The sequence below is a fragment of the Benincasa hispida genome, chromosome 8 (genome assembly GCF_027475165.1).
Source record: "Benincasa hispida cultivar pf3 chromosome 8, pf3_genome.v1.1, whole genome shotgun sequence".
In the NCBI taxonomy this organism is placed as follows: Eukaryota; Viridiplantae; Streptophyta; class Magnoliopsida; order Cucurbitales; family Cucurbitaceae; genus Benincasa; species Benincasa hispida.
Genome location: NC_143485.1, coordinates 65,836,424 through 65,908,512, shown reverse-complemented (window position 1 = coordinate 65,908,512; position 72,089 = coordinate 65,836,424). Strand labels below are relative to the sequence as shown.

The 72,089-nt window shown below is 34.0% G+C and overlaps 1 protein-coding gene across 1 annotated transcript; it reads left to right on the top strand.

Moving 5' to 3' along the window:
• The first annotated feature begins 30,611 nt into the window (after positions 1 to 30,611).
• On the top strand, positions 30,612 to 31,570 carry LOC150034801 (uncharacterized). Its single transcript, XM_090316100.1, has one exon. It carries the CDS (start codon positions 30,866 to 30,868, stop codon positions 31,412 to 31,414), a length of 549 nt encoding a protein of 182 aa, XP_090172226.1. The 5' UTR covers positions 30,612 to 30,865; the 3' UTR covers positions 31,415 to 31,570.
• Positions 31,571 to 72,089: the final 40,519 nt, after the last annotated feature.

Below are 72,089 nucleotides of genomic sequence, written 5' to 3'. Positions count from 1 at the left end.
CAAATTTATGTTCATGACATTGTTTTCGGAGGAACGTCTTAGAAGATGGTTAAACTCTTTGTGAAATAGATGCAAGATGAATTTGAAATGAGTATGGTAGGAGAATTATCATATTTTATGGGATTTCAAATATAAAAACTTAACGAGGGATTTTTTATATGAAAAAGAAAATGTGCCAAGAATTTAGTAAAGAAATTTGGCCTTGAAACTGCCCGTGCTAAAAGAACTCGTACTCCAACTCATGTAAAAATGTCAAATGACTCCGGTGGGACTAATATTGATGAGAGTCTTTATAGAAGCATCATTGGGAGTTTGCTTTATTTGATTGCCAGTAGACCCTACATAGCCTTTGTCGTTAGTGTATGTGCTAGATATCAATCCTGTCCTAAAAACAGTCATTTACTCAGTGCAAAGAGAATCATCAAATACATGAATTGAACTAGCGATTATGGCTTATTGTATACCCTTGATACCAAAGCTCTCTAGTTGGCTACTGTGATACTGTTGGTAGGTAGCTCAGAAGATAGGAAGATGACTTATGGAGGTTGTTTCTTCTTAGGGAACAACTTGATTTCGTGGTTCAACAAGAAACAAAATTGTGTTTACTTGTCTACGGCTGAAGCAGAACATGTTGCTGCTAGGAGTAGTTGTACTCAATTACTTTGGATGAAGCAGATGTTAATGAAGTATGACGTCTCACAAGATGTTACCACTCTTTTCTATGAAAATATGAGTGCGACTAATATATCCAAAAACCCAGTTCAACACAGACAAACTAAGCATATTGACATTAGACACCATTTTATTTGTGATCTTTTTGAAAGTAAACAGATTCTGTTATAGCACATTAACACAAAAAATCAAATTGCTGACATTTTTAGTAAAGCTCTTTATGTTGATCGTTTTGAGGCTCTAAGGACAACCTTGGGTCTCCATGTTTTAAGGCATAACAATTAAAGTCTGATATCGTCTACATAAAACACAAGAAAAGCTACTGAACTATTGATAGTTTTCTCGTAAACAAAAGGCTCATCAACATTCTAATAAAAGCCATAAGAATTGATCACAATATCAAATCTTATATTCCAAGATCAAGAAGCTTGCTTCAATCCATAAATGGACCGATTAAGCTTGCAAACCTTTTAGTCTTGACCTTGGGTTATGAATCCCTCAGGTTATTTCATATAAATGGTCTCCTCAAGATTGCCATTTAGAAAAGTAGTCTTGACGTCCATTTTGAAAATCTCATAGTGATAATATGAGGCAATGGACAAGAATATCCTGATAGACTTCAACATGGCAATAGGTGAGAAAGTTTCTTCATAGTCGACTCCCTAAACTTAGGTATAACCCTATGCCACAAGTCTAATCTTGAAGGTTTGCACCTTCCCATCAACACCCTGTTTTTTCTTGTAGATATATTTGAAACCTATAGGTTTAACCCCACTAGGTTGATCTACAATATCCAAACCAAATTGAAGTACATAGACTCCATTTCGAGATCCATAACTTTAATCCATCCATCTTTGTCAACATCCTCCATTTCCTTCTTGTAAGACAATGGATCCTCGCTATCTCCGTTAGCTATGATAGCTAGAGTTCCTATGAAACCCATATAACGAACAGGCGGATTCGTAACCCTCCCACTACGCCAAGGCTCCCTCAACGCTTAAGGTAGATGTGACCTACTAAATGAACCAACTTTAACAACTTTTGTTAGAGTGTTAGAATCTTCAACAACTCTTGTTGAAGGTTCAATAGTTTTATTGAAAATTTCATTCAACATGATCTTATTGTAGGACTTATGCTCCCTTATGTGGTTCTCTTCTAAGAAGGTAGCATTTGTCGACACAAACACTTTATGATCCTTAGGATTGTAGAAGTAACCATCTCTCGGTCCTTTAGGGTAACCTACAAATAGGCATAATTTTGAATAAGGTTCCAATTTCATAGGATTTGCTTAAAGCACGTGATGCATGAGCATGCTATAAAAATAAATCTGGCAACTATATATTATAACATTTATAATATTCATGATGCATGACTAATGCATAACCTATGGTGGGATTTAACTATATGGCATACGTTATAGCATATATTAAATAAAATTAAATCATACATCAAATGCATAATTTGAAAAACAATTTATGGGCTGGGATTGGACTCCTAAGTCATTAATTAAATTAATATAACTTGTATATTAATCTAATTAATAGAAAAATTAACTATTACATCAAATAATAGCTTAAATGATTCAAAACAGGTGAACCAAACCTTGAAACGCACGAACCAGACCACCCAAAACTCGAATCACCTGCAAACTGCTCGAACCAATTGAACCGGACGTGAACCAGTTGAACCACAAATTGAACCCCACACGAACTAGTTCATTTTTCCATCTTGGAGCATTGCAATGTTGTGATCTAGCGTTGTAATACTACGAAAAAAAAATTTCGTCTGCCCTTCGCAGCGTTGCAATGCTAGGGCACAACGTTGCAACGCTACTGTATAGTCACTTATTATATAGTCATGAATTGCTTTGTTTTTTCTCCTATTCAGGCCTCAATTTCACTATAAAAATGCAAAAAACAACACGAAAAACTCAATATTATGAATTAAAACACGATAACAAGAAATTATGCCCAAAACATCAGGGCCCTACAAATCAAATTTGTAAAGCAAGCAGTAAATCTAAAGCCTAATCCAGAAAACATCTAAAAGTGCTTAAATAAACATTCATCCATTCATCGACATGAATAAAACAGAACGCTACCCACCATAAGCTATAAATTAATTCTGAAAAGAATAAAATTGGGACAAAAAATGCCACTTTGATATCAATTTGAGGAACCATGTGGTCCACAGTGGAAACGAGATCATTCTCGATTTCGATATTCCACATAATCAAAAGATAGTAAACATAAAATTATGCATATTAATAGGATTTACAGCATGCTTAAAGAAGAAAATAGGGAAGAAAAATCAACTTACTCTTGAAGCCAATAGTCTTCAGAAATTTCTCCTCTCTAAAAGATTACAAACAATTCGAACAGAAACAAACCTCAACGTGGATACCACCACAAGTTGAACTTCCTGTGTTCTTCTTTAGGGGTTGAGAAATTTAGAGGTGTGGGCTCTAAATTTTTCTGGAAGAAGGAGGAAGAGGATTTGAGAGAGGATTTTTCAGGATTTGAGAGAAGGTTTAGAGGTGTGGGTTCTGAATTTTTTAGGGGTTGAGAAATTTATATATAATTAATTATATATAGAAATAATTATATATATGTGTTATATCAAATATAACACTTAACCTATAGTTATTTTATTGTATCAAATACAATATAGTCTATAGTTTTTATGCCTCTTAATAGTATATGGTATTTAATATAAATCTCATTTATACTAAATTTATATGAATCTTATCCATACAATTAGTATTTGAATCATACTCAAATATTTAATTCCTCTAAAAATAAATTTTATATTATAAAGTATCAAATACATTATATTAATTATATCACATATAATTAATTCCCTCAATTAATTTGAACAATTCAAATTAATCCAAAATTAATTATTAATAATTCATGTTGAGCTACAGAGGGGATCTTATGGGGACCTGTAGATTGAAGCTCCAATGATACTTTGATAATTAATTAAACTTCTTTAATTAAAATTATCCAACATTCATTAACTATCGGTCACTCCACTAAAGATCAACAACTGCACTCTTCGCACTACAGATATATTTATGTGTGTATTGGATATAATCAGTCAACAGTGTGATGACCCTTCACAAATTGCTCATAAGTACAGGTGGGCCAAAATTATCGTTTTTTCCCTATAATTACATCTAACTCCTTAAGTACCACTGATCCCTCTAACAAACAATTAGTCATAGTCCAACTATGACCAAACCTCTCTCGAGCTAAGAGAGGGTTGTCGCCACATTGTTCAAGCTCCAAAATCACCCTTAAGGAAGCAATTTATCTACTTACCACGACATTAAGGAAGAAGTGAATTTCGTTTTGTGCAATTGTGTTCCCAGCTCCCCAATCAGACAAATCCTCAAAATGGTAAGCTTATTGAGTCGACGATTTGGCCACTCTCACCCATTCAAATCAAAGGAACATTTTCATAGGCCGGAGTTCACAACTCACTCAAGATTCAGGTTATATAACCTATTGTCATCCTGGTGAAATGTAATTCTCTATTATCAACGGTGTTATATAATGAGACTATCAATTTTGTGGTTCGGTATTATACAAGATCCTTTGTATAGAACACCATCGCACACATGTCTTTCCATGAATGATCAGGATCAGATCATTTGTGGCACTTTACAACAATTATAATATCTACAAAGCGAGCTATATTCGTAATGTCACCAAGATAAGGTATCCATCCTTATCCATTCACTAACAAAAAGAAAATGTTCTAGAGCCAGTAAGCCATTTGACACTAAAGTGAAAGAAAAGGTAAGTTCATCATCCTTAACGATGGTTGATTTTATTGGGACTGGTGTTAAAATTGTTCCAAACAAAACCCCTTCTAGTAGTGAGTCTGATCACATGCATGATTATATCGTCGCACCTAGGAACCCTAAAGAGATTGTTGAACCTTCTATAGAAGCTCTTGTAGATGTTAGGGTTTTTGAAGGTAGTTTTGTTGATGATGTTATTCTTGAATCTGGTTCTGCTTTTGCTGATACAACTATTCAGACTCCTACTCCTAAGTTGTGTTCTAATGTTGTTATTCTGGATTGTCATGAATCTGAGAAGCTGTCTGTTCTTATTTCACCTGTAATGTCGATTCATGAAAATGTTGAAATTGCTGTTGATTTAGAAGGAAAATATGGTATAAATACTTCTGATGAAACTGTTTTGAAGTCTATGGTTGAGAATGTTGTTTTGGCCTCCTTTATACTCGATGTTAGTGATCTTAAAGCGTTCCTATGGTTCTGACTGTAATGAGCACTAGGCCTAGTGATGAGACTCAAAATGTTAAAGAAAATGTCAAGACTTTGTATGAGTCTTCCACTTTATCTGACCAAAATTTAGATAATGTTGATTTGTTGACCTTTGCGATTCCTGAGAATGTGAAAATTGTTGGTGAATTTGAAGTTGACACTAATTCCAAAAACTCAAGTGTAGAGAATTCTCTCCGCTCCACTCCATCTAATGATGAAGACAATATCCCTATTGCTGCTCTTTAGTCTAAGAAAGTTGCTGATAGTGTTGGTATTTTTGGAGATGGTAATGATGATGTTGATACCTCTTCTGATCTTCTGATCCTCTGATCATGTTTCTAAGAAATCTGCTTCTAGGGGTTTCAAGAGTAGCTCAGACAAAGAAGCCATGAGCTTTGTTCGGGTCACTAGGGCCATTGCTCAGACCAAAAGAAAACAACTATATGTGACTAATGCCTCTTTTGTGCCTTTGGATAGGGTCTCTTTTCACACTGAAGAGAGTGCAAGCCTGTGGAAGTATGTTGTAAAATAAAATATTGTGGATGAGAAAGAATTATTTGATCATACTCAAGAATGTGCTAAGCTTATGGAATTGAAGCAAACTGCTGGTCTTGAAAAAAAACTATTTTGAACTTGGGGCCTTACTATCCTCAGCTAGTTCGTGAATTCATTGTGAATCTTCCTTCAGAATTTTCAAAATTAGCTAGTCCAGATTTTTAGAAGGTACACATTAGACAACATAGTTCTGTTTTCTCTACTGTTGTGATCAACCAATCTTTTTGTCGTAATGTGCCTAAAAATGTGAGAGAACAACGTTCTTCTTTAAGGGATTTAGTATTTGAGTTGACTGGAGGAGCTCATTCCACTTGGTCACGTAAGGGTCAACTGTCTATAGCTGCCTTAAGTGTTTAATATGCATTTTGCATAAGATTGGAATTTATAATTGGTGTCCTTCTTCGCACAAATTTGGTTTGTTTATTACTCTTTCTACCTTAATGTATCAGATTTAGACTAGATCACAGTTCAATTATGGTATGGCTTATAATCAATAAGATTAAACGTCCCATTAGAACCACAGCTCTGGAATTACCTATTTGTTTTCATCGACTTACCTATATTCTATTGTCTCAGAAGCCTGATCTTCTCACTGCTTCAAATGTTGTTGGTAGATCTAAGTCTCTTTTCCATCAATCCTAAACTTTTGTAGAGTCACCATGTTTTTGATCTGGATACTACCACAACCACTTATCATCATGATGGTTCAAGTTGAGATTTAATAGCTTCTTCATTCGATGGTCATAATCTTCAATTGCTTTCCACTGAATATCATGATCTTGAGTCTTTTGTGTGCCAGCTTCAAAAGAGAAAGGTTGAAGTGGATGAGATGTTACTGATCATGTGGTCTATTTTATCCAGAGATTCGGGTGCTTCCTCTTCTCAACCATGGTTTGTGGTTGGTTATGGTTCGTTTGTGGTTGGTTTTTTTAATGGTTTTGTGGTTGGTTATGGTTCTGAATAAATGGTTATCTGGATTTTATATGTTATGGCTTATTTTGTGTTGTACTGTTGTTATTAGTATTTTTTTGTTAATACTTTCGTACAGACATCTGTGATTCTTATTGAATGGTAGTTTGTTTTGTGTTTTTCCTATACAAAAGAAATTATTATAATCCAAAGGAAGGAGATTGTTAAAGATTTGGTTTGTTGGCTTTATAATTTTCTCTAAGGCAATGTTTCTGTAGATGTCTCATATAAAATTTTAACATTCAGTTATGACATCAAAATATATTCCTGCAGAATATTTTCCTTATCTGGAAATATCTGTCTGTGATATTTAGTCCAATTTGTTGCTTTTTTGAAGCGCGGCTTTTTATTCCAAATAAGGACTTATTTCCTTGATTGAATTTGATTATTTAAAGTAAGTTTTGCAATCCTTTTAGGGTTATCGCATTTATTAATTGCATTGTGTTCTTGCTTGTTTGCTCACTATTCCGTTGTGCATATTCTTAATCTGTTGAGTGACACACTTTGAAGAGTTTCACAGTTTAGGGGTAGCCTTAGCCATCGCTGCCAGAGAAGGGATTCTCAGTCTTAGGGGAAGCCTAAGATACAACTTCATAGAAGGAGTTCTCTATCTTAAGAGGACCTAAGATTTATCAGTGAAGGGAGTTCGTTGAGTCCAAGAGGAAGATAATAAAGTTGAGAGCAGTCTCGAACACTGTTAGGTGTCGAAGTGTCAGACGCTAATATTAACATATTAAGGAGGAGCCTAAGTTCAATTGAGAAAGAGTCTCACATTTAGAGGGAGCCTCGGTGACATGTGAGCTAAGCTCTACATGACTATAGTAGTTGGTGTATTATAGATAAGTATTACATTGTAAATTGCTTAACTCTTTAATATTAGTGGCTTATCTTTCCTGGGCACTCTGCCCCCCCAGACGTAGGTGTTTATCATCGAACTGGGTTACCAACTTCTACTTGTTTACTTGTTGTTGGTATTTTTATTGTTATAGTTGTTGTCAATGCTTTTTGTTTAACATCTGCATATCGAGTGACGAGTCATCCTATTGCATTTTTTAAACATGTATGTTGTTGACATACAAATGAATCATGTTTAAGTAATAACCTAAATGATATGTGGTATATGGATAAGGTTAAGTGTCTTATCCTAGTAACACTATGAATGTGACCCACTTTGTAATTGTTACAATAGTTGTAAAGTGTTACAAGCGATTCAATTCTAATTATTCATGTGGAGACATATGAGTGGAGGTAGCCTACATAAACAGTTTGTATAAGACCTAACCGTGAATAGTCTCTCTTTATAACGTCGTTATTTGAATAGACTTACATTTCACTAGGAGGACCATAGGTAACTTAACCTTAATTCTTAATGAGTTGTGAACTCTTACATATGAAGGCAATCTTTTGATCTATATGGATGAGAGTGGCCAGATTCGCCGACTCAATATGTCTACCATTTTGGGAAATTGTCTGAGTAGAGAGCTGGAAACATAACTAAGATCAAATTTACTCCCATCTTGTAGGAAAGTAGATGAATTGGTTCCTTAATAGCTAATTTCGAGTCTTGAACAAGGAGGTGCCTCACTCTATCACTGGCTAGAGAGGGGTCTAATTTATAGTTGGACTATAACTAATTATTCATCGAAGGGATTAGTGGTACTTAAGGAGTTAGATGTAACTATAGGGGTAAAATGGTAATTTAACCCAACTATAGTTACGAGGAATTCGTGAAGGGTCAACTCACTGTTGATTAGTTATATCCATGGACACGTAAATATATCTACAGTGCAAAGAGTGCAGTTGTCGATCATTAGTGGAGAGATCGACAGTTAATGAATGTTGATTAATTTATGTAAGAGTTTAATTAATTAATCTTATATCATTGGAGCTTCTAATATGTAGGTTTATAAGGTCCCCTTACTAGCTCACTAAGGATAAAACAAAAGATAATTGTTTAGGAGTAATTTGAATTATTCAAATCATTTGAAGGAGTTAAAGGTGTTAACATATTAATGTGATTAATATAATGTAGGGATCAAATCCCGAGTGAAAGCGTTATGATCGTCTTGCATTCGATTTCTCCACTTTATATGAAACAAAAATAGCATCCTAAACATAACATAAATAGGATAAACATTTTACATTAATATTTACACATGCTTTATGAAGAAGTAGCAAAAGGGAATAATCGTTCTTACCTTTGCAGACTCCCGAGCTCCTTGAAATTCCTCTTGATCTTCACATGAACGTGTCCTCAACGATCGCCGACACTACCATAAGAATACCTTGTTATTCTCTTAAGAGTTCCAATAGTTAGATGAGTGGTCTCCAACGCTTGTAAAAGGAAGAGGTAGAGATATGTTAAAGAGGAACTAAAGAGGGGAAAATCTTTTATAGAGGCTAGGGTAAGTTTTTCATAAAAACCACACTTCCCTAAATGGGCTAATAAGATGATTATATAGGAGAAGGGTTTAACCCTTCTCCAAGTAATTTCCTTTTTACCCTTGGTGCCTATTAGTTGTAAAACTCGAACCCTAATTACTTCAAGTAAGAGTAAGTAATGTCATGTCTTCTAATGAGCTAAATGAAGCCAGGTCTTAGGAAGGGTAGAAGATGGAAGCAAGAAGAAATAGGCTCTTGGGTAGCTAAGTGTAAAAGTATGACAAAACTCGGCTAGGCTAAGGAAGGTCATGCTTGATGATGGAATGCATAATAAGCATATGAATGAGACCATGCCATCTAATGAGGTATGGTGCTGAAGTAATATTGTGACTGAAGTTAGCAAAAGGAAATTTGCTAAATCCTAGCCCTTCATCACCAATAGTGGGCCAGGTGGCACAAGGAGGGTTCATGCTGGATTTTAGGCGGTAATATAAGTAAGAAGGTCGAGTTCATTGGGTCGGTTTGGACAAAATACTTAGGCTATTTATGTAATTCTAGTGGTATTTGAAAGCTCTGTGTGTCTATTCTCTATGGCTGGGCTGCTGGAAGGAAAACTCGCTGGAATAAGGCCGGAAGGGCAAAATAAAAACGAAGGGTTTGTTTCTCGAGTGAATCTATGCCATCAGTGAACAATTGAAGCTCCAAGATGAATTACGAAACGTTTTAAGCTAAAAATTTGAGGAAATATTGTTAAAGCAGTTATAAACAACCTTGTAGAATGAACTTTTTAAGATGAGTCCTAGAAATCAAGTTATATAATTTTGAAGTTTGAACTGGAAATTGTTGAACAAGTAGGCAGTTGCTTGAATTGAGGCCAATGATGAAGTTTTATATTTCCAGATTAAACGACGAGAAATTTTGAGCTGAAATTTTAAAGTAATGTTGTAATGCAATTCTAAACTTGTTTGTAGAAGGAATTTTGTTCAAAAGAGGGCTGGATTTTGAGTTATGGATTTTTGAAGTTGTAACAGAGAAGCTGTGCATAAGCAGACAGCTGCTTGTGAAGAATAAGCAAACAGCTCATATGGAGAAAGAGGATCTCGCTAATGAAGGAAATCTCGCTAATTTTGTGCTAAGGATTTCACCAATGAAGGAAATCTCGCTAATTTTGTGATGAAGATCTCGCTCTAGAAGAGAATCTCGCTAGAAATTGGGCTAAATCTCGCTGGTAAGGTTAGAATCGCTAGGATGACAGTTTGCCAGGAAAAGCTTAATCTCGCTCATGAGGATCTCGCTGATCTTGCTAATGAGGAGGATCTCGCTAGTAAAGTTGTCTTTGTTGATGAAAGTTCCTTTAGTAAATGAACTATTTGAGGTATTTTGTTAAGAATTCTGAGTAATTTAACCGGGAATTATGTCCTTTCAGGCCAAAAAGAGCTAGGAGGGGCGTATAACCCATTAAGAGGTCAATGAACTGTGAGTGACTATGTGATGACTTACTGTTTTAATGATTTAGAAACTATGATTTCTTGAAGATATTTCCCATGCTAAGTGTTTAAATGGATTGCCAAGCAACATATTTGTGAAACTATTTCTCATGTTAAGTAAAGCATGTTTTCCATGGAATCGACATGATTTAGATATGTTATCTTGTCCAAATACTATCAGTATGTTTAAGTAACTCCATTTTTATGGTGAACCAGTATGATAGATGAACTAGTATGATGATTTGAGCACTAAGCCTTAGTGTTTAACTAAATGTTTATGACTAGTTATATGACGGATACTGAAGGACAATGAGAAGGTATTCTGTCAACTAAATGTTTATGACTAGTTATATGACAGATACTGAAGGACAATGAGAAGGTATCCTGTCAACTAAATGTTTATGACTAGTTTTATGACGGATACTGAAGGACAATGAGAAGGTATCCTAGTTAAGTACCTAAGATATGACGGTACTCAGTTATAACCACGTGCATGTAGGTAATACGACGTCGAGGGATTGAGCAAAAGGGTTCTCCCGGACCAAGGTTGACATTGAGGGTTAGATCTAATAGTTCACTCTCAACTAAGGATAAGGGCAGTCATATCTTCTCCTAGGCTATATACCAGCAAAGGGAGGCCGAAGTATAGGTCTTTTGGCCGATAACAGACATTGGGAGCTAGAGCGATGTATGCTCGTTCTCAACTAAGGAATAATGATGTTTAATGGTGGTTTAAAGGTTTTATGTACATGTTTGCTTGGTATACTTTAGTTTCAGTATTATGGTTTCAAGTTTCCGATTTTATGCATGAGATTTATATGTTTATTAAGTCACTCACTGGGCTTCTAGCTTATGTTTTCAAATGTTTTCCTTTTCAGGTAGAGGTCAGTTCCCAAAATATTTTTCTGCTGCTGCTCTGTCACTCAAAGAAACAAGTTGAAGGAAGTGTAATTGAAAACCTGTATTAGTTAGTACACATGTGTCTGTCTATTGACTAGTATTCTAGATGGGGCTCACTAAGTTGTAATATTCATGTATGAACAATGCTGCGAAACCTTGCAATGTAAATGTGATAAGTTCCGAGTTAATATGTTGGTATATTGATGATATGTATGTATTTAGGGTTTGAGTAAAAGTTAATAGGCTTGTTAGGCAATAAGTGCCAGCAAAAGGGTTGGTAACTGCTGCAGTCACCATTTTATCCAGGTTAAGAGAGTAATCTGGAGTGAGGTGTGACATTAGTTAAATAACTCTTTATATAATTACTTGGTACATTACTTAAATAATCATATATTGAATCTAATTTAATATATATGGTTAATCAATTGATGTTTATATTCTTCCACTCCTCTATCATTACTTAATCAATTAACTAACCATTAATTAATCAAGGAAGTAACTATATTAAATCATATTTAACAATAGAGTTAATTAACATATAAATATCAAAAAATCATATTTAACAATAGAGTTAATTAACATATAAATATCACATATTTATATGTATATATTTCTTTAGGAGTCTAATTCATATAAATCTAATATTTGAATCTCATTCATATATAACTCTCTTACATAATTTGAATTATAGATCACATCTATAATTAATTATATATTAATCACATCAATATACAATTTTCTCAATTGATTTGAATAATTCAAATCATTCCTCATTAATATCCTTTAGTGAGCTAACAAGGGACCTTATGGACCTACAGATCAGAACTTCAATGATATGAGATTAATTGGCTAAACTCATTAACCAAATTAATTAATATTCGTTAACTGTGGGTATACTCCACTAAAGACCCACAACTACACTCTTCTCATTGTAGATATATTTCTGTGTCCATGCATATAAACCAATACCAGCAAGTTGGTCCTTCACGAGTGTTTGTAACATTAATTGGGTCAAATTACCATTTTACCTTTGGGTTTTCTTTGTATCCTTAAATACCAGTGCTCCTCTAATGAACAACCTGTTTATGGTCCAACTATTGAACAGAAAACCCCTTTTGGGCCAGTGAGAATGTAGGGCCCTTTGTTCAAATCTCGGAGACACCATTTAAGGAAACACTCCTTTACTTACCCTAAAGTTGAGAATGAGTGAATTCCATCTTGTAATATTATATTCTTATCTCCTCACTTGGTCTTATCTCTAAAATGGTAGGCTTATTGAGTCGTGAACTTACCACTCTCACCCATACAAATCAAAGGACAGTCCCTCATAAACGGAGGTTCAAAATACACTCAGGATTAAGACTACGATGCCTAGGTCATCCTATTGAAATATAAACCTAACTAGTCGACGGTGTTACATCTAATGGTTACTATTTCGTGGTCTGGTCTTATGCAAATTCATTGCATAAGATACCTCCACTCGCATGTAACCCACATGAATGCGTCGGATCATTGCGTTTATATCAAATACAAAGTGGGTTGTATCCATAGTGTCACCAGGATAAGGTACCCAACCTTATTTGTATATTATAGACCCTTCAGGTTGTATCTTGAACATTGATCCTTGTATGTCTCCACATACTATTCAAGACTCATAAGACAACATTGGATGTTAATTTATTGAATTTAGGATTATCAAGACAAAATAAAATATAATACAATCAATAACATTTATTAAAATGGCATCGATAACTCTTTATTGATGACGTAACAAAATCAATAACATTTATTGAGATAACATCAATAACTCCTTATTTATGTCGGTTAATTAATTACGTTTACTATCTATGAATTCTTAGGTGATAGGTCTTGAAAAGAACTACATTTTAGTACATAACACACTCAATTTTATACTATTAATTTGCGTAATATGTTAATTTTATAGGTAAAATAGTCTCGAGAGCATTTTAGAGTCAGTACAAAAAAATTGGATTAAAATGGAGTAAAATGGACAAATAATATAGCCAAAGAAGCCAAAACCGAGAAATGGATCAAAGGAAGAGAAGAAAAATAGGAAGAAAATATGAAGATGTGTAGATTTTTTTGCCAACAAACATCTTTTATGCGACATTAAAAATAGATTTCTGCTATCTGTCATTGTTTGTCTATCATTAAAAGGTCAAGGCAGAATAGTGATATACAAGGCAGCATTGCAATGCTATGGATTTTGATGGAAAGATAAAAAAAAAAAAAAATGTGTGTGCCTACGCAAGAGAGTGTTGCAATGCTGCGACATCTGTGTAAAAGCAGTTTTTCAGTCATTTTTACAAGAGAGAGACCCATTTTTACAATTTTGAGGGCTTTTCTCTGTATTTTTTTTTAGAGATTTCCGTAATTTTCTTCAATCTTTGTATAAATTCTTGCAAGACTCAATGGATTTCTTGAAGATTTTGCTACTTCATGAGTAGGTAGGTTCTTTTATCTTGGGGATTATGTTAGATTAGCCAATTCTTGAGACTTTTCTTCAAATTTTCAATTGTAATTTGTTGTTCTTGAATGTGCTTGCTGTTAATTTTAATAAAATATGATAGAAATGAATTGACGCCTCAAATTTGTTAGCTTTTTGTATGCAAAATTACATGGCTCTATAGCATAATTATAATTAGGTTGCAAGAACAAGTAATTTTGATAAAAATTTGGACTTCTTTTCCTATTTTTTTGAAAATATTTACTAGTTTAAAGCATTCATATTAATCATGCTTGATTTTAGTCTTTTTAATTTCAAGAATGTCATAGTTGAGAAAATCCACGAAATGCATGTAATTTAGAAATTAAATGTGGAATGTCTTTAAGAAGCATTTATGAACTAAATTAGGGTTTTGGCCAATTTGGGATAATTGGCTAATTATGGCATTAGGACTTAGCCTTAATGAACTATGGAACAATTGAATTGCTTGAAATCAATTAAATCTATGTTAGAATTAGGTTAATCTACATAAAATCCCCAAAATTCTTTTTCCACTGAAATTCTTACATAATTTCTTTCATACGCTCTCTCATTAATCTCATTACCAAAATTCATTCAATTCTTATTTTACTTTTACTTTGTTTCTTAAAACCAACAAATCCCCCTCAATTTGGATTCCAAAACTCAATTTTGCTAATTAAAAGAGATTCTCTGTGGATCGACCTCGTGCTTCCACTATTACTACATGTTAGTATTAGTAGTTGTGCGTGTTTTACAAATTTTGTTTGTTTTGGATCATGTTGAACTAACAACATCATCTTTAGCTCGAACATAGGGCATAAAACTCAACATATAAAATATAATGTATGTTGATATATTATAATATGGTTTATAATTAAAACTACATGATATGTGAGAGATAAATATTTGAATAAAATTCCAATATTATTTATATAAATTAGATTCATATAAATACTATAGGTTAAAATTAATGTGAATATGATTCATATTAAAACTATATATTATATGAGAGGCTATATTTTGAATATGATTTAAATCATATTAAATATATGATATTTAAATGGTTGGTTAATTAAAATGTTAGTCAACCTTATTAATTTAGTTATCTCTTAGAGTAGTTTAATATATAATTTAAATTAATTAGAATAACTCTCACGTGAGTAGGGAGTTATTTTTAACAACTCCCACTCCATTTCTCTTGTTTAACACAAAGGAGGAAAGTTTTGCAGAGAATTATATCACAAAAAGAAAACTTATTTTTCTCTGAGAAGGATTCTCTTCATGTCTCTCACTCCCTCTCAAATCTCTCTACCTTTTTCTTCTCCTAAAAGTTAAAAGGAGACCACACTTCCCATCTCTTGTCCCGAGAATAACAGAAGTTTCAAGTGATGGTGTCCTATTCGTTAGAGAAGTTGTTGTGTACAGATATTTCTATAAGGGTACGTCTATTTCGTCATTTCCTCTTCAGAGCAGCATGTTCATAGGTTTTATAATGTTTATCCTATTCTGCATTTGAATGTATGTAATTTCTCTATATTTTACGTTTTTCAAATTAGAAACCAATTGCACGACATTTGCCAGCTTCGACAAATTCTATTCCTTCACTTTTAAAATTCAAAGCCACTCTTAAATTATGCTATTATTCTAGAAGCTAACACTTTTATCCATGAATCCACTCATGCATGCTTTTTTTTTAATTTATTTTTTGGTATGGTAAAACAACCTTCATTACAAATTGGAACCATTATCCTCAAATTAGAAACAAGGAATTTGATGATTTAAGTTGAGTTACACCATCATTTATTTAAATGGATAGAATTTTCTTTAAAAAAATATAAAATAAAAGTCGTGGGTTATTTATGTACATTGATGTTTGTTTGGTTGTGGTAGGTGCAAAGGGTGGGAGAGTTTGTGACAATGAAGTTTGGGAAAGCAAAGCAAAGGCCACCTAACATTTCCCCATCATCATACTTCTGTGGGACTCAAACCATGTTCCACAAATTAACACTCAAATCACTTCCAATCCAATCTCAAAATTATGAAGTTAAATCTCTCAACCAAAAAAATTGACTTTAAACAATTCAAGTAATTAATCAATTTTAAATGATTTAAAATAGTTATTAATTATAAGTATGTTTGGATTATCTCTAATCGGGTGTTTGGCTCACCAACATAAATTGAATTGAGTTTGTATAATATACCAATTCAATGTTTGGCCCATCAACCTTAAATGTTGGTGGATTGAGTTGGTATATTTTACTAATGCACCCCAACTCGCCCTTCTTCTAATGTTTTCGATGGTTCCACCCATCGGCCACTATTGGCGACCATCGCTTTCACACTCCGGGAACCAACTTCGGACTTCGACAACCACCTCCGATGACAACTATGGCAACCAACTCCAACGACCACCTTCGTGTGACTACTCCAACTATCAATTTAGACTCCGACAACCACCTCCGATTACAACTCCGGTGACCCAGCTCTGATGACCACCTTCGTAGGCTCCAACAACTACCTCTGACCACATATCCAACAAAAATCACCTTCGATAATCAACTTCAATGATCACATTCGAGCAGGAAACTCTAATGACCAACTCCAGGCTTCGACAACCACCTTCGATGACAAAACTCTGGCAACCAACTCTAATACTACCTTCATGCGACCAACTTTGGGCTCCGATAACCACCTCCGACTACAAACTCCGACGAAAATCATCTTCGTGATCAACTTTAACGATCATCTTTGCGCAACTAACTCTGGGCTCTGAAAACCACTCCAACGACAATATCCGATGACCAACTCCAATACTTTCATGCAACCAACTTTAGGCTCCGAAAACCACCTCCAACTACAAACTCCAGTTAAAATCATCTTCAATAATCAACTTCAACAACCACTTCCGACGATTATAAGAATGATGATTGTTGTATGTTGTAGGGTTGTTGATTATATAAATAATATTATTCTGTCAACATTAAGTGCATTATTTATATGCAGAAATTTGTAAAATATATTTTTATTTAATTGAATTCACATATCAAATGAGTGTTAAAGTATTTGGAAAAGTATATATGTAGTTGAAAAGTATGTAAAATATAAAATAAAAAAAAAACCATAATATGAAAATTTTTTTCCTAGAACATTTTCTAGCAAGAATCAGTGAAAATAGAGATTTGTTATCTCATAATCATCAAAATTTGGTGGAATTGAAAATGAAATTATTGAAAAAATATCATGACATTCCATTGGTTGCTAAGATGATATGGGAGATTCAATTTAAAAAAATCATGACATAGTAAAAATATAACAAGAAGAAGAAGAAGACGAAAAAGAAGAAGTTGATGATGAAATTCAAAGAGAAAAATTAGGAATAAAATGTTTGATTTCTCTTTGGTTTATCATTTCATTTAACCATATTTCTATAAGAAATATAGTAGTTAATTGTTATTCATTACCAAAAAAAGAAAGAAAGAAAGAAAGAAAGAAAAACTTTAAAAATTAAAAGAAAAAAATTGTAGACCATATTTTATTCAAACAAAGATGAGTAGAATTACTGAATAAAAAAGTTTCAAAACAAAAATAATAATCATACAAGTAGTTATTTAGAGTTCAAAAAACTGCATCAGATAATCCAGACATATGAACTCAACCCTACACCCCAAATAGGGGTGTACATTTATCGATTGATTTGGTTTTGGAGAAAATCGGCACCGAAAGTCGACCACAAAAAGAGTGTGAAATTTGCTCGACCATCGATCGGGTCGGTGTTGATTGGTTCGGTCGGTTTGATCTTTTTTTTTTACAAAGTCAAAAGTGAATGAAAAGAAAAGATGAATTGATGAAGTGTTATTGTTAGGTTAATATAATTTGCAACTTTTTAAATTTTAAATCAATAATTTTTTGTATGAAAAAAATTAAATCAATCATGTAGTAGGTTTTGAAAATTAGACAATATAAAAAAAAATAATACTAACATAGTAGGCTTGGACTTGAGTTTGTGGTAGTGAGTGTGCTTTTATACTTATTTAAAAAAAAAACAAAAAATAAACTTATATATATCGGTTGGTCGGCCGATTTTTCAATTTTTTTATAGGAAAATTGACAATCGACCGACCGGCCTTAATTCGGTCAGTTTCAACCGGTCGAATCGATTTTCGACTCTTTTATGTACACCTCTAACCCCAAACACAAATATATGAACTCAAACCAAATAACTCTGCATTTCTAACATAGATATATGAATTTTACAAATATATTAACTCCACAGACATATAAATTCTCGACATCATATCTCAACTCAGCGCCTCAAACAACCCCTTATGAGGGGTTTGAAACAAGAAGTTGGTTATTATAATCCTAGGTTATTATAGTTGGGTTATAATAGTGTGTGTTTGGGAGTGTAAATTGTTTTGACTTGGGTTATTATAGTATGTGTTTGAGATGTAAATTATTTTAGTTTGATAAGAAAATAACAAATACTTGCAAAGAATAAAAAATGATGAATATAAAATAATAAAAACTGTAGCAAATAGTAAATATTGTAGCAAATTGAGGTTTCGAAATAGTATTTATTATAAAAAGAGGTGATTATTATAGTCTAAGAATAGTTCTTGTCCCAAACGCACCTTAGAGTGATTATTATTGGAGAGTTTGCTTGCTGGCTCTCAGAGCTTTTCTCATCGGTTTTGTTTGAAAGTATATTTTCCTTTCATCAGTTATGTGAGGTTAGGCCTTCACTAAAAGAAATGGAGAAAGGGTGAGTAACTCTGATAACACACAGAACATTGTCTTTTATGGTGCCACTTAAATTTACTTTTAAATGTAGTGTAATCAAACAATTTGTGATTCAAATTACTTGTAAGAAAATATATCACCAAAGTCCAACCACACAAATACTTTAACTAAAACCATTTTTATAAAAGAATATATGTTTTAAGAAACGCAGCCTATATTTTATGTTAAAACATTTAACTAAAAAAAATTTCATTTTATAAGAAAAATAGAGAAAGAATACATTCTGTTTCTTTAAAAAAACAAAACAAAACAAAACAATTACATTCTGCTTGTATAAATGGCCATATGAGAAGTTTTTTTTCCCCGCTTCTATGATCCTTTTGAGAAAAAATTATAAAAGTATTACATTTCTATTTAATACCACATAATATATGCCATAACTATTACCATCATCAAATATTAAATGAATTTAAGTTTTTTCAAAATAAAAAAAATAAATTGTATAGAATAAGATCTTGGACAATCACCAACCGGTTTATGTTTTTTAGTACAAAAAATAGAATAAAAGACAATGAATTATCATCATACATACATTCAATTTTTTCTGCAAAAAAAAAAAACCAAATAGAAAAAACAAAGAACATGGACTATGTTTTTCCGTCGGATTTAAAAAAAATAAAAATAAACGAAACAGAAAGTTTTAATTCAAATACGCTATTCTAAAAAAACATTCTGAAACTGAAAAAAATAAAAGTGGACAAATAAATAATATCGGTCTTTATCTTATGACTTTTCTCAGGTTAAAGTTTCGTTCCCTCATCTCTTTAATTGTTATCCTAAAAAAACCTCTCATCTAACTAGTTTATAACATCAAATATATATAATCAACCTCGAAGTTAGAGTTTATATCTCTCCGTCCTATATATTGTCAAAAAAAAAAAAATTACAAATATTAAATTTATGAGTAGGCAAATATGGGAACAATAGAATGATCCTCAAATGAATTACTATGGTTGGTTTTTAGTTTTTTTTTTTTTAAAATTAAGCGTACATGCACTCATTCTACTTTTAAATCTCTTGCTTTGTTATCTACTTTTAATTTTTACCAATATTTTAAAGGTTGAAAAGCTACTGTGGTATCTATACTTTTGATTTTAGTTCATTTTAGTCTTTATATTTTCAAGTTTGGTTTAGTTTGGTCTGTGTGTTTTCAAAATGTTCATTTTGGTCCATGTACTTTAAAAATTAGTCAGTTTGATCCCTTTATTTTTATTTTTACTTCATTTTTATGGTATCAGAATGATCACTTTTTGAAAGTTCAAGAACCAAATTTGAAAATACAATGATCAAAATAAACATTCTGAAAATACAAGGACTAAAATAACCAAAGTTGAAAGTATAAGAATCAAATTGAACATTTTAAAAGTACATGAATCAAAATGAACCAAAACCAAAAATACAGAGACCAAAATAGTATTTAAACCTAATTAAATTAAGAAATCAACTATTAAGAGAAAATAGATGATTATTAAATGGATATAAAGGTGTAAAATAAGAAAAAAAAATTAAATTGAAAAACAAATCCCTAACTTCATAATCAATTAAATATATGTAAGCGTAATGGGAAAGTTCTATTTTATTTTTAATATAAAATGATAACCTTCACAAGTACACACTATCAATTTAACTAATAAATTTATAAAAGAATTTAACGAATTGTATAAATCTAAACATGCTTAAATTATAATGGCCTATGAAAAGCTTAGATTATAATTGATACAATTTTAATTTCAAAATTTTTTTTCCATTGATAATGTTTCAAGTTTTACTTTTACCCACTAAGTTAAGTGGTAAAAAAAGGATTTTTATTCGGTAAAAGAGTTTATTTTGTGCTTTTATAAATAGAGATATTTGAGGCTGGAGTAGTCGTAGTTGATCTTGATATATATTTATATATATTTACAATTGTATTTTCTTTTTTCTTTTTCTTTTTTGGTGGGGACCATAGTTACCCAGCAGGGTTCCGTAAAATGGGAATGCGGTCGAATTTAGCTGGCCAACATTTGGAGTTTTCCCAAACAACCTCATTCCCGCTGTCTATATTTCTTTGGACTCAATCATTAATCGTAATTTCTTTCCACATTACTATATCTTTCAATATATATCCCTCTATAATGTTTTTTCTTTTCTTTCTTTTTTTTTTTTTTTAAATACCAATCTTTTTATTTCTCTATTTATTCAATCAAATTATTTTCTCTCTCTCCCATTTTATTTCTAAGTTTTCAATTCTCCAACCCTTTTCCTAAAATAATATATTCATCCTGTATCTCTAGTATAATGATCCTTTTGTCATGTTGTATATGATGTGATCGATAATCATAGTATATGATCATCAACATCTACTATATTTTTTTCACGATCATTTAGTTTTATTTTTATATCATCTTTATATTTTTATAAACTCCCTTCATTTTGATCGATAAATTAAATTTGAAACATTTCTCAAAACACTTCTAAATTTTCTCAACATAAAAAAATTATTAAGAATCAAAATACGACGAAATATCTTAGTAGATAATAAATACGAAAGAAGAATTATTTAAAGATTTTAAATAAATAACAGAAAAGAAGGGGAAGGTGTGCGAAAAGGATAAGTATGGTAATCCATGTGAGAAGGCTCTAAAATGGACCCTCCCATTTCCATTACTTCACTTGTTGCCCACTAACATCTACATCTTCATCTTAACCTATTAAATGATCAGTGGGGGCACAACATGGATGGGACATAACTATAAATCAATAACCCAAATCAAACCCTAATTTTATTTTATATGTGTGTGTATATATATAGATTTGGTCACCTTGTATTGCATATAGACTATATACCTTTATTTATTTGATAAATAATTAATTAGTTTATAAAAAATAAATTGTGGGGGGAGGGGGACACTCATTATACACTGAAAGATGAAAGATGGGAAGGGCCTAGAGCCATCTCTGAGGTCAATATGATGATACAAGTGTATAAGGCATCAAATCAATCAGTTTGAAAATTTATTTGTTTGAAGGTGATGAGCATGCTTGCATTTTCTTCATTTGCTTTCATATATCTATCTATCCAACTTTTTACATGTGACAAACACAATTCATATCAAACACCCTTTTGATGTGAGGGTTTTAATCTCCAAATCTAATCTCTTTACATGATTATCTTTTTTCGTTATCCTCTTCTACTAACATCTTACTCGTGACTTTATTTGAAAACCAAACTTATATAAGTTAATTATATTATGTTTAATAAAAAAAATCATGTTCTTAATTTCGTCATTGGTAATATAGTAAATGAGATTATTATTATAACTTTAATGATTACTTTGTACAAATTAAAAGATGGAATGATGAAAAAATGGAGAAATTTGTGTATGAATATAGAATGAAAGTGAGAAAAAGTGCAATCAGCCCAAGGAATATGGCACAAAGTTTCACATGGTGTTGCTTGGGGATATTGAAAGATGATGCACATAAGATTTGCTCTCCTATCTACAATATATATATTTCAATAAACTTCCAAAACAAAAGTTTCAAAGTCCTTAAATTTTTCTCTCACTTAAATTGGGGAACCAATCACAAGTTGACACTTGTCACATTGCTCATTGAATCACAAAATGGGATCTTGTGTTATCACTCACTTGGTTGTCTTAATCATCCAACTAAAACACCCCCCAAAGCTATAGATATACTCCTAAAACCCAAAATTATTGAACTTGGTGAGATAAAGGAGAGGGCCCTAATTCCTCACATCTCCCAAACCCCAAACTCCCATCTTTAAGCTCAATTATTAATTCACAATTTTACATCCCTAGAAAACCTTTTTTTTTTTTTTTTGCTTTATGTGAAGATTTTACCCTTTTCACTTACCTTTGTGATTCAATTGCTCTTTAGTCCCTAATTTATTTTAAAAGCTTATCCTTTTATTCTTATGATATCTTGGTCAAAATTAATTATCGGTTTATTGACTTTTGTGGGAAGTTCATTGAGTATTGATATGATGTTTTTTGACTTAAAACTTGGAATTATATGAGTGGATGAAAATTAGAAGGCAACAAAACCATGATTTAATTTCTTTAATTTAGTGAAGTAGTTAGTTAGCCAATGGATGGGAGGGCTTTAATGGAAAATAAATTACGATAGAAAAAAGAATCAAAGCACAATTGGTATTATATATTATTAAAGAAGAAATAAGAAGAAAAATGAGAAACAAAATAGAGTTATTAGTGATAGATTTCTATCAATTTCTATCATCGATAGATTTCTATTAGTCTCTACCAACCTCTATCAAATAAGATTAAAATTTGGTTATTTTATGTAAATAATTTCCCTTATCTTTTCTATTTTTGAAAATCTCCTTATAAAAATTATAGACTATTTTATAGGCTATTTTTACAATCTATTTATGGTTAGTCTTTGGTGATTTATTGGCTATTTTAATGTACATATCTATTCATTTTTCAGTGATCAAACAAACTACAACACGGTTATTAATTAAAGGATACACAAGAAATTCATAAGTTAATTGGATGAAAAGGTATGCAACCTAAGGAATTTGATCCTTATCATGAATTTGATATACATAGTTTCAATTGAGTTGCTATGGTTTAAACCTTTCAATTTATCCTTGGCTACCAAAGCCTTCCTTGTTTAAACTTATTTGTTTTAACCCACTAATGACCAATACTATTGTGGCCGAATTCATTCGTCCTTAGGGAAATTGGAATATTGAGCTTTTAGATGAATATCTACATGAAGATGATGTTGCTAGCATTAAGAAAATACCTATAAACAAGAGATTGAAGGACAGATTGATTTGACACTATGATAAAACTGATGAAGTTAGCAAGTAAATAACAGAAGCAAACAGAATCATGAAACACTCTAATTCAATCAATTTTAGTAACTAAGAAAGCATGATCATAAATTAAAAATAGAGTTTTGAAGATACCGTTGAAGAACCCCTTAAATCTTCAAATTCTGCTTGAATCTTCACTCCAAATTGTTGTAGACCACCACTTGATCTTCCCTCCTATCCTCCAGGATCTTAGATTGGATTGTGGGATCCAAAATAAATGAGAATTGAGGGAATTTTATGGAGAAAGACATGCTTCAAGGATTGAAGAAGTAAAAATTCCAACATTTTCCAAAATGCATGTTCTACTTTTCAACTAAAATAATTTGATCTTTTATCAAATTTTCATGCCAACCCAAAATCACTCAAAAATTCCCTATGGAGTAACACCAAAATCACTTAATCTTAAAGGATAGTTACAAATATTAGATATTAGACCTAAAGTAATAGCAGATATAATATAACGTAAAAAAAATTACAAATATGGCCAAATTTAAACAGTATATCAGTGATAGACCGTATTATTGGTAGAAGTCTATCAATGATAGACCATATCACTAATAAGAGTCTATCAACAATAGAAGTCTATCGCTGATAAACTTGAGAGTCTATCAATGATAGAAGTCTATCGTTGATAGACTTGGTTATATTTGCAACTTTTTAAAAGGATGTTATACACTTGGTTATTAGTTCTTAAAATGCTACCAATTTCAATTACCCTAATCTTAATTGGGAAATTGTGTCCAAAGTGGGAAAAACCTACCGTGGACTTTTAAATTGAATTTTCAACAAAATTTAATATTTAATTTAATTTTGCAAAAAATTAAATTAAATTAAATTGATTTAAATATTTGAATTTTCACAAAATTCAAATATTTAATTTTTAAATAAAATTTATTTAATTAATTAAATAATTTAACTAATTAAGCCAATTTCACAATCATGAATCCCTATTCATGCATTTAAGATTTAAATCAAATTTAAATATTATTCAATTATTCAATTCCATTTAATTCGATAATTAAACATGTAATCATATCGTATATAATAACTAATTCCCTTAATTCGAATTTAAACATTTTAAATTGACTCATCATGTTATTCTAAGGTTTAATCCGTTTGTGAGCTAGTAGGGGGACCTAATGGACCTACAGATCATGGGCTCCAACGATCCGAGATTAACTGGTTAAACTCTTTAACCTAATTAACCAACATTCGTTAACTACCGGGTCAATCCACTAAAGCCCAGTAGTTACACTCCTTTCACTATAAATATATTTCTACCATCTCGATATAATCATAATTAGTAAGTCAACCCTTCACAGGTTGCTCATAGTAACGGTTGGGTCAAAAGTTATTTTACCCCTGAGATTACATCTTATTCCTTAAGTCCCACTAATTCTTTAATGAACAGTTAGTTTGTGATTCAAATACCAAACTGAGTCCCTCTCAGGGCAATGAGAGGGTGGGACCCCTTGTTCAAGACTCGAAGTCAATACTTAAGGAAACAACCTCTTTACTATCCCTAAAAGCAGGTGGAAGTAAATTCCGTCTTGCACCCTATGTTCTCAACTATCTACTTTGTCTTACCCCTAAAATGAGAGGGATATTGAGCTAGCACTGTTGAGTCAACCCTGACCAATGAAAATCTAAGGATAATCCCGAATAAACAGAAGTTCATAGTTAGCTTAAGACTAAGGTCAAGTTACATAGGTCATCGCTTTGAAATAGTCTGTCTTAAACAGTAAACAGCGTTATAAAGTAAGATTGACTTATTTCTTGATTTGATCTTATACAAACTCTTTGCATAGGATGCTCTCACTCGCATGTCTCCACATGAACGATTCAAGATCGCATCGTTTGTACTATATACAAAGTGCGCCGCATCCAATACTGTTTCCAGAATAAGATACCGAGCCTTATCCGTATACTTATAGACCGTTTTGGCTATCTACTAGAACTTGATCCACTCTTATGTCTCTACATAAAGTCTAAGTACTCATGTAAAGCCATTGATCTTAGTCTATTGGATTTAGTACAATTTACATACTCAATAACTTTATTGAACAAAACCTCAATAACATCTTTATTATAAATAGAATATGTTTAATCTTACAAATCGTGAGTTTTAAGATATACAACTCAATAAAAGCTGGTTCCTACACTGTCAAAAGTAGTTATAAATTAATAGTGAATCAGATCATAGATAAAGAAGGTTCCAACAACCATAATATGTCTCATATTTGGAAGAAAATATGGAAATCTAGGCCCCTGCAAAAATAAAAAACTTCCTATGGAAAGGTATTCATAATATTCTTCCCACAAAATTGGAATTGATGAAGAAATGTTTAGATATTATACTTTATTGCCCTTGCTATGGAGATGAATATGAAATTCTGGATCACATTTATTTAACTATTCAGACGATCTGAACATTTGACACTCTTTATCAAATTGCTTTTTGGCTTTTGAATCCTCCAATGATAGTTTTCTGGATAGATGGATCCAAATCTTAAACTAATGTACCTATGAAGAAATCATTTTGTTTGTTGTCGAACGTTAGGCCATCTGGTATGATTGTAACAAAATCTTCCATGGAGCTAAAATTGCCGATTTAGTTATCAGAGTATGTTGGATCCAAAATTACATTTCAGAGTTTTCGAAAAGTTTGAAGTAGATGGGAATCAATTCATTTAACTCAAGTTTTCAAATTTTGGAGTTTTCAAAATTATATTTCAGAGTTTTTGAAAAGTTTGGAGTCGATCCTGTCAAGTCGAGTCAAGCCAAGTTGAGCCGATCTGTGTGGATTGAGTCAAGCAGATTCAGTGAAAGTCAAGCCACTGAGTCGTTTTTAGTCAAACCAAGCAGTTAAGCCAGTTTCTTCTCTTCCCAAGCCGCCAAGCCACATGAAAAAAGATCATGTGTTTCGCTTCATTAGTACTATTCTTGATAGGACAAATTACATTACTTGGGCTCAATCAAATGAAGAATTTTCTAATTGGGCATAAATTATGGCGCATTGTCATTGGTGATATTCCTCAGCCAGTCAAGATATCCACTAAGGATGATACTAAATTCATTGAACGATTAGAGGATTGGGACAACAAAACCATCAATCATCACTTGGCTCGGGAAATACATCTATACTGGTCATTCACATTCAGTTTGATGTGTTTGATGATGCCAAAAGTTTGTCGGGTTTCTTGTCTACCCAGTTCTAGTCTGTCAGCTTAGCTCACTACTATTAACCGCACTATTGTTAATGACTATTTGGCCATGCTTCAGCCAATTTGGACACAATTGTATCAAGCTAAAATTAGTATTGATCACCTTCGTCTTATTAAGGTTCTTATAGGGCTTTGTCTAGAATATGAGTCAATCCTTGCTGTTGTGCTACACCATAGTCCCCTGTCACTGGATGCAACAATTCAGGAAATTTTGTTTGAAGAAAAATGTCTTGTTACCACTTCTTCCAAGCAATTTGAAGTTGTACTCGCAAGCACTCATTTTCTTGGTACTTATAGAGCTACCTTCTGTAAAAACTATTAGCTTACTAGGCACAAGTTTGTTGACTGCCCAAAAGTCGAGTGCAGATACTGTCACAAACGAGGTCATATTCTGGACAACTGCCCTACACAACCACTGCGACCGTCGGGACATACTTCCAAGTCTCGACATTTTAAACCTAGTCCTCACTTTACTTTGGTTGATGCTGCTGCCTCCTCTGCTGATTCTGAACCTTCCCCGTCTACTTTTCAAATGAGTGACTTACAAGACTTTCCTAAACAAGTGATTTCATCCAATTCCTTCGCGCTTGCGGTCTTCCTAGGTAATAGGTGGCTTATTGATTCCATTTGTAGCGACCATATGACATCTAATTTTTCTCTTTTGACTACACCCATTCCTGCCAAATCTCTTCCTCCCATTTATGTTGCTCATGGTAATTGTATGACCATATCCCATGTTGGCTCTATTGACACTTCCACAATACAGTTTTCCAATACTTATTGTGTTCCAAATCTGACCTTTAACCTTGTCTCCATCGAGCAGTTTGTGATCTTAGTTTAAATGTGTCTTTTTCTTCTACTAGGTGTCGGGCTCAGGATTTGTAGATGGGACAAACAGTTGGTACAGGTCACAAAGTGGGAAGATTGTTTGAGCTTACATCACTCTAGGTTCTTATTTGTTCTCCTTCTGCTGTTATAATGCAAGTTGTTTTGCAAGTTTGCAATTCAAATAGTCAAAAGATACAAATTTGGAGATATTATTCAAATTGTTACTAGAGATTAAATGACAGAGTTTTTTGGAAGAAGCATGACCGAGACGAAAAAGAACAAACAGGAAGCTGAAGTGACTTGAGCTCAAACAATCTTCCCACTTGGTACTTCTACATCTTCCTATGATTCTAAGTTTGAGCAATCTGTGTCAGTCTCTATTGATCATGATTAATCTTCTGTCTCACCTGTGGAATCTGGACCTGTTCGTGACCTTGCTTCTCCTATTCGACACTCCATTAGGGTAAGGGCACCTTCTACTTATCTTCGAGAATTTCACAATTTTTTTACTATCAGTTCCTTGGTTGAACCTACCTCTTTTCATGAGGCAAATACTAATCCTCTGTGGTAGCGAGCTATGAGAGAAGAACTTCAGGCTCTAAACAAGATGCAAACATGAGATTATGTTGATTTACCCCTTAGTAAAAAACCTACTGGTTGCAAGTGGGTCTACAATATAAAGACTCACTCTAACAGTTTTATTAAGCATTTATAAAGCTCAGTTAGTGGCAAATGGATGTTCTCAGGAGTATGGTCGATTATGAAGAGACCTTTGCACTTGTGACACGAATGACATCTTTTGGGTGTCTCTTAGTAGTTGTTGCAGCCAAACAGTGGCATCAAGAATGCCTTTCTTAATGGGGCCTTACCTCAGGAAGTGTACATGCAACTACCCTCAAGTATCTCTTTTCCATCCCAGAAGGCATGTCTCCTCCGTTGAGCATTGTATTGTTTGAAGCAAGCCTCTCGGGCTTGGTTTGCAACTTTTAGTTCCACCGTCATTCAACTTGGATATACGTCTAGTCCTCATGACATGAAACTATTTACTTGGTAGATAACTTATGGTATTATTCTTCTTCTCTTGTACGTTGATGATATGATTATTATTGGGGATGATCCTCAGGTTGTTTCTGATCTATAATGCTACCTTGGAAAACACTTTGAGATGAAGGATTTGGGCTCACTTAGTTACTTTCTTGGCCTTGAAGTATCATTGAGCTCTGCTGGTTATTCGTTGTCTCAAGTGAAGTATGTCTCAGATCTTTTAGTGTGTTCTGGTGTCATTAACTCTGCTACGACTCCAACACCACTCGATCCCAATGTTTGCTTGAATCCGTTCGATGAAGTTCCACTTGAGGATGTCAATCTCTATTGTCAACTTGTTGGCAGCCTTATTTATATGACAATCACTCGTCCTAACATTGCATATGTTGTTCACATTGTTAGTTAGTTCATGGCTGCTCCTCGGACCATTCATTTTACTGTTGTTCATCGTATCCTTCTTTATGTTAAAGGTACTTTGGGACATGGACTTCAATTCTCTTCCCAGTCTTCCTTAGTTTATCCGATTACTCTAATGCTAATTGGGCTGATGATCCTAGTAACCGTGTTCTATCTCCGTTTATTGATTCTAGCTCGATGACTCTCTCATTTCCTAGCGAAGTAAGAAATAGAGGTTGTTTCTCGTTCTAGTATGGAGTCTGAATATCGTGCTGTGGCTAAGGCTACATCAGAGCTTTTGTGGCTTCATTGGCTTCTTGCTGATATGGGAGTCCCTCAGTCGTCTGTAACTATCCTTCACTATGACAATCATAGTGCCATTCAGATTGTTCACAATGATGTTTTTCATGAGTGTACCAAGCATATTGAGAATGATTATCACTTTGTCTGTCATCATTTCCTGAGTAAAACTTTAATTACTTTTATGATCTGTTTCCACCCCTGAGCAACCCGCTGACATTTTCACTAAAGCTTTGTCTCCCGGTCGTTTTCTCCAACTACTTAACAAACTCAAGATGGTTCCAATCTTACCATCTTGAGTTTGAGGGAGAGTGTGAATGTATACTTAGTCCTCTTAGTTGAGTTTATACTTAGTCTTCTTAGTTGGAGAGTCTTTAGGATAGTTAGAGCATGGTTAGAGCTTTTGTAGGTTCTATTCTTAGACTGTTAGTATAGTATTTATATTCTTGTACACTTCTTGTAAAGATATACTTTTGATATATACATGCTTAACAAAGATCCTATTGAAACTAGACCCAACTTATGTGACCTAAATTAAAACTTTCTAAAAGAAATATGATCAGTCCAAAATGAAAACTTGCTTAATATATAATAAACTTTATATCATGATCAACAACATCAACTTCGTTGTCATCATTGAGTTCAATAATATGATAGATTTGACCCTTTGATCTCTCCATTTGTAATAATAAGTTATATAAAGATAAAAGATACCATTTTAAAAATTAAATTTATTTCCTCTCAATTTTTTTTATCATGAGGTTGATCTTTCCTGAAGTAAAAGAGTTGAATTCTAAGCCAAATTTTAAACACAAAAATAAAATTTTCAAAACTATTTTTTAGGTCTCGTTTAGTAATCATTTGATTTTTTATTTTTGAAAATTAACCCTATTTCCATCAATGATTCTTAGAATGATTTGTATCTTTCTCAAGTATAGTGATTAAATTCTTAACCAAATTCCAAAAATAAATACAACTTTTTGAAAGTTACTTTTTTTAGTTCTCAAAATTTGGCTTAGTTTTTTTAACAATTGATGAAAAGTAGATAACAAAGAAAAAAATTGAAGGTGGAATAAATCAGCATAGGCTTAATTTTCAAAAACAAAAACGAAAAACAAAATGGTTACCAAATGGTGTTTTAGCTTTCAAAAACTTGACTTGCGTTTTTAAAACGTTGGTAAAGTAGATTGTTGATGCAAAAATTCAATCAGGATAAAACACACTTGACTTTTATATGAAAGCAACAATAAATTTATAATTTGTGAATGACTTGATTGCAAGAAAAGAAAATTATGGGCACCAACCATGTTTTTACTAATAACATAAATAACAAACAAAGAAATTTAAAGATGAAAATTAAAAACTAACAAACGGTTAAACTAAAATAAAAGACATAATAAGTAAGGGAAGATGGATGTTGTGTTGTGTCCAAAATATAAAACATTAAATTAAATAGAGAAGAATGAAAAAAGGAAAAAGAAGAGAAAAAAAATGAAAGAAATTTCTCTCTATCGACCTCTCTCCCATCTCTCATCTTCCTCTCCCATATCCCATTTTATTAATCTCTCTCCCATATTTTCTCTTTCCTTCGACTCTCTCTCCTCCAAGAGGTTGACGAAACAAAAGAAACCCAAAAATTATTTTTTTTTTTTTTTTTTTTTTTAAAAAACCACACAGGCAATGAAAAATAGCATAAGATGCTGCATATCTTGCATTCTTCCATGTGGAGTTCTTGATGTAATTCGCATAGTACACTCCAATGGCTACGTCGAAGAAATCAGTGGCTCCATCAAAGCTTCGGACGTCATGAAAGCCCATCCAAAACACGTCCTCAAGAAGCCCTCCTCCCCTTCCTCCGCCGCCCACGATGCCGCCACCGCCCCGAAGATCGTCATCGTCCCACCAGAAGCCGACCTCCAACGCGGTAAGATTTACTTCCTCATGCCACTCCCTCCTACTCCTCCCAACCCCGACAAGCCCCGCCGAAGAAAGAAGAGAGATTCAAATAACAACATTAATCATCATTCTCACCGAACAACCGCCGCCGTCTCTGCCGCCGTACCCAACAACAACAACAACATTTCCATGACCAACCTCCTCGTTTCCGACCATTACCTCTCCGAAATACTCTCCGACAAAGCCTCCACCCACCGCGAACGGCGGCGCGGCCGTGTCGGCGTTTGGAGACCTCACTTACAAAGCATTTGTGAATCACCCAGTGATATCTAAAAAACCGGCTATTCAGGTTGTGGGTTTTTTCCTTTTTCTTTTTCTTTTTTTTAAACATAAATATATTTCATCATAATTAAATTCCATTTCTTCAATATATATATCATGATCATTCACAAGTAAATAATAATAATAATAAAAAAGTCTTTTTTTCTAGAGGGATCTGAAATTAATTAAGAATTAATGTGGTAATTTTAATTAGTTACTGATTTATGCTTAATTAATTTTCAGTTTTTTGTGGAGATTTGTGGTTGTGGTGAAATTTTGAGTGCTTGTAGAGAGAGAGAGAGAGAGAGAGAAAGCCCACTTTCCACTGTTTGAGAAATAATATAATGTGTGCATGAACATAATTTTGAGTGATTGTGATATGATGATATGATTGTACAGCTGCAATAATCTACTTCCTTTCCCCATTTTTTATGCCCCATTATGCCTTCATTTTTTCTTTCCTATTTTACACTTTTAACTTATTTCATATTTATTCTTAACTTTTCGTTTTTTTAGAATTTTTTCATGATTTAAACTTTTTTCAGGTCTATTTAAAATGACAATTGAAGAATTTTTAAATGCGGTAAAAATAACATCAAACAAGCTTTAAACTTTAATATTCGTTTTTTAGAACCATATTTTTGTAATATATGTACCAAATTATTAATTAAGATTCAGAATATTAAATTTTAAGTTAAATTTTGAATTTAGTTTCTATAATAGCATGTAAAAACTAGAATTCATGAAAATCACATTAGGGATTCCTTTTTTAAATGAAATTCTCTTTAAACTATCTAAACTAAATTCTCACCTTTTTTTTCAAATTATAGGTATCATCAACAGGTTTATTTAACAAAAAATTTATATATTTTATTGGATTTTTGAAGATTATGTCTCTAAACTTTTCTACTATATATATATATATATAACTTTTTAAATTTTAGTTTAAAGATGTTGTCCATGTGGTAACTATTTGATTTATTTTTTCTTTTTTAATATTATTTTTACTATAAGATCCTATAACGAAAATAATAAGAGAAGTAAATAGTAGTATATTACATCATTTAATATGTAAGAAATATATAAAAAAAAAAGTCCCAATGATTTATGGGTCATGTCAAGCTCTCGGCCCCATTGGAATTTCTATTTTTTGTGAATTTGAAAGAGCCAACCAATACTATAATTTTATTTATTTTGTTTATAGTCAAATTGGCGAAATTTTCCTGATTTTCTGCGTCGCATATGAATCAAATGTAATATTTTAATTAACTAATCAGCATTATGGTTTTGAACAAATCCCACAAGCGTTGGTCATTGTAAATGTCATTTAAACTATATCCTATCTCGCTTTATACGTGTGGGGCTCTCCACCATAATATTCAATTTTCTAATTAATATGACAAATTTTAGAACTATTTAAATCATACTATCTTTATTTACCTGCGAAAAGATTTTGTTCATAAATTCAATCTTCAGTAATTATTTTTATCTTAGATTAAAAAAAAAAGATTATAATCTTGTTCATTCCTTCGATTTAGATAATGAAAGTGCCAAGATTGTATAAATTTAATTGGATAGATATAGTTTAAATAGTAAAAAATTGTCAAAGTACAAATAAAATTTTGCATATACATTTTTCTTCGAAAATAAATAAAATTTTGCAATATATAGTCACAACTTCTATTTTTTTTTTTTTAAGGCACAATTTCAACTGTTAATCTCATACCATAGCAACCATATTGTCATGGATAAATAAGTAGATCTATCCAAAATAAAGTGTACTTTTATTGCTTTTGAGATATTATTGATTATTATCGCCACATGTCCAAGACAACGCGAAGTGGCTGACATCCTCGAAAAGGATTGATTTTAAAATAAAATAAATGTTGTCGTCACTAACCCCTTTTTACTTGAGTTCGGGAGTCGTTTGTGTATGGACACCCAACAACACCCATTTAAAAAACGATGACCAAATTTGAAATCTTAAATTGCTTCATTCTTAAATAAATTGATTTGAGAAAAAATGTTTAAAAAATAAATGTCTTATATTGTCCCTTGTTACTCCAATGTTTTGGAAGTAATGATTTCATAAGATGAGTGGAACAAACTTCCATCAATTAATGGTGGAATTGAGGTATAATCCCTCATCTCGAGAATATGAGGAAATATTATCATTTTCTCAAATCCATCATAGGAACAGCCTTTTAATAGAGAGAAAGTTTTTTAAAAAATTAATTAAATTCATTTTTTTTGGGATCCTATCTCGGACTCCAAAGATATAATCCTTTGCATCAAGAATTCTAAAAAATTGGATTACCAAATTTTCTAGATTCCATCATGAGAGATTTTTTTAAGAAAATGGTTAAAGTTGTTTAAAAAAAGGTCTTGAAAGCTTTGAAATGACATTAATGTTTTTAAGAAAAACTTTTTAAATACATGAAATACAATTTTGGAGACTTTGCAAACAAAATCTCTTTATTCAAACAAAATAGGAAGAAAATATGTAAAAAAAAAAAAATTTATAAAAAGGTTTAGTTTTAAAAAAAATTTAACTTTGCTTTAACGTGAGCATTACAAGATCTAACAAGTAAAAAGACGACAATTAAACAATAATATTGCGAATAATTTAAGGAGCGTAACAAGAAGTTATAAAAGAACATACTAAATTTTTTTTTAAAAAAAATACTAAAGATTCGACTTTGGACTCCCAAAGAGTTGACTCCTCACCTGGAGAATATGAGTCATTTCTTCAAGTCCGTCATAGAAAAGTTTTTTAAAAGATTTTTTTTTTATATTTCCTAAAAATATTAAGGAAATCAACATCTTAACCTTGTTAATTTCTGTCCTAAGAAAGTTTTAAAAAGATTTTTTTGGAAGAATATTTTGATTTATTTATTTAAAAAGTGTGAAAATAAATCTTGTGCAAATTTTTTTAAGGAAATGATTATTCGTGAAATCAATTTTAATTTGGTTTATTTATTTGAAAATAATTGGGGAAAGAAATTTTTTTTTTTTTTTTTAAAGGAAAACTATGTTTTAAAAAAAAAATTGGGATCCAATTTTCTTTTAGGTTTTTTTTTTTAAGAAAATATTTATGAATGATTTTAGAGATATTTAAAATTTATTTTTCTAAAAGAGATAAATTCCTTTTAGGAAAATATTTGTTTCAATAATGTATATTTTCAACAAATATATTTTATTATACAAGAATAGAGAATAAAATACATATGTAAAAATGATTTTTTTAAAACTTGGTTTAAAATAAGACATATTAACATCAAGTCTTGGCATCCCAAGACATTGCCTCAAGAATCCAAGCATCGGCATCCTGAATATTCAAGATTTCGTCATTGGAGAAGTTTATTGTTTAGAAAATATTGAATAAAATATTAAAAATAAATCTAACTTCATATCATAGATAGAATATCATAATATATAAAGCATATTTAAAGAATATTTCTAAAAGATCAAGAGATAGTAATTATGATTTAACATACAACAAATACATAAATTAAATATGTATGAAACTCGACCAAATTTAATACATACAAAAGTGTTTATGATCAATAAATATCATATTACTCAAGGATTAAAAAAAAAAGAAGAAGAAAGAAAGAAAAATGAACAAGCACATATTAACGCAGACATAGACATGCTAGCATATTAATAAACAAAAAAGACATTAGAAAAAAAAAACAACTTCCCACGACTTACTTGGATGAGCAAATATGGACAAGGGAGAAAAAAAAATTGAGAAAGATTTGGTTTATGGAGAGAAAAGTGGAGAGAGGGAGAGAAGAACGTGGAAAAGAAAAGAAAATGTGGAGAGAGATTTGGAGGTGGAAGGATTGTCGAAGGAGAAAGAGGAAAAAATAGAGGAGGAGGGAGAGCCCATGTAAGAGGCGAAAAAAATTTAGAGAAAACCAAGTAAAATTCTTTTTGGGGGGTTTTTAGTGTATTATGATTTGCGAGAAAGAGAAAAACACTTTGAGAAAAAAAAAATGAAAGGAGTACATGAGAGAAAACGTATATGTGAGTGGGAGAGGAAAAGAAAAATGGTTTTTTTTTTTTTTTTTTTTTTTTTTTTGTGTCACCCTTCAAGTGACCAAAGGTCACCCAATTTATAGAGAATTCAAATTCCTTTCATTCATGAGATGAATCAACCAAATTACATTAAAAAAGAAAAAATATATAAAATTAATTATGTGATTCACTATGTGATTGATTTTTTTTAACAAAATATTGTGTGATTGATTATGTGATTTATTTTTAAAATATATATATATATTATGTGATTGATTTTTCCCAAATTGATAAAAGATCTCACCATTGAAATCTCATTCTCTCTCCATAAGAAACATTTTGTTTAACCATTGTCTAATTATAAAATAGAAGAATATTTCAATGTTAGTTAATACAAACTTTATTTAATTACTATTATTATTTTATTTTATTTTCGAAACTAATCTCAAATTAAACAAGTAATCAAATTAGGCTAGACAAAAGTAGATGGATACAGTATGCCCCCCATTCGTACATCCTTGTAGAATTAGAAGGTGGATGAAGGCGTAGCCACTATTTTGTCGATTTGTAAAATAATTCAAACATATTAAAGAATATAAAAAGGGGTTGTCTCTTGCAAATCAAGAATGCAACCAAACATTATGCATAATAAGATAGATGTTGGGGGTTAAGAATAAACAAGCACCATCGCAACGAAAGGTGTCAAGGGCCAGGGATAAAGAAGCGCCACATGACAAGATAAAAGGAGTTGGAGGCCAGGGATAAACAACCGCCATCGCAGCAAAAATAAAACGTTGGGGGCCAGGGATAAACAATGTCACTACAGATAAAGGTGTTAAGGGCCAGGGAAACAAGTGCCACTTGACAAAAAAAAAAAAACAAGCTAGAGGCCATGGATAAACAAACGACATCACAGTAAAAATGTGTCAAGGGCTAGGGATAAACAAGCGTCACATGACAAAAAAAAAAAAAGAGTTGGAGGCTAAGGATAAACGAGCGCCATCACAGAGAAAATGTATCAAAGACCAGGGAAAAACAAGCGTCACATGACAAAATATAAAGAGTTGAAGGCTAGGGATAAACAAGCACCATCATAGCAAAAATAAAATGGGCCAGGGATAAATAAGCGTCACCATAGTAAAAGGTGTCAATGGCCCAAGATTAACAAGCACCACATGACAAAAAAAATGAGCTGGAGTCCATGGATAAATAAGCGCCATCACAACAAAAATAACACGTAAGGGGCCAAGGATAAACAAGTGCCACCATAGAAAAAATGTGTCAAGAGCCAGGGATAAACAAGCGCCACATGACAAAATAAACAAGCTAGAGCCAAGGATAAACAAATGTCATCACAGCAAAAATAAAACATCAAGGGCCAAGGATAAATAAGTGCCATCACAACAAAAATGTTTCAAGGGTTAGGGATAAACAAGCACCACCTGACAAAAGAAAAGTTGAAGGTTAAGGATAAACAAGTGCCATCATAGAAAAAATAAAATGTTGGGGGCCAGGGATAAACAAGCACCACCACAACAAAAAAGAAATGTTGGAGACAAGGGATAAATAAACACTACCACAACAAAAATGAAACGCGAGGGACTAGGGATAAACAAGCACCATCACAACAAAAATGAAATGTTGGGGACTAAGGATAGACAAGCACCACTATAACAAATATGGAGGCTAGGGATAAACAAGCACCACCACCGCATAAAGGTGTCAGGGGCCAAGGATAAAAAAGCATCGTCTGACAATAAGAAGAACTGGAGGCCACAGATAAACAAACGTCTCAATATACAACTTCAAGTTAATCAAATGCAAAATACAAACACATATAAGATATATATGTATGCATGAACATGTTTATTGTAGACTCAATAACTAAATCATTATTTTCTCTTCTCTTATATTCTCAGAAAGGTTAATGTGTACGAAACAACTCATTTGAGTTCATAAGTAATATTAATTTGCACTTTAAAAAGGTCCACCACAAGTCTTATTTAAGCTAGAACCAAGAATACATTTCTAGGATGAAAGTCTAGACAAATCAAGAACATGAGTAGAAGTTACTTTTTTTAATAGGTTGAGCAAATCATTCTCATCCATGTTTGTCAGAATCAATGCTCCCTCAGATAATGCTTTTTTCACCACATATGGTTCTTTAATGAGTCCACTTTCCTTTATGATCCTTTTGAAATGGTAGGATTCTTTTTAACACCAAATCTCCCTCTTGGAAGCAACGAGGTCAAAACTTTCTATCATATACACATGTCATTTTCTTCTGATATAGTTGTCCTCTACACAACACAACCATTATTCTTTCTTCTATGAGATTTAATTGCTCATATCTTGCTTGAGTCCACTCTACTTCTTGAATTACTCTGAAGGATGACACCTCCACCCCAATGGGCAAGACAACCTTCAAACCATACACCAAAGAAAATGGTGTTGCCCTAGTCGATGTATAAACTAATGTTCGGTAATCATGTAATGCAAACGGTAACATTCCATGCCAATCTTGATATGTGACGGTCATCTTTTCAATAATTCTCTTGACATTTTTATTTGCTACCTCTACAACCCATTCTTCCATTATCAGTGATGATACACTCTGGCAGGCTGTATCGATATATGATGTCTTTCCTTATGAAGCTGGCAACAACTTGTTTAGTGATACTCTTGTACGATGCTGCCTCTACCCACTTAGTGAAATAGTCTATGGATACCAAGATGAAACAGTGACCATTTGACGCCTTTGGCTCATTGGGCCCAATTACATCCAATCCCTACATAAAGAAAGGCCATAGAGCCATTAGCACATATAAGGGGAAGCTGAAGTATGTACTTTATCTGCATATATCTGGCATTTATGGCATTTTCTTGCATATTTGATGCAATCTGATTCCATGGTCAACCAATAATAACCAGTGCGTAAAACTTGTCTTGCCATCATGTGCCCATTTGCGTGTGTCCCATAAACTCCTTTGTGAACTTCTTCTAGAATTCTCTTGGCCTCCCAAAGCATCAACACCTCTCAAGAGGGTCATATCGTAATTTCTCTTGTACAACACTTCTCCATTCAGAAAAAACTCATGGCCAACTTTCTAATGGTGTACTTACTATTTTTCGATGCTTTCAGGAGATATTTTTGACATGTGATGTAGTGCTTAATGTCATGATACCAAGGCTTCCCGTCAGGTTCCTGCTCAATGCTTCACACTTCTCGATACTTATAGGTTGAATTTATTCATTATAAGCCATATTAAACATGGTAGGTAGAGTGGCCAATGCACCTACAACCTGGTTATTTTCACGTGGGACATGTTGAACATGATTAACTCAAAAGCTTGGGTCAATTCTCGGATATACTTATTATAGGGAATCAACTTAGAGTATTTTGTCTCCCACTCCTCATTTAGTTGATGCACTACCAAAAGAGAGTCCCCATAAACTTGCAAATTTTTAATCTTCATGTCATAAGCCATTTTAACCCCCATAATGCATGCTTCATAATCAGCCATGTTGTTCGTGCAATCAAAGTATAGCTTAGCAGTTAGAGGATACAACTTCCCATCATGAGATATCAAAATAGCCCCTATACCGTGCCCCACTTCGTTCGAGGCTTCGTCAAACAACATTGTCCATGTGTCAGGATCTTGTGTCGCATTCAATATGATACCGCCATGATGTCTTCATCTGAAAATTCAAACTTCATTGCCTCATAGTCTTCAACTGGTAATTCAGCTAAGCAATTGAAAATTGCACTCCTTTTGATGGCTATTGACATAGACCATATCGTACTTTGATAGCAATACTTGCCATTTGGCTATCCTTCCAGACAAAGACGCCTTTTCGAAAATGTACTTTATAGGATCCATTTTTTAGGTAAGCCATGTCCATAGTACAACATATACCATGTCCATAGTACAACATATACTGTCTTAGTCTTTGAGTTGTTCATGTTAAGGCATCACATGTTTTTTCTAAAAACGAGTACTTCGACTCGTAGCTTATGAAGCTTGCTCTTTGCTTCCTATAAAGTCGTGCTGCCCCAACATACATCCCATGGATTCTTCCTTTATCGTTAAGTATAAGATTAAAAGTCGTCCTGGGGTTGGTGGGACAAGTATTGGACGACTTTGCAATTAATCTTTGATTTTATTGAAGGCCTTTTGACAATCTTCATTCCAACGGCATATTTCACTCTTGCAAAGAAGTCTCAGTATTGGCTCACAGTTTGTGTTAAATGCAAAATAAATCGTGCAATGTAATTTAATCTCCCTAAGAAACTTTTAACCTCCTTTTGGGTTTTCGGTGGTGTCAAATCCACTAGTGCCTTAATCTTGTTTGGGTCTATTTTAATTTTCTCTTGACTGACAACAAAACCCAACAACTTTCCGGACGATACTCCAAATATACACTTTGCTAGATTCAACTTTAGTTGAAACTTTCACAGTTTCTTGAAAAGCTTGCAAAGGGTAACCACATGTTTTTCTCCAAGTCTAGACTTGGCTATCATATCATCCACATAAACTTCAATTTCTTTATGCATCAAGTCATGGAATAAAGTAACCATAACTCTCTGGTATGTTGCCCCTACATTTTTTAAACCGAAAGGCATGACTTTATAGCAAAACGTCCCCTATAAGGTGATGAATGTTATCTTTTCGTGGTCTTCTAGGGCCATCTTTATCTGGTTGTATCCTAAAAATCCATCCATAAACAAAAAAGTAGAATATCCAGCAGTATTATCCATTAGTACGTTAATGTGAGGAAGGGGAAAATTGTCTTTTGGACTTGTACGATTTAGATCTCTATAGTTGACGCACATTCTAGTTTTTACATCCTTTTTTGGGACCGGGACAGTATTTGCAACCCACTCTAGGTACTTAGCCACTGCTAAGAATCCTACATCAAATTTCTTTTTAACTTCCTACTTTATCTTGATCAACATCTCTGGCTTCATTTTGCGAAGCTTTTGTTGTGTGGGCTTACACTCAGGCTTGAATGGTAACCGGTGCATCACAATCTCTGTGTCCAAACCTGGCATATCCTGGTAGGATTAGGCAAATATGTCTTTATATTCATGAAGCAAAGCCACAAGATTCTAACCATCTTGTTCCAAAGCCAAAGTGTCCATTCGTACTTCTTTCACCTCATCTAGTGTCCCTAAATTAATAACTTTCAAAGGCTTTTGATATGGCATAGTCCTCTTTTCCTCTTGCTCTACTATCCTTATTAATTCGGGTGATACCTCACATTAATCTTTCATACTTTGTTCGAGATTATAGATTGGACCTTCAAAATCAATGGTGACTGCAGCAGTTATCCTCTTAACCTGGATGGAATGGTGACTGCAGTAGTTACCAAACCTTTTGCTGGCACTTACTGCCTATCTAACCCGTTAAACATTCTTAAACCCTTAAAATGTACATATCATGAATACACTAAACAATTAATTCAGAACTTAGCACATTTTTATTACAGGGTTTTGTAGCATTGTTCATAAGTGATTCTTACAATTTAGTGAGCCCCAACAAGAATACTAGTCACTAAACAGACACATGTGTACTAACTAAATATAGGTCTTCAATTAAGCTTCCTTCAATCTGACTCTTTAAGTGGCAGAGCAGCAGTAGAAAACTCTTTTGGGAACTGACCGCTACCTGAAAGGAAAAACATTTGAAAACATGAGCTAGAAGCCCAATGAGTGACTAACATTTAAACATAATGTTCATACATAAATTTCATATTTAAACAGAAATCTTTTATTGAACTATAAACTTGGCAACTATTATTCATGTCATCATTAACATCACATAACATTTTCTTACTATGCTAGACTATTACTTGGTCAATTTGCCTAGAGTGGCCCTTTTGCTCACTCCTATCATTCTTTATCGTATTACAACTTAACTGGAAAGGAACCCTTTTTGTTCTTTTCCTACAATCATAACTTACATTCTTAGTTGAGAGAGAATCTTTACTCAATCCCTCAACATCAATCCATGGCTAAAATGGAGTGTTCTCGACACTACCAATGACAACTTTTCCTTACATTGTACAATTCTAGTTTAAGTACTGTCATACCTTAGGTATTATTACTCAGATACCTTCTCCATGTCCTTCATTATCGAGCTGCTCGGATACCTTCTCCACGTCCTTCAGTATCAAGCCATTCAAATTCTAGGATAAAGCTTCAGTACCTTTTCCATGTACTTTAGTACTAAGCTATTCATTTTCTAGTCCAAGCTTCAATACCTTCTTCGTGTACCTCAGTACTGAGCTATTTATACTTACTTGCATATTCTCATCTCTTAATAACTTAGTTGCCTAAACACATTTCATACTAACGCATCCTCATGGTCATTTTAAAATATAACATAAACATAACATTAATGTGAGATGCATTGCTACATAGCTATTTGAGAATAATTATCATAAATAGTTTTCAGTAAACATGCATTGCTAAACATTCATATGCTTAAGCAATTTACTTAAAACATTTAAGGCATTTAGAGTCACTCACAGTCTTTGGCGATCTCCTTCATGGATATGCTTACTGTGTGTTGAACACATAGCCAAATTCTTAGGCCTTAACTTGACTAGGCAGCAACTTCATTACTATGCGTCCATGCCTTGCGTCCATACATTACGTTAGGCATTCAAGCCTCCTATACATCCAAGCCTTCAGTTCACGCCTACTGCCCATCGCATGGCCCAACGCATAGTAATCTTTGCGCCCATCACTCGGCTTATGCGCCTATCTGGTGGCACATCAACACATGCCCCATGCGTCTATCACTCAGCTTATGCGCCCATTCAACCTTCAATGCATGGTCTGATGCTTCTCAGTGCATCCTTGCGCCCATTCAACCTCCAATGCATGCGCTCATCATCCTTGTCAAACCCTTAAAGTTGCTTGCTTGCTCAACCCAAGCAGCTGCCTGCATGCTCAAGGTTTCGGATTTAACTTACAATTTTAATAACTAATTTTCCAGGCCTTTTCTCAAGGAATTTCATTTTACAAACATTCTCTAAATTGTCTTAGCAACTTAACTTAAAATTTTAGCTCAGAATTCCTCGTGGTTGTGCCGGAATCCTTAAATTATCAAGACTGGCCCAACTTACTTGAGAATTTGACCTCCAGCCGGATTCTTCATACTCCAGCTCGATTCTGCTAGAATCTCCCTTCGGCATATCAACCTCAACAACTAGACATGCTTAGGGTTTGTATGGCTCTGAAATTACTTCATTTGCCCGAGTGAATTTCTCTAACCTTCTGCTTGAAGTCGGGCTTCTTCTTTTAAACTAACAGCTGCATGCTTTCCTTTTAACATCAGGCTGCCACCTCATGCTTAGAGGATAATGTCAAACCTGAGTATGACAGCTGGCTTAGCTGACCAATCTTCAAGATAATCTTTCCCTCTTGGCTAACAATGCAAGGGTCAGCTCCTAGGCCAACGCTTGCAACCACATGGCCGCATACCTCATTCTCAACACATTGCCAAATCTAGCTAACGCATAGCTCACCTAAAGGCTTTTGCGTCCCTCCTTTGGTCACATACTTCTAGGCCAACGCATATCCTAGCCACACATAGCTTTTATCATATCAACCATGTGTTAAGCCTTCCTCACTTCGTAGCATACACCAACGCATAGACCGTATAGCGCCAACGCCTAGGCTGCATAGTGCCAATGCATAGGTGTTGACTCGTAGGTATGTATGATATTAAATGCTTAAAATGATGCGATACTACTCCTATTTATGCGACAATTAGGAATATTCATGTAGTATGCTCTGCGTTGTCACAAGTTTCCTTACGATGGAGCTAAGTGTAATTCCACCGCAAGTTTCTTGGTATGATCTGAGGTCGAACACGGGGAAATGGTTTTTGGTTATTGCGGTATGTTCGTGGTATATGCGACCAGGTTTCCAATTCTTTGTAAAGGAGTTTGTATAGGTATGTAAATTACAGTAAAATAAAGGAAAGCAGTAAAGATACGATAAAACATAAAAATACAATAAACCTAAGCTGATATAGACTTCATGTACAAGATGCTAGGATTAAGGCTGGCTGTGAAGGTTGTGCAAAGATATGGGATGTGGCGACAAGTCTTATGAACAGAATAGAAAGAGAAAGATAAGTATTATAAACAACGGACTTTGAGGAGAGCAAGAAGGAACAGAAAAGTTGAGTTTGACGCCAGGGGAGACCAAGGGATGTTGTTAAACCATCAGAGATTATTTTTAACCAGTTATCCCGACAACCCAGACGCGCATTACTGAAGCCCCAATTAATGCCAATAATTTTAAGATAAAACCGAGTTTAATTCAGATAGCATGGGACCTTGCATCTAGAAGAACTCCACATGAATATCCACATAAGCATATCTGCACTTTCCTGGAAATTAGCAGGACAGTAAAAATAAATGGAATCTTTTCTGATGCCATTAGACTGAGATTGTTTCCTTTTCCTATGTAGGACAAGGCTAAGGATTGGTTGGAGTCACTTGCAACAGGAAGCATAACAACATGGGATGAGTTGGCCCAAGCCTTTCTGAAAAAATTCTTCCCTCCTGCGAAAATGAGCAGACTGAGAATAGAAATTGATACATTCAGACAGAGAGAGGATGGACAGTTATTCAAGGCATGGGAGCACTATAAGAAGTTGCTGCAGATGTGCCCCCCAACATGGATACCCTGACTGGTCACAAATCCAGTTGTTCTACAATGGGTTTACTAGTACAACGAAATCCATCTTGGATGTTGCTGTAGAAGACTCAATTTTCGAAAGACTGCTAATGTTGCTTAGACATTATTGGAGGATATGGCTACCATGAGCTACAATTGGCCCTCAAAACAATCTTCATCTAGAGTGGCTAGAATTTATGAACTAGACGAGGTAAATTCTTTAAAGGCGCAGATGGCTACTTTGACTAGTGCCATTAATCTTTCATCCATAGGTACTCAACCATTGATTGCATCGATGGTAGCTTGTAATGCACTTACATCATGGGAGGTACCTAACCCAAAGCAGGCAAATTATGTATGCCAAGCGAACCAATTTTAAGGAGCCCATCCGAATCTTATCAGATGAACCAACCCACTCATTATCACCTAGGTTTGCACAATCATGAGAATTTTTCATATGCTAACAATAAGAATGCATTGCAGGAACCTCCAGGTTTTTTAAAAAAGAAACCATCTGTGGAGGCTTTGCTTGGAGATTTCATAAAGGAGTCAAGGAGTAGAACCAATTTCTTGGAGAGCACAATAACGAGTCATGGGAAGGCTATCTAGAACCTTGAGGTTCAGGTTAGCTAAATCGTTGCTTCATTAAATATTATGAAAAAAGGAGTCTTCCCTAGCTGTATAGAGAAAAACCCAAGGGAAGAGTGCAAAGCAATAACCTTGAGAAGTGGGAAAAATATTGTGCATCCACTGATAAATCAAACAGAGGAATGGGTGGTATTGAGTCTTTTAGCTGGTAATGTGAATCAAGAAAAAAAGGGTGATGTTCCTGTATCATCCAAATCATGGAGTAATTTTGAACCTTCACCTAATTTATTGAATAAAATCCCCTATCCTTAGCGCTTTCAGAAAAAGAAATTGAATGATCAGTTTATTAAACTTTTTTATATTTTTAAGAAGCTTCACATAAATACTCCTTTTGCAGATGCATTGGAACAAATGCCAAACTATGTGAAGTTCATGAAGGAAATGTTGTCTTCAAAGAAGAAGTTTGAAAAGTATAAGATGGTTAGCTTAAATAAGGAATGCAATGCTATATTGCAAAAGAAGCTACCGCAAAAATTGAAGGATCCTGAGAGTTTTACAATTCCCTGCACTATAAGGAATCTGACGATAAAGAAAGCTTTATGTGATTTAGGAGCCTCAATTAATCTGATGCCTTTATCTTTGAATAGGAAACTAGACATAGGAGAGGTACAGCCGAGACGAGAATATTTTGTGGTCCTAGACACGGAAGAAGATGCTAAAATTCCTATCATCCTTGGATGGCCATTCCTAGCCACACACAGAGCTTTGATTGATGTTTATGATGGTAAGCTTACACTTCGGGTGAACGATGAAGAGGTAAATTCAACATCTTTCATTCTTTCAAACCCAATCACCCTGTAAGTTTGTGCCAAGAAATCAACGAAGTAGATGGTAAACATTCTGAACAATCTCTTAGTAAAGGAAAGGACAAGGAAAAGGTAAGTTCTCCTGAACAATCTCCAAAGGAAGGTACAGTAAATTTTCTCGATTATATTCATAAGGGAGATATTGAACTGGTGGACAAAGGAAGAGAAGATTATGCTTTTTCTGATAACTGTTCTTCGACTACTTTTTTATGTGAATGTTAGTGCGGGAGAAAATTATATATTTCAGATGTTGTTGTGCATGGAATGATGAAGCAACCTTGAAAGTTGTCTAAATTAGAGACCTGGTTTAGCTAAAGACATTAAGCTAAGCGCTTCTTGGGAAACAACCTAAGTGTTTCAGTTTTATTTCAGTTTTATTTCATTTTTTATTTGAATATTTTATTTTTTAAGGATAAAGAGCCACCTCATGTTTATTTTCTTTTGATCCTCAGGTTGGAGATGATGCTCAAGTGATTTCAAGCATCAGCTCGCCATACAGATTCGTGAATCCCTACTCATTACCCAGGCTTATATCACTCATCTGTTGTGTGGTTGTTTTAGATGTTATGCATTAGGGACAATGCATCTTTTTAAGTTTGGGGTGGGGGTGTAATTTATGCTTGAATCTTGTGCTTTTATGCATGCTGTTTTGATTTGATTGTTTTATGCATGTTATTGTTGATTTTGAGGAAAAATTGAAAAATTTTGAAAATTTTGAAAAAGATTTGAGTTTGGTTAGGAAGAATGCTGAGACTGATTGAATTGTGTTTTTTGGTTGCTTTCTTTTACTATGATGGTTGATGAGTCACTCATGATGTATGTCATGCTTTGAAGTAGAAATTGGATAACAAAGTCTTGTCTTGAGTGTTCTTTGCTCTGAATCCCTCTTTGTATCCTCTGTTATTTTGAGCACGAACCACTTTAATTTAGAACCTCTAACTGAACAAAGCATTAATTTAAGTCAATTTGGTTATCACCTCAAAAGGCTCCACTAGTTAGAGAGTGTCTTGCATGATGGGTTGTAATGTTAGAGTAAGAGGAAAGAAAAGAATATTATTATTGCCATTGAATAAAGAAAAGTATATAGAGTGTGCACTCATGCACTTAAAAGAAATATCTTTTTATTATTGTAAACTTATAATGTGTATGCATGGATGGGGTAAAAAGAGCTGCCTTTGCTGTGATCAGTTAGGACACTTGAAAATTGATTAGGTATGATTCCCTATAGTGGATGTGTGAAAGCTAGTGTCCCTAGGTAAAATGATGCAAGTTTCATTGAGTGCGGTGATGCTTGATGATTGCTGCTTGAGCTAGATTAGGGGAAAACCGGATCAAGTTTAATTAAATCTTAAGTCAGTTATTGAGTTTTGAATTAAATGAGGAGTCAAACACACACAAAGGCTAAAAAGTTTTGGCTTTAGAAACTCTCAACGTTTAGGATGTGTCTGAATTTTTCTGTGGATGAGTGTTGTAGATGTTGAGAAGCTGATGAAATCGGAATAAGAGAATGCATGCCTTGAACCTTTTTCATTTCAGTATTCATTATTTCTCCTACTTTGTGTTTCTTTCTTTTCTTTGCTCGGGACTAGCAAAGTTTTAAGTTTGAGATGATAAAACGTATCTAAAAAGTTCTTTTATTACCTTCAAATTTAGAACTAATATTGCTAGTTTTGTTTAGTTTTCCGTGGTTTATTGAGTAATTTCAGGCAACTAAGCATCAGGAGAAATTTGTGCAAAAATCATAAAAAACCTAGGGCAAAACTCCAACTTGGAGCAATTACTGGTTGGCTATGGAATTAGGAAGAAACCAAGGATCCAAGATCAAGAAAAGAGGCAAATTTGGAAGGAAATTTGGGGGAGCCAGTGTTGGAAGAACATTGCAATGATGCTCCCTGATGTTATAGACCCGAGACCAATTGGAAACAGGGCAGTATTGCGACGCTACAATGTTACGACTTTGACGCACAGCTGGCATGGCACCAACATTGCAACGTAGGTTTGCACCGTTTCAACACTGTGAGCATATTATAAATAACAGCGTTGCGCTGCTAGGTCTGTAGAGGAAAAGAAGAAGAGGAGAAAAAAGTGAGTCGATTTTGACAGATTTTACCTAAATTATAGTCCGTACAAGAGCCAAGACAGAGCAATTCTGATCGTTTTTGGTTGAAGACTTGAGATTTCAATTGAGAGTTGATCTAAGAGCGTTTTTGGATTGATTGTGATAGGAAGACTGATCGTGATCGTGCAGTTTTGTTGAAGAAAAATCCAGTATTCGTGGCGGGAGTCAAGAAGATTGTGATTGGGATTCGAACCTATTGAGAGGAGATCGTTCTTCTTTGTTAATTTATTTTTTGCCATAATGATTGTTTGTTTGTTGATACTGTTATCAGAATCATGAGTGGCTAAACTCTTTTATTCTAGTGTGTTTCTAGATTTTAGGGATGTTACTTTAAATATTTAAATTTACAATTGATTGATTTTGCATAAATTTCTAAATTGTTAGTGCTTAATGCTTTTGATAAACTACCATTAATTGAATGAACTTAAGTTAATTAGATGTCTTGAGAGAGAATTCGATTTGTTGGACCCAATAATTTAGAATGTTATTTGAAATTGCATGAGAGTAAATCTATAATAATAAAAGGTGCAATTGAAGGGGTTTAATTTTGTAACTATTCAAGCGATAGAAGAGATTCGGGTTGATGGGTAGTTATTAGGATGTTTTGAGCCTGAGAGAGGATTTCCTGATTTTAGAACTTCTAGCCTCAATTTATCAATTTCAATCAATTGAAATTCATATTCATTGTATTCCCTAAATGAAACAACACCTTGGAATTGTTTTGCTATGAATTGTTCTTATGTGTGACTGAATTTTTGTTATTCGTAGTTATATATAAAAATCATCTTTTGGTTGCCTGGATAAAATTGACGAAGAATTGTGATAGCTAAGTTAGAAAAATTTTTCTCACGTAGGTCCTTAAGGGCGATATCCTATTTAGGATTTATTACTTCGATTGCATGTGCTTGCGCATATCGTCAATAGCATCCCTTCGAAAAGTGTTTGCATGAGTCAATAACAAGGTAAATGGAGAAAGTTTTCATAGTAAGTGGGAGAGGGACACGTGTCAATGTATCCTACGGTCTCCACCATTAGGTTGCACCGTGAGATTCCTATGGTCCACTTACATGTTTTCCTAAAGCGACCATACCTTCGAAGGGCCTTATCATATGGATTGGAACAATGCAAACTCCAGCAATGGATAAGGTTTCTTAGGTTAATCTTCAACAGTTGTCTTTCCCTTCGATAGCCTATTGAAGCGTACCTCTGGGATCCAAAAATGGGAGGGTCACACTTACGGGATGAATTAAATTAGTTAATGAATCATTGACCGAAACAACGTTAGCTAAGAACTATAGGAATAAGAGTTAGTCTGGTATTAATGATTGGCTAAGATTGTCTCAATTCAGGGGAGGAGTAGCTGATCACCCTTTGGTGGCTATTGCTTTAAACCTCTGAAGTATCGTTATGAAAAAGATAACTAATAAGATCAATTGATTTTCATATGTTTCAGCGTGTCTTCCACAATCATATCTTTTCTTAAAAATGAGAAATTAACTGGTGAAAACTATGCGACATGGAAATCTAACCTGAATACGATTCTGGTTGTTGATGATCTACGGTTTATCTTGACAAAGGAATGTCCTCCAGTTCCCACTCAAAATGCATCTCAAAGGTTAAAGGATACTTATGACCATTGGACGAAGGCCAATGACAAGGCCCAAGTCTACATCTTGGCAAGTCTGTTTGACATTCTTATCAAGAAGCATGACTCCATGATGACTGCACGCCAGATCATGGAGTTATTCTAGGAGATGTTTGGACAACCACCCGCTCAGATCTGGCACGAGGCCCTCATGTACATTTATAATGTGCGCATGAAAGAGAGCAATCAATGAGAGAACATGTTCTTGACCTGATGGTCCATTTTAATGTCGCCGAAATGAATGGTGTGGTCATAGACGAGCAGAGTCAGGTGTCCTTTATTTTGGAATCCCTTCCAAAGGCCCTCATGTACTTCAGAGCTTTATTTTCGAATCCCCTATCATCTTGAAGTCATTGAATGAAAGCTTGAAAATCTATTCTCAAGTGGACGTAGGTGGCACTATATTCCTTTTTGTCATCTTCTCTTCTACTTTGATTTTCAGGTCATGCATTTCTTAAATCTTTGTTCTTGAGCTCAAGATCTTCATCAGCTTACCTGCAAGAACGAAGAAAAAAGGAAGGTCAGTTGAGAGAATTTTGCCCAAAACTTTTAGTAACTTTTCTGTCGAAATGAAAAATAGAATGAAAAGAGAGAAAAATTCTACCACTTATTTTTCCTTTATGGACAACGTGGCACAAGAGAAACCACACACGGCAGCTGCTTTTCCCTTTAGTATCTTTGAATCAGCTCAGTAGAAAAGGTTCTTTGGACCTGGAAGTTCTTTCTTTGGGCTCGTTTTTATCATTCTTGTTATACCCATATGTCGCACTTTGGTTCCTGATGCCTAGCGTTGCCATTATTCGAAAAAGAATTTGTTTTCTACTCGGAGCACTTACAAGCTATATATGAACCATGAGATAGTGGCATACCCCAATGATACTAGCTCAAATGAATTGTGGTGGCGTCCTTTATCGCAGAAAAATCCAATGTGTTTTGTTTGGTTTGTGTTGTGGTAGGGAAAAATAATATGAAAATCATGTGTTATGTCGCCAAAACCAGCATTGAAAGTGAGAGGGAGATGAAGCCAGTGACTACTTTTCTTTCATGAAATTAGCTGGGTTGGCTAAACCAAATTGTTGGGCTGATATGGAGAAGTTTGGTCGTTTGGTATTGTTTTTGTAGTATGCTATTTCAAACAAAAAAAAAAAAAAAAAAAAAAAAAGGGCCCGACATTGTATGTTACCAAGGCGTACACAAAGATATTGTATAAAAACCCCTTTACATAAAATGATGAATGAATATGTTTGTACAAACATCTCCTTTTATAGTGATTTTGAAATTATTAAAATCATTCCAATCATATTTAAGATCACTATAAAATATGTTTTTATTCACTAAAAATTAGTTTAGTGTCTGGTTTTACACTCTTAAATATAATTTTTTTTTTTTTGTACAATCAAAAGTTACTCTAAATTATTAAAACCATGTGTTAGAAATAAATACAATTTTGACAAATTGATTTCAATATTTTTAAAATATCTCCCAAACATGCCACTAAAGTAATAGAAATTCTTGTTTAAGAAATTTTCTTTGTATTGTTAAATCTACCCAAGAAATAGAGATATACTTTATTCCACAAGTGTAATCCAAGGGGACTCATCCCTAATGGGTTGAAGAATTTTTGTTCAGACGAGATGAGGGAGGGAGTAGGAAAAAAGTCTCCAAAAGCTAAACAGAGATGAGGAAGGAGAATACATTCTTCATCCCGATTAATTTTCCGGTCTGTATATTATTATTGTTATTATTTTAACAGAATTATATACATACGCATACATACAAAAACATGTATATGTTTGGATCTCTTTAAACTCTTGTGTATGATTATTATATGAATAATTTGATATGTTGGAACCATTCTCAAATTTCTTATAACTTAATATGAAATTTTATTTTATTTCATTAAAAAGATTTAAGAATTTTTCATTAGGAAATTAACTATTTAAAAAGAATTTATAAAGTAGTCATTTACGTGATTTTTAATTGAATTTTTTTCTTCAAAATTTATTTCATCCAGCTTTTCTAAAATAAATTGAACGGAAAAAAATCCCATGGAAACTCAAACTCCTCGGATTCTTCCGGAGAAATCTCAGATTTCTCGTAAAACTAAATAGAGAATTTTATAGCGATGGAAAATTAAATAATAAACTCCATCCTCGTCCGCGGAAAAAAAAAATATTTACATAAATCCATAATCAACAAAGTTCAAAGTTCCAACTAATAGAATTAAAATACAAAATTTCACAAACTTTCTCACTAAATTACAAAAATTTGAGTGTGCATCTGAAAATCCCGTGCTGTAACTGTAAGTTATTATTTAATTAATGACCGCTTGCATAGATAGTCATTATACAATAAATATTAGAGTTTAAATAACAATGAAAAACTAATTGCAAATATAGAGTTTTTATAATAAAAATTTAGGCCCGAAAGTATGAAAAGACGAAAATGGACGTCACAGTTTGGCTCATTTTAAAGAGAGACCCTATTTCGCCATCCATCCTTCTTCCACGGTCTGGCCCATTTCCAAGCCCTAGTATCCTTTGAAATCGGGAGAAGACAAATCATAAGACACTAATAGCAAACAATTTTTCTTCTTCCCTTCAATTTTGCTTCGACTGTGGGATTCTTCTTCCTCCCTTCAATTTCACTCCAAAATTCGAAAGTTACGTCTTGTCTTCCTCGTTTCTTCATTTCTTTTTCACTGATAGCTAACCTTTGAAATTGTATGGCATCGTTCTTCTTCCTTTGGTAGTAATAATTTCAAATCTTCCTAAAATAATATTTGTTGATATTTGTTGATATGTTGTTGATATGTTATTGATATGTTGTTGATAGTTCATTGATTTCCTTCAAATTAGGACTACATGCATTCTCCATCTTTTTTAGGTATTTCATTCACTATTTTATTATACATTTTGGTCACTATGATAGCTTTTCTTTCTAAAGAAAAGTTGATTATGTAAAGTTTATTTGTTGATATTTGTTGATAGTTGTTGATATACTGATTGTGATTTGTTGATGTTTCGATGAATATGTTGATAGTTTGTTGTTGATTGTGTTTGATTGCTAATTATGTGATGTTTATTGTACTGTGTTTGATTGTGATTTGCTGATGTTTCAGTGAATATTTTGCTAATTTAGTTAGTTATCAGTGATAGAAGCTATCACTGATGTTTCAGTGAATATGTTGACAGTTTGTTGATGGATTGATCTATGTTTCCTGTATTGAGATTTGTTGATTGTTTATTTATAGCAATAGTATCTATCACTATTATTGCTATCAGTGATTCTCTTTTATTGCTATCACTAATAGTATCTATCACTGATAGTATCACTAAGAGTATATAACATTAGAAGAATATCATTGGTAACTTCTTTAAGTGATGTTCCTAATAGGCTACTATCAATTATATGAATGTAATGTTTCCATAAAGTGATATTGTTGTTGTTTATTTTTAGTATAAATGGAGAAAGGAAAGAGCAAATTATTGGAAGGATTAACATCATCTAAACAAAAGCATAAGAAATTCAAGGTCCACAATCTAATGATATTTTATAAATTTATATACATTTGTGGCTGCTTTCAGAATTTGACCTCAAGGAATTTTGTTTAATAACATATTTAAATTGTGATGATTACCCTATAGATGGTGTCTATAGTGAAAAAATCAATGGACAACATAAGAACTTCTTTTTCAAGAAAAATACAAAAGTTATAAGGAGAGAGCTCCAACCTACTTTTAATTTGTTAGGTCTTGATGCCAATATACCTATTGATGTAAAGGTCAAACTTGCACACTTGTATTTTTTAGAAAGCTTCCTAATTCCTATACAAGGACATAACAAAGTAAGTTGGAAGCATTTAAAATCATTGGATGATGAAGAAAAATTTAGATCTTATCAATGGGGTAGGGTGTCCTTTGAATTGACTGTAGAGTTTTTTAAGAAGGGTGTCATCAATAAGTCATCTTCAATTTTCCTCCAAGGATTTTCACTTGCTTTGGTATATTGGGCTTTCGGGATTATACCAAGAGGATCCTACCCTACTATTGAATTACAACGAAGAATAAGAAAATGGACCTAGAATTACTCAATGGGAATCTCAAGAGCCTAATGATTGACAACACATCAATAGCAATATTTTCAAAGCCACTTGTATAAGTCTTTTATCATTTTTATTTCTTTTATTTATATATTATTAGCATGCTATCAAATGATAGAAACTATCACTAAAACATCAGTGACAGCTTCTATGACCGATAACTAACTAATGACATAGAAGATACCATTAATTTCAAGTTTCAATGATAGCTTCTATCACTGATTTTAAGCTATTGTGATAGCTTCTATCATTGATAGCATGTTATTATAGATAGAAGAAATTAGTGACAGCTTGAAATCAATGATTGTTTCTATAAACATGCTATCAGATAGTGATAGTATTACTAACATCTTTATTGAACTTTTAGTTTATTATTGGTTCATTGGTTCCAACTGAACAAGAATTACAATCAAACTACTATTGGTATTTTACGAAGCTGGCAACAAAGGAGATGGAGATTAAAAAGGAAAAGGAAAAAGAAGGAAAACAAATATAAATTGGAAAAAAAATAGCATCACTACAAAAAGGAATTGAAGAACTAAGAAAAGGACAAGAAGATATTAAGAAAGACACGCATGAAAAACAAAAGGAGATTCTTGATATATTGAACCATATAAAAGAAGCTATCAATTATTAATGTCCACGAGAAGAAGAAGGTGGTGAAAAGCAATCTCGAGAATCTCTTGAGAACAACAAAGTGTCATCATCTAGTTTGGAGCTTTTAGATGCAAGTTTGGAATTTATAGATGTTGGAGGCAAAGAGGTAAAATTTGTGATTTTTTTTTTTTTTTTTTTTTTTTTTTTTGTATAAAGAAGTATAGTAACATAAATTATATATGCATGCAAACTGAAGCTGAAACTACTAAAGAGAAGGAGGCTCAAGAAAAGGGCACTGAAGAAATTGAGGACAAGGAAGCTAAAGAGAATGACCACCAGAAACAATTGCAAAATGAAGAGAATGATCATGAAGATGAAGAGAAAAATCAAGAAGAAAAAAAGAATAAAGATAAAGAAGAGGAAGAGAACGCAGATAAAGAACATATGACTATAAAGAAGGTAAGTATTGATTAATTGATGTTTTTAAGTGTAGGATTAACCTGTTATCAGTGATATCTGACATCACTGATAACATACTATCAACAATAGCATTTATCGATGTAAGTATAAATATTAGGAAACTTTATTTACTTTCTAATAGTATATTGATCGATGTCATGTTATTTGTTATTCCATGATTTTAAATTGTTGAAAAGACTCTTAAAAAGAGTCCAAAAAAATATAGACCAGAGGTTGCAATTGAAAATATGGAGGAGCTTGTTGTGGAGAAGAGACCAAAGAGACAAGCAAAACCAACCAAGAAAATTTTGGAGAATGCAAAAAATCTAATAAGGGATAAAAAGGTCTCTCCAAACGTATCTCCCAAGGTGTCTCCAAGCAAAGCTACAAGGAATTCTTCAAGGTGGAAGGATGATGCTCCAGGCTTTGATCTCAAAATATCACAACTTTGATTCATATTTCTTTGACAATAGATAGACTTGATGCTTTTGTGACAATAGATAGACTTTGATTCCTGTTTCTTTGACAATAGATGGACTTTATGCTTATGATTTTCTTGGAAATTAGATTGTAATTTACAAGACGTTTATTTCAAAATGCATATCGATCATCAGAAATGAGATTGATATAGTTACAACTTTCAATTTATTCCAGTGTTCTTCAATAGGTTGTTCAGTTGTTCAAACTTTAAACACAGCTACACAGCTTCTATCACTAATAGCATAATATCAGCAATAGACATGCTATCAATGATAAAAGCTATCACTAATAGCTTTTCTTTATACTAATGTCAAAATGCTTATCTTTTAGTATATTTACTTTTGTTGAAATTATTTCTTGGCGAGAGAATACATTTATTTCATAATACATTTATTTCATTTAGATATTTAGATGGTTAAAGTGGATGAAATAAGTTGTTCAATTCAAAAACTAAATACTTGAGATCATTGATAGAAGGTATCACTGATAGCATGATATTAGTAATAGAAGTTATCACTAATAATTTATATCAATGATAGAAGCTATCATTGATATATATTAGTATAGAGAAATATCACAAGTTTCTTTCTTTCCTATAGCTAAAGCAAAAAAAAGCATCATATTGGCTAAAGAATATAGATATATCAACAACAAATTTTGTTTCACTAGCTATCATTGATAAATTGACTAAATATTAGTAAGAAAATAAGTTGTCTCACTATATAATGGATAAATTGATGAAAAACAACAGTAACAAGCTATCTCATTATCTAATGGATAAATTGATGACAAACATCAGTAACAAGCTGTCTCACTATCATTGATAAATTGATGATAAATATCAATAACAAAACAAGCTTCTTCATTAAGCAATTGGTGAAAATTTGCATGTCCTACAATTATGGCCATGACGATGGCATCGACTGCACTTTGAGCTTTTTTTCTTTTCATCAATTGACAATATTCTTTGTTTTTGTGGTCGTCCAACTAGACGTTTAACTATTGGAGGTAATACATTCACACCAACATCAACAAATCTCCAATCAGAATGATTTCCAAGAGGATAAACTGATCCATTATAGGTTGATAACAGTATACTGAAAAAATAATAGTTCAACACAAAAGCATATATATATAAATTTAGCCCACGAATAATAGCACAAGCATGAGTACATGGAATCTCCACCAAATCCTAAACACAACAGCTATATGATTTAGAGGCCAAATTTACCACAAAATGATTGTCCCCATCAACTACTTTATATTCTTTATTGTTAACAGGATCAACCTAAAAAACAAAATAATCAACAAAGTGCAATCAACTAGGTGAACTAATGGCATGTCACTGAAAACTAAAATATAAATAAAAATGTATGTGATACTATCCCTAACTGATGAAATGTTTTCAAGCTATTAGTGAAAACAAAAAAAAATCAGTGATTTCAAGCTATCAGTGATTGTTTCCATCACTAATAACATGTTATCAATGACAGAAGCTATCACTGATAAATTAGAATTAGTGATATCTTCTACTGGCTAATTTGTACCTTGAAGCTTCTTGACTGACTGCATTGCTCTCACAACTCAGACTCTACTCAACTAGTCAAAATGGTCTTCATGGATAATGTTGATTCACCTTTTTCATAAAACCAATTTTTGAAGTATTTCTCTAATGGAATCAAGTAATGATGCAACAAGAAATTCCCTAGGCTCTTTCAAAATATTGTTCAAGCACTGTGAAATATTTGTAGTCATCATATTATACCTTCTTCTCCTAGAATGTGCATGTGCCCACTTCTCAAAACCAACTTTACTGAGATATACCTGAATAGTAGATATATCGATTCCATCCATTTCATATAAAAATCAAACTTATCAATTGCATAAGATTTTGCACAACTATAATATATGTCATCGATTAAAGAATCCTTATTAGTCAACTTCATATTTTGCAAAAGGTGTCGTAGACAAACACAATCTCAACGGTTGGAAAAATATTCATAACACCTTTTGGAATGCTAAAATGCCAATCAGACTTCCCGTTCACCAAAACTTTTCTTTAGATTCTAAAAAGAAACATCTCCATGATGCATCATTTTCAGAGCCCACAATACTAAAAGCAAGTGGAAAAATATGATTGCCACCGTCAATTGTTGAAGCCGTAAAAAAAATCCCAGCATATTTACATTTCAAAAACATGTCATCAACCGATATATTAGGTCTACAATGCTTCCAACCTTCAATTGATGCTCTAATAGCCATATAATAATACTTAAAATGACCTTTTATGTCAGCTTCATAGGTAATAAATGTACATAAAATGAGATAAACATGAACATAAATAAGTAGGCCAGATTACAAAAGGTATATAATTGATTGATGTCTATCAGTGAGTCTATCACCAATAACTTCCATCATTTTCATGTTATTAGTGATAGACTCCTACCAGCGATAAAAGCTATCACTGATAGATGATACAAACCGTTAATAAGTTCGAAACAAAAAAAAACCTAGATTCCTTTCTTCTAACTTCATAAAAAACTTTGAAATCAATGCATATGATTCGCGTGCATCTCCTTTCAAAGACTTCAATATTTGCTCTTTTGCCCTCCATGCTTTATAGTAGCTAATATTTACTTTAAATTCTATCGGGAATGTGACCAAAGTCCCACATTGGTTAGATAAGAGAAGAATCATGGGTATATTAGTGAGAATGACTATCTCCATTGGAATGAGGCATTTTGGGGTGAAACCAAAAACAAAGCCATGGGGGTTTATGCCCAAAGTGGATAATATCATACCATTGTGGAGATAGTTTGGGAGTCGTTGTCCCTATCAAGTAGTATCAGAGCCATGCTTCTGAATTAACCATGCTCGGTAGAATCCTGGGTGCCGAACAAAGATGTATAGTGGAGCCTTGGAAGTAGTAATGGTGTGATCCATGGTTGAACTCTATTGGATAGGTGGTATACTCGGGTGAAAAGGAGTTAGCCTAGATATGAGTTAGACGGATGGATGACTGTTTAAGGGGAGGCTCGGTGGTCCTTTGTTCGAGGGGAGGATTGTTAGGAATGCGACCAAAGTCCCACATTGGTTAGATAAGAGGAGGATCATGGGTATATAAGTGAGAATGACTATCTCCATTAGAATGAGACCTTTTGGGGGGAAACCAAAAACAAAGCCATGAGGGTTTATTTCCAAAGTGGACAATATCATACCATTGTGGAGATAGTTTGAAGGTCTTGTCCCTATCAACTGGTATCAGAGCCTTGTTAGGGTTTTCTTCGAAATTTAGCATTTGTTCAACAATTGAAGATGTCTAGCGTGAATGTAAAGATCAACAAATTTACCGGAAGGAACAGTTTTGGTTTATGGCAGATCAAGATGCGATCCCTGCTAAAGCAGTAGGGCCTGTGGGCACCGCTGACGGGTAAGTCAAAGAAGGCTACCGTGGATGACGAATAGTCGCAGACTCTTGAGGAGAAGGCTCATTCGATGATCATGCTATGTTTGGCTAATGATGTCATCATCGAGGTCGCAGATGAAGAAACTGCCGTTGGTCTTTGGTTGAAGTTGAAAAGTCTTTACATGACGAAATTTTTAACCAAGAAGTTGTTTGTGAAGAAACATCTGTATCATCTACATATTTAGGAAGGTATGTCTCTATGAGACCATCTTGATCAATTAAATAAAATTTTATTAGATCTATGTAACATAGAGGTTAAGGTTGATGATGAGGATGCTGCCCTAATTTTGTTGACATCTTTGCCCCCGTCGTATCAAACTTTCGTTGACTCGTATATTGGAGGGAAAGAAACTCTGATCTTAGAAGATACAAAGTCCACGTTGCTTATGAGAGAGGACCGTCAGAATGCAGGAAGTTCAGTTACAGAAAGTCAGGCATCTGGGTTAGTTGCTACAGAGAGCAAGGGACATATGAATTCTGGTAAGCAGAAGTCAAAACAGAACAAAAAGTCTTCGAAGTCAAAGGGTTCTAGGTCAGATGATATTTGTCACTACTGTAAAGAAAAGGGACATTGGAAAACCGAATGTCCCAAGATAAAAAGGAATCAGGAAAAGAAGGAAATGAGTGACAAAAGGAAAGCATCCGCCTCTGTTGCACAAGTTGAGATTGATCCTGAAGAAGTCGAGATCGATTCTGAAGGAGATCTAGCTTTAGTTGTGAATGAACATTCACATTTTGATGATGTGTGGGTTCTTGATTCCAGGGCATCTTATCATATGTGCTCAAATAGAGAGTGGTTCTTAACCTATCAGCAAATAGATGGAGGGAATGTTAGCATGGCTAATGGTGCTGTGTGCAAGATTGTTGTGAATGAACACATAATGGTGTCTTCTACACTTTAAAAGAGGTTAGGCATGTTCCACTAATGAAGAAGAGATTGATATCCTTTAGTGTACTCGATAGCAAGGGTTACAGTTTTAAAGGTATAGGTGGAGCAATGTATGTCTATAAGGATTCTGAGGTAGTTCTGAAAGGCATAAAGCGTGGAACACTGTATTTTCTATTAGGTTCCACGATAACAGGTTATGTTGTTGCATCGTCGGTCGTTCACAAGGATGATATGACTAAGTTATGGCATATGAGACTTGGTCATATGAGTGAAAAAGGGATATAAATTCTATCAAAAAGGGATCTTCTTTGAATTCTGTGAACATTGTGTATTTGGGAGGCTTCATCGCAGCAAGTTTCCAAAAGGTGTTCATCGTACAAAAAGGACACTTGATTATATTCATTCAGACTGTTGAGGACCTTCCAAAGTTGAATCTATTGGAGGCAGTAGGTATTTTTTGTCTATAATTAATGATTACTCAAGAATGACTTGGGTTTTTATGATGAAACATAAAAGTGAAGCCATCAAGAATTTCAAGCAGTGGAAGATATTGATTGAAAATTAAACTGGGAAGAAGATCAAAAGGCTACGAACTGATAATGTTCTAGAATTCTGTGGATCTGAATTTAATGAGTTCTGTAAAGCTGAGGGGATTGTTCGCCATCACACTGTTATGAATACTCCACAACAAAATGAGGTTGCAGAACGTATGATTCAGACGTTGTTGGAGAGAGCAAGATGCATGCCCTCTAATGTAGGGTTGAGTAGAAGGTTTTAGGCAGAAGCAGTAAATACATCATGTTATCTGATCAATCGTGGACCTTACATAGCTGTTGATTGTAAAACACCTTACGAGGTGTGGTCTGGTAAGCCTGCAGATTATTCTTTTTTAAAAGTTTTTTGTTGTACAGTCGACTCTCACGTTAATGAGGGTAAATTAGAACCAAGAGCTAAAAAGGGTTTATTTGTGGGTTTTGGGGATGGAGTTAAGGGATATAAAGTCTGGTCACCTTCTGAGAATAGAGTCATACTTAGTAGGACTGTGATATTTGATGAAAATTCCATGCTTAACTCAACTGTAAAGCCTTTTGTGACATCTACTGATGTGGGAGAAAGTAGTAGTGTTGATAGACAGGTGGAGATGCAATTCACTTCAGCTGTGAATGAATTACAACATCAAGGTGGAGAAGATCAACATGTTACTACAGAAACTGATGTGCAACCAGAAATTAATATGCCTAAAATATCAAAAGTTGTTTTGCTTGAGAATTCTAGATCACGAGTAGATCAACCAAGTATAGCTCGTGATAGAGCTAGAAGAGTTGGTGTTGGACCTCCCGTGAGGTATGGTTTTGAAGATATGGTTACTTTTGCGTTGTAGGTTACCGAAGAGGTGGATCCTCATGAGCCATCCACCTATAGAGAAGTTGTGTCATGTGATGAGTCTGCTCAATGGCTTGCTGCTATGGGGGATGAGATGGAATCTCTTGACAAAAACAAGACTTGAGAATTAGTTAAACGACCTAAGGAGAGAAAAATTGTCACTTGTAAATGGGTTTTCAAGAAAAAGGAGGGAATATCGCCTTCAGAGAGCATTAAATATAAAGCTCGAGTTGTTACTAGAGGGTTCACACAAAGGGAAGGAGTTGATTATAATGAGATCTTCTCACAAGTAGTCACACATACTTCTATCTGGGTATTACTAGCTATAGTAGCACATCAAAATTTGGAACTTGAATAACTAGATGTGAAGATAGATTTCTTACATGGAGAGTTAGAGGAAGAGATTTATATGACCCAACCAGATGGGTTCCAGTGTCCAGGTAAAGAAGATTATATTTGCAAGTTGAAGAAATCTTTGTATGGGTAAAAGCAATCTCCAAGGAAGTGGTACAAATGATTTGATAGCTATATGATTGGACTTGGCTATAACAGAAGTCCTTATGATTGTTGTGTATATCACAACAAAGCTGATGATGGTTCGATGATTTATCTACTTTTATATGTAGATGATATACTCATAGCTGCAAAGTCCAAGTCTGACATTCTGAAATTGAAAAATCTTCTCAGTGCTGAGTTTGGTATGAAGGATTTAGGTGCTACTCAGAAAATTTTAGGTATGGAGATTTATAAGGACAAAGATAAGAATAAGCTCTTCTTGTCGCAGAAAGGATTTATTTAGAAAATATTGTCCAGGTTTGGTATGTCATCAGCTAAGCCTATAGATACTCCTAGTGCTATAAATGCTCGTTTGTCATCTGTGCTTTCACCACAGTTTGAAGCTGAGAAGGAGTACATGTCTCGAGTTTCTTATACTAGTGTAGTGCGAAGTTTGATGTATGCTATGGTCTATACTAGGCTAATCTTGCCCATGTTGTTAGTGTTGTCAGCAAGTTCATGGGTCAACCTGGGAAGGAGCCTTGGCAAGTCGTTAAAAGGATTTGTTGTTACCTTAGAGGCACGTCTGATGTTGGTCTTGTTTATGGGAATTGCACAGAGTGTTTGGTGACCGATTATTCTGATTTTGACTATGTTGGAGATGTTGACAGTAGCAAGTCCATGACTGGCTATGTGTTCACTCTGAGTGGTTCTATTGTTAGTTGGAAGGCAACCTTACAACCTACAGTTACTTTGTCTACTACTGAAGTAGAGTATATGGCCTTGATAGAAGCTGCTAAAGAGGGAATATGGCTGAGGGGGTTAGTTGGTGATCTTGGTTTGCATCATGACCAAGCTATTGTATATTGTGATAGTTTGAGTGCAATATGCCTAGCCAAGGATCAAGTTCATCATGAGAGAACTAAGCACATAGATGTAAGATATCACTTCTTAAGAGGTGAGCAGAGAGTTAAAGTGATGAAAATTGGTACTGCTGATAACCCTGCTGATATGTTCACCAAAACGGTCCCACAAGGCAAGTTCCAACATTGTTTGGACTTGTTAAATGTTTTGAATTGTTAGTGGTCCCCTTTGTAGGAATCTTTGAGGCATGAGGGAGAAGTCTATGTACGTCTGGCAATATTGATTTATTTTGAATTTGGTACGTCTATTATCTGGGAGAGAATTCAAGTGAAGGTGGAGATTTGTTGGAATGCCTTGAATTTTTTTTTTTAGCGCTTCAAACAACCAAGTACGGGGGTCTCGTTGGGGTTTAGCATATTTAGCATATTTATTTATTTGTAGTTATTTATGATTAGGACCCTGGGGTTTAGAGTAGTGCGCTATATAAACTCTCTAACCCTAGAGGCGCCGTTTTTTATGTAATTTTCTGAAAACATTCTCCCTAATAATACCGTTCTCCCTCTACCCGTGGATGTAGCTAACACACGTTAGTGAACCACGTATTTCTGTGTGTCGATCTTCTCTATCTCTACGTTCCTTTTTTGTGTTCATTAATTGTCGATTTAGTAACAAATTCCTTACAGACTTTATCTACGATATCACTAGGAGTTAATGTATGAGAAGAACTAAATATAAAATCATTTTTCAAACATTTAGCTATTAAGGACGAGGAAGCTTGCCTATAAGTAGTTTGAATATTTTTATAGAATAATCATGAATGTCAATAAACTTCCTAAGCATCCACAAAACACTACGCTTGTAACATGATGCCCTCACATACCAATGACAACCATCTTGAACACATCAAAACACAATTGCTCTTGAATTTGACGCTACAGTCTTAATTTCAAAATTCTTTTTGACTGCTATCAAGTAAAAACAATTTGATAAAATCTCTTTACTAGCAAACACATCATTTTCTTTCAAATCATAAGCAATATGTACATCCATAATCAGTTGGAAATCAACATCATCAACCATATGCGTAGGAAAAGGAACAATAGACAAATAATTGTCAGTCTCACTAGAAGCTCTACTAGAAACAACATTAGAAGACACTTCCAAATATGAACTAGTGACATCAGCAACCAAAGGATGTCTTGTATCGTGTTCCTTAACTAAAGCAAAAAATGAAGCTACATCCTTATCTTCACGAATTTGAACTACATTTTGAACTTCATTCATAACAAAATCTAATAAAGTTGAAAGTTCTATATAAGATGTAGATGCAACCAAACAAACCTCCTTCACTATTAAACCCACTAAATCTAAAATCATTATATCATCTACTAAAACTCCAGTAGATTTGTAATTCACATAATAGTGTTTTTCATTCCATATTCTACTATGAAAAACAATTATTGGAATAACCATGTTTTAACATTCCCGCAAAAGTAAAACAAAAACTCTTGAATAACAATATCAGTAGGTTCTAATATCTATCAAAAGCAAATATAAACCTGTCACTATCACTAAAAGCAGTCACATATATTCTACCAGTGATAGTCACTACTAATGATAGCCCACCGATATCTTCTGATTGATGACAGTAGCTTCTAAACCCTAAGTTAATATAGTAAAAATAGCAAAAAATCATAAATGACAAACAAAAAGATAAGATAACTATAATATCAAACCTAAAAATATCAAACATTAAAATAGATATGTTTCTAGAAATATTATACAATTTTTTTGTAAAAAAAATCAAAGAAAAGAGTCAAGAATGCAAACCTCAAAATAATTAAATAAAAGAGTGAAGAATGCAAGTCCTAACATAATTAATCGATCAAAACTCAAAATATCAAAGAAACACTTAACAACGCAATGAAGAAAGCAAAACTGAATGAAAGCACAACAAACTCCCCTCACAATCCTTTCTATTCACAATGAGCTGAAGAAATCATTAGGTTATTGAGAAAAAAAGAAATAAAAGAATAAATGAGTTAAAGAAATTGAAAAAGAAAATGAAAAAAAAGAACGCTCAAAGAAAAATAACTCACAGTCGAAAATGCAATAGAGAAAAGGAAAACGGACACATAAATTGGAATTGGTCGTAGTATCACAGAGAGATTGAATTGGAAAGCTTCACGATTTCAGATCATTTGCACACCTGAAATGAGGACGCAAAATGAAATCGGAAATATAAAAAGGGAAAGTTAATAAAGGGAAAGAGAGGGTAAATATGAAATTTTTAAATAGTCAATACCTTGACCGGTCAACATTTTCTATATAGCAAATATTTCAAACGTGGAATATAGGATAAGTTTTTTTTTCCTTATTGTATTATTTGATACAAATTTTCTTTAATTAATTATTTAAAAAGAAACAAGAAAATGGAACCAACAAATTAGAGGCCTCAAACATAAATAGATGTCAAGCCCCATTTGTACATATCTGGCCTAGTTAACGAAACCACCGTCGTCGTCACCATCACCATCATGTTGAGATTGATTTTCTAAATCTCTCTTGTATTCTCGTAGTTTGTAAACTCTTTATAAACAAATTTCTGTTAATAAAATAATTGTTATTTTATGAGCATACACCCAATCCAATAAACAAAGATCTTAGGTTATTTATGTAATTTAAACATGTATGTAGAGACATATAGGAGGATCATGTTTAAATGATAACCTAAACGTCCTGTAGTAGATGAATAAGGTTGGGTACCTTATCCTAGTGACACTACGGATACGGCCCGCTTTGTAAATGTTACAAGTGTTGTAAAGTATTACAAATGATTTGATCCTAATCATTCATGTGGAAACATGTGAGTGAGGGTATCCTATATAAAGAGTTTTTATAAGATCGGACAACGAAATGATTAATCTCATTATATAATGTCGTTAATAATAGAGACTTACATTTCACCAGAACGACCATAGGTGACATGACCTGAATTCTAAGTGAGTTGTGAACTCTTTCCTATGAAGGCAGTCCTTTAATTTGCATGGGTGAGAGTGGTCAGATCACCGACTCAATATGCCTACCATTTTGGGGATTTGTCTTATTGAGGAGATGGAACACAACTACACAAGATGGAATTCACTCCTTCCCTGATGTCAGGGTAAGCAGATAAATTGATCTCTTAAGGGCTGATTCTGAGGCTTGAACAATATGACAACACCCTCTCTTGGCCCAAGATGAATTTGGTCATAGTTGGACTATGATTTATTGTTCATTAGAGGGATTAGTGGTACTTAAGAAGTTAGATGTAACGATAAGGAAAAACGGTAATTTTGGTCTAGTTGTACTTAGAGTAATTTATGAAGGGTCATTGCATTGTTGACTGGTTATATTCAATGTGAAGGATCTCAAACGAAAGTTCCATGAGCGGGCTTAGATCGCTCCAAGTTCACAGTGACCAAAACATAAACGATATACATTCTATACTAACAGTTATACATATTAAACTCATCAACAGCATGCTCAGAATACGAAAAAATATAAAGAAAGAGGTTCATACCAGAGGAAGACGTTCTTCGTTTGTGTGAACCCATAGCAATGGAAAACTCCACCAATCTACCAGCACCCGGCAAGTCTCTCGACTATTACTGCACGATACGAATGTACACAAACAAGGCTTCGGGGACAACACCACCACAAGGGAAACCCGAGTATCCTCGGCGTAAAAAAACCCAAAGAGTGGGCTCTAGTGAGTTTGATAGAGGACGGAGGAGAGGATTTCAGGTAGACAAAAAGCGCGCATAAAAAGAACACTATTATCGTATAGCAGGGACGCTTATCGTATAGTAGAACTATACGATCGTTTAGGAAAAACTGGACGATCGTTTAGGAAAGTGGTATACGATCATTTAGGGAACACGTGAACTAGACGATCGTTTAGACGAATGAGAATCTATCGTATAGGCTCTCGGTGATTGCTCTTTCACGGTTTCTTTTGGGGCGCGGGATTTCGAATGCACAAAAATTAAGAAACAAAATGAAAAAAATTTTCATACTTCAACCCGCCGATTACCTTAACCTTCGCGGCTCCACGTTCCCACGTTCAAACATTTAATTGGTTAATTATTAAATAATTAATCAATTAATTTAATTAATAAATATAATCATATTATATTTATATCCTATAGTTTGATATCATATATCTACTATAGTATTTTTCCTCTACTTGATATAAATCATATTGATATCTAATTTCCTCGAAAATAATGTATTTCATACAATTAGCGAATTATATCATATATAATTAACCAGTCCAATTATATCATATATAATTAACCAGTCCGATTATATCATATATAATTGAACTTTCTCTTGTCAATTTAAACTTTTCAAATTAACCCAAACACTGCTTCTCGACTTTATCCAAGCTACCCAGGTGACCTAATGAACATGTGGCTCAAACCTCCAACGATACGTGAATGGCTGACTAAACTCTTTAGCCAGAGATTCACCATCCGTTAACTGTCAGTGATTCCACTAAAGACCAACAGTTGAACTCTTCTTACCACAGATATATTTCTGTGTCCATTGGATATAACTAATCATGAGTACAATGACCCTTCACATATGCTCGTAAGTACAGTTGGGCCAATTTACCATTTTGCTCCTATAGTTACATCTCACTCCTTAAGTACCACCGATTCCTTTAATGAACAATACAACATCGTTCAACTATCAGTGAACAACTCTCGGGCCAATAGAAGGTGTATGGCGCCACATCGTTCAAGCCCCGGAATCAGCTCTTAAGGGAGCCATCTATCTACTACCCCTACATCAGGGAAGGAGTGAATTCCATCTTGTGTAGGTGAGTTCCCAGCTCCCAAATCAGATACGTCCCCAAAATGTTAGGTTTGAATCGGTGATTTGGCCACTCGCACCCATACAAATCAAAGGACCGTCTTCAATGGCAGGAGTTCCCAACTCACTCAGGATTGAGTTCATGTTACCTATGGTCATCCTAGTGAAATGGGGTGTACAAAAAAACTGAGTACAAAACAATAAACTAGGGCATAAAAGCCCAATACAATAAAATCTCCCACTTGCCCTAGTTCAGCCGCGGGTGATCTTGTAGCCCCATGCTCCATAGGTGACCCTCAAATACTGTAGTCGTGAGAGCCTTCGTAAACGGGTCAGCAACATTGTGCTCCGAAGCAATCTGTGTGACGATCACGTCCCCTCGATGCACTATCTCGCAGATCAGATGATACTTCCACTCTATGTGTTTTCCACGCCGGTGACTCCTTGGCTCCTTGGAGTTCGCCACTGCCCCACTATTATCACAATAGAGGGTAATGGGTCTAGACATATCTGAAACAACTTCCAGGTCTGTCAAGAACTTCCTGAGCCAAACGGCCTCCTTAGCAGTTTCGCAAACTACGTACTCCATTAAGAGTGAAGACTGACCTTGATGTTGACTTGCGAGAGTTCTTATCAGTCTGAAAGTCAAAATCTGTGTATCCTATAAGGATTAAATCCCTATAACCATACACGAGCATGTAGTCCCTCATTCTCCAAAGATAGTTGAGGATGTTCTTCACTACGGTCCAGTGACCTTGACCTAGGTTAGACTGATACGTACTGACTATACCTACAGCATAGCAGATGTCTGGACGAGTACAGAGCATCACGTACATCAAACTACTAACGGCAGACACATATGGGACCTATCTCATCTCCTCAACCTCTTGAGGCTTCTTAGGACACATTTCCTTAGACAAAGTGACTCCATGCCTGAATGGTAGTAGGCCCCTCTTGGAGTCCTGCATCGAGTACTTGAGCAACATCTTGTCAATGTACGATACCTGAGATAGTGCTAGCACTTTGTTCTTGCGATCCCGAAAGATCTGTATACCTAGAACAAACGGAGCCTATCCCAAATCTTTCATTTGGAATTGGGTCGCTAGGCAGTTCTTAACTGCAATCAGTAGACCTACATCATTCCCAATGAGTAGGATATCATCTATATACAACACTAAGAAGACTACTAAAGCATTGATGCTCTTCTTGTAGACACAAGGTACATCAACATTTTGGTCAAAGCCATACGACTTGATTGCAGCATCAAATCGTATGTTCTAAGATAGAGACACCTGTTTTAGTCCATAAATGGACCGATTCAGTTTGGAAACATTTTGCTCTTGACCTTGGGCTATGAATCCCTCAGGTTGCACAATATAAATAGTCTCCTCAAGATTGCCATTCAGAAAGGCCGTCTTGACGTCCATTTTTCAGATCTCATAATTATAATAAGTTGCAATGGACAAGAGGATGCGGATCGAATTTAACATGGCAACAGGCGAGAAAGTTTCTTCATAGTTGACTCCCTCTACCTGGGTATAACCCTTTTCCACAAGTCGAGCCTTGAAGGTCTGTACCATTTGCGCTTATAGATTCATTTACAACCTATAGGGTGAACCCCATCAGGCTAATCTACAAGATCCCATACTGAGTTGAAGTACATCGACTCCATCTCGAGATCCATGGCCTTAACCCATTCATCCCGATCAACATCCTCCATTGCCTTCTTATAAGACAACTGACACTCAACATCGCCATCTACTACCATACCAAGGATTTTCGTGAAACCCAGATAGTGAACGGGTGGGTTCGCAACCCTCCCACTACATCGAGGTTCCCTCAACTCTTGAGGTGGAACCAACCTACTAGATGAACACCCATCAACAACTCTTGTTGATGTAGCAGGTTCATCAACAACTCTTGTTGAAGTTCCAGTAGTTTCATTGGAAAGCTCACGTAACACGACTTTGCTTCGTGGACTGTGCTCCCTTATATGATCCTCCTCCAAGTAAGTAGCGTTTGTTGAAAAAAACACCCTATTTTCCATCGGATCATAAAAATAACCCCCTTGTGTACCTTTGGGGTAGCCTACAAAGAGGCATAACCTCAACCGTGGTTCCAACTTCTTGGGATTAGCCTCAAGCAAATGTGAAGGGCAACCCCAAATGCGAAAATGACGTAAACTAGCTTTACGCTCATTCCACAACTCCAGAGGTGTTCTTGTAACACTCTTGGAGAGAACATAGTTGAGTATGTACACCGCAGTCCGATAAGGAAGCGTAATTCATCATCGAACAAACCATGTCTAACAAGGTCCTATTTCTCCTCTCTGCTACACATTTCTGCTGAGATGTACCCGACGCTGAGAGTTGGGAAACGATTCCATGTTCTATCAAATAGTCCTGGAATGCGGAGTCCAAAAACTCTCCACCTCGATCTGATTGAAGTGTTTTAATCCGTTTATCCAATACGTTTTCAACTTCAGCCTTAAACTCTTTGAACTTTTCAAAGGATTCAGACTTCTGTTGCAAAAGATAAACATACCTGTACCTGGAATAATCACCAGTAAAACTGATAAAATACTCATAGCCAGCCCGGACTCGCACATTCATAGGACCACAAAGGTCAGAATGTACTAACTCAAGAGGCTCTTTAGCTCTAAAACCTTTTCCAGTAAAAGGTCATTTAGTCATCTTACCCTCAAGATAAGATTCGCACATAGGTAAAGAATTTTCTTCTAACTCACTTAAAAGTCTATTCTTCACCAATCTCTCAATCCTATTGAGATTGATGTGCCTAAATGTAGATGCCAAAGTTGGGCGTTTTCTTTTTGAGAAATTCTTTGACGTTTTGATTGAGTTATGACAGTTCTAAAAATTTCAGTATTATGAAGGGAATTAATGGCTAACGCTTTACTCAAATTGATTCCAGATTTACTGTGCAAATAAAGACACCATCTTTATGAATAAACGCTTTACTCAAATTGAAAGAAATAGTATATTTACATTGCAATAAGCACTTTACAGAAATAAGGTTCTAAATAGAAATTTGATTCCAGATTTACTGTGCAAATAAAGACACCATCTTTATGAATAAACGCTTTACTCAAATTGAAAGAAATAGTATATTTACATTGCAATAAGCACTTTACAGAAATAAGGTTTCTTTTTAGTTTAGGAACAATATATACATCATTTAATTTCGAAACCTATTCTGTAAAGTCAATTGGAACCCTCCCACTGCCACAACTGAGACGACGTGCCAGTGCCTACTCACATCGTCATCTCACCAGCCTCCAGCTGTCATCAAGATCTAATCCCCTGAAAAGAAGAACAAACATGGTTAGTGGCACCTGAATCAATTATCCAGGCAGAATCATCATTCTCCACTAAACAAGTTTCGAGTACAAGTAAATCATATTTACCTTTATCCACCTTGGTTGCTTTGTTCTCCTTCAGATACCGAGGATAGTTCCTCTTCCAATGTCCATCTTGATTGCAATGGAAACACTTTCCTTTAGAAACTGGTGGATGCCTCCTTGGGACGACAGGCGGTGGGTTAGTAGGTGCCTTCCCTTTTCCCTTACCACTCTTCTTCTTCTTCCCCTTTGCAGAGTTTGAAGTAGAAGGTGAAAATTTCATTCCTAAGGTCGAACCTCTATGGAACGTCCTTGAGGATGAAGAAACATTTGTCTCACCCTTCTGCCTCTCCTTACTTTTCAGTATAGTGCGAAGATTGAAACTGCCGGTCTTTAGTGGGGTGAGCGGTAGTTAATGGATGTTGGATAATTTAATTCAAGAGTTTAATTAATTATCCAAGTACCATTGAAGCTTCAATCTACATGTCCATAAGGTCCCCTCTATAACTAAACATGGATTATTGAGAATTAATTTTAGATTAATTTGATATGATTAATATAATGTATTCGATACATTATAACATAAAGTTTATTTTGAGAGGAATTAAATATTTGAATGTGGTTCAGATACTGATTATATGGATAAAATTCATATAATTGAATTTAGTATAAATATAATTTATATTAAATATCATGCATTGTTGAGAGAAATTAAAATTATAGATTATATTGTATTTGATACATATTATATATATATATATATAATATATATAATATATATATAAATACTATAATATTGATTAAATTAAATTTATTTAATTTTAATTTAATTAAAGGGAGGGAGTTAAAACTCCCCTCCCCACCCCCCCCCCCCCCCCCCCAATTTTCTCTCCATCAATCGTATATGGTGAAAAGGGGTTGTTCTGTTTCTACGATTCATCTTCTTTCCTTGATCTCTGAGTGTAAGAGTGTGAAACCTCTCTGGGTTATTTGAAAAAGAAAACATAGAAGAAAAAGGTTTTCTTCTCCCTCTCTCAAAATATTTTCCCTCTTTCCAAAATTCAGAGCACACAACTCTTGAATTCTCAATCCCTAAGGAGAATACAAGATGTTCATTTGTGGTGATGGCCATTTGGGATTTCAATTTTGGAAATCGATTTCCAGACGAAGAGTTCTTAACCAGAGAAGGAATTACGTGAAGTCCTTTTAGCTTCAAGGGTAAGTAAATTTCTTTTCCCTAATTCCTTCCTCCAAGCATGCTACAATTTTTTGTTTAAATGTATAATTGTGTATGTAAATTTGTGATTCTATAAAAATAAAGAATTGAGAACGATCCCCTTCCGCTGCGAAACTTCACCATTCCTTCACGTCATTCCTTCCTTAAATTTCAATAAGCTAGATAGATAGCTTTCATCTTCACACGTGTCCCAATTACCTACAAATTGCCTACTGGTTTGCCACGTATTCATCAAATGTTGCTGACTTGGCTCTTGAAAATTTGTATAAATTTTTCCTATTACATCTATAGTTATATGTGAGCCCTAAAATTCTATTTTGGTCTTTGAACTTTGAATTCTGTTCTATTTTGATCCCTAAAATTTTTAAAATGTTCTTTTTAGTCTTTGAACTTTTAAAAAGTGATTATTTTAGTCCCTATTATTAAGATTATATTGACTCTTTAAAAATAAAATATGTTTAAGGAAAAATTTGCATCTAACATAAGTTGAGTAAGATAAAGGTGCAATAAAATATCAACAATCAACGTGCCAAAATATTGGATATAAAATAACTTGAT

Coding starts and splice junctions, on each gene's coding strand:
- LOC150034801 (XM_090316100.1), top strand. CDS start 30,866: ATGAAAAATAGCATAAGATGCTGCATATCTTGCATTCTTCCATGTGGA.